The following is a 57984-nucleotide window of genomic DNA, read 5'->3' on the forward strand; positions in this document are numbered from 1 at the left end:
CTTTCCATGGTGCTCTGAGAAATCACACACACACACACCACCTCCAAATGCTTGCATTTAGACAGGCAGTCTCTTCTAGTGGCAGGAGCACTGACTGGACTTCAGCTGCTTCTGAGTTCTAATCTTGGCCTGTTCCCTTCTCTCTATTTATAACTACATCACAGGAGTGATGTGAAGATTAATGAAGGACGTCAGTATTGTCAACCCCAAGCATTCAAAAATCACGAGATTGGCTTAAAAGTCGTGAGATTGTTTTTTGTTTAAAAATGGGGTATTATTTTTTTTTTGCCTCTTGATTTCTGAGCCTTTAGGGGGTCGTGTTTTCCAGCTTTTCTCTGCAACCATAAGGGCTAGAAATGTACTTTAAAAAAATGGAAGCTCAGATTCTTACATAATCCTGTGACTGCAGGGGTTGGGGCTTAAATAAACCCAGTCAAAAATGCTACCAACACTAAATGTCACAAGACGCGAGATAAAACCATGGAATGTTAAGTGTTTATGCTAAATGGCATCAACACATTGCTGGTTTAAGGTTTAGTCTACACTACCAACGTACGTTGGTATAACTACATCTCTCATCCTGCAGTGATATAGTTACACTGACCTGATCCCGGTGTAGACAGTGCTGTGTTGATGGGAGGGCTTCTCCTATTGACATAGCTACCACCTTGCAGGGAGAAGGAGTACTTACGCTGATGGGAAAAGCTCTCCCGTAGGTGTAGGTAATGTCTTCACTAAGTGCTACAGCTGCACTGTCCGCTGCAGCACTGCAAATGCAAATGTAGACAAGCCCGAAATTCATCTCTCAGCTAGCTAAGGAAACCCTGTTGCCACATAAGGACATCATGTGGGGTTCTCTAACCAGGTTTGTTAAGTCATGCAGCATCAGCTGGCTGTGGAAGAGCTTGCAGAAGGCGGGCACCATGTGGAGTGGCCTACGCATGTGTTCTGTGACCCATCTCTAATATTTCTTTTTTGACTTGCTAATCAGAAATGGGCCTGAATCCAATCCCAGCTCTGAAAAGTCCCCCAGAGTTCAGATCCATCTCAGAACATTGTAGCCGGTAGCATCTCTGGAACTGGCTGAACTGAAATCGCCCACGCTCTGGGAAAGTTGAGACTGGAGCCCAAACGTTGCCGCTGAGGCCCATCTTAATCATAGAATGTCAAGGTTAGAAGGGACCTCAGGAGGTCATCTAGTCCAACCCCCTGCTTAAAGCAGGACCAATCCCCAGACAGATTTTTTGCCCCAGATCCCGAAATGGCCCCCTCAAGGATTAAACTTACAACCCTGGGCCAATGCTCAAACCACTGAGCTATCCCTCCCCCCACTGAGCTAAGCTGAGCAGCTCTGGGACAGTGAGTCTGTATCTCTGCAGCGGAGTGATGAATGGCGAGCCAGTCCAAAGGCACTGCCCATGTGGGGCCAAATTCACCCCTGGTGCAACTCTCCATTGACTCAAAGTTGTTACAGAAGGGGCGAATCAGGCCTTTTGAAACTGTGGTTGGGATGGGATAGTGGTGAAGACAGTCAGGAGCAACGCCTGATTTTACATTTGGACATGGCCTTTCTTTTTTAAACAAAAGCTTTTCCAGGCACAAGAGCAAGCTACCACAAAATAACAGGCCCGGCTATTTCCTGAGCCCCTTGTTCCATCGCAGCTATTGGCAGCAGCCTCTTGTGGTTCAATAACTACTGGGAGAAAATTCGTCACCTCCACTTTGATTTGTAGGAGGAAAATGGTCTCTCTGCTTAGAGCTGCAAACACAGGACATCCAGCTGATGGGAGAGAAAGGAGGGGTAAGCGTGTGGGGTTGTGACTGCTGCTGTCTTGGCTGACACATGAGGGATTGAACTGGGGACCTCCCAAGCTGAACGCATGAGCTGCTACAGTTTGAGCTAAAGATACGCAACCCTACCCACTGGGACTGTAACCAGCTCGTCTTCTGTGGATCAGGTACATCAAGCGACCCTTAAAACACACCCACCAGCCTGTTACATGGGCACAAGATAACACCCCTGCTAGGAGACTAACAGAAATTCATTTGAGGGCTTGAGACCAATTTCCAGACACAGCGATGAGCAAAGTAAACTTTGGCTCCAACCTACTTCCCTCCACGTACATGTCGTGAAACCTCACTGGAGGTTTGGGCCTTGTGGCCTAGGTTGACCTCCCAGGCTGAAGCCTAGAGCTTCTCCACTAGGCCTCAAGCCAACTCACTCGTCTCCAGCCTGGGACCTGGGCTCCGCTGGGGGGTTTGCTTTAGTTGAGGTCTGCCTTCTGGCTGAGGTTGAGCCAGGTAAATGGTTGGCATGATTGCTGGCTCTTAAATGGTCTAGATGGCATGGGACAGAGGCTAAGAATCGGATGGGCATGGAGAGACTGAGAGCTTTTTCAGTGGTCCCTCCAGGTCAGGAGGTACAAGGGACTTTGTCCATGCTGTTGTGGATAAATAGGACTTTGGTCTCCAAGGCTGTCCACCGGACACCTTTCCCCAGCGCTAAGGGTGCTTTATAACTGATGATTGAGGCTGATTAAAGCTGGCAATTCTGGGGGAGAGCAAAGGGGGGTCACGTTTGTTTGTTTATTTAAGCTGAAAGTGGCTGCCCCGAGACGGTTGGGTCAGTTGTTTACAACCCAAATCTGTTACCATGTAAAAACTGGTAGAACTAGCTGAAAGCAACAGGAATTTTCCTACAACCCCCCAGGCTACAACAGATAATAACAAACAGGGCCCCGTCTCTATTAAAAAGCCACTCGAGGAGAGGGTCACCTTGTTTGTTGATGCTAGGGTCTGGCAGACCCAGCTTACCTCCTGGGTATCCTGCTGTTAGGAATGTCTGAGTAACTGAAAAACAACCAGTGGCAAAGGGTCATTTGGAAAGAGAGAAGGAAGGGGGAGAGAAGGAAGGAATTTTGAAAATCAGAGGGCCAAATGCTGAACTCCTCATGATGATGATGTATTTGTATGTTTGTAGTGTGTGCAATTATTTGTATTGCGGGAGTGTAACCCCTTGGTGAGTGTGTGTTACAGGTCCCACTGACTGGCTCTACCACCGACGATATTATTATTGGTATTGCAATAGTGCCTCACCACCTAGTCCTGGAGCAGGACCCCATTGTGTTAGGTGCTGTACAATCACAGAATCAAAAGACAGTCGTTGCCTCCTTACAATCTATGATAGTCCATGCTCAGATTTCACTTGTCCTTCTTCATGCAAAGTTCCCGAATGAACCAGTGGGAGTTTTACCCACACCGGGACATCTGGTTTGGGCCCAAAGATTTCTGGTGCTGTGGCTTATATCAAAAGCCATTTGAGTGCTGGGAAAGCAGCTGAAGCAGCCAGCCCTCAGCTTGGCGTAGAACAACTGGCTCCAACCTAGTTCAGGCTACTTCCTCGTACACTTTATTAATTGTTGGAGTGTTTTAATAACCTTTGGCCAAGTGCAGCTGAAAGTGCAGGCATGTCACAGAGCTACTGGAATGGATAATTGACAGCTTTCCTTAGGAAATGCCTTCTGTACTGCAGACGGAAAGATAATACGGTGTCCCCCCCGCTCCTCCCTCAGCTCATTCAAGAAGAATCTTCCCGTCCATTGGAGAGGTGATATGCGCAGAGTGCCCCCACCCAGGTAGAACAGTGTGAAGCCATTTTAAAATAATCCCAATCAGTTTAGCAAGAGGAGAGGGCTAGGTTGGGAGAAGGGCATTTATGACAGTGTCCAAAGTTGGGTTGGTCTTTAGAAGCCTTATTAGAAAGATAATACTAGCATATTAATGCATCTGGTGCAATTATTTTAAATTAATTCCTCTAACAAACTTGGGGCGATACAAGGGTCCATGTGCAGAAATCCAGTGTTAGTGTCACTGGGGGGGACAATCTGTGTAGACAAGAAGTGGGCGGGGAAACAGAAGCTGCAGAGAGAGAGAACTAGAACTGTGTCCTGTCTCCTGGGCCATGCTACCTCTCAGGCAGCTTTCCAATTACATCCTACGTGAGCAGACCCCAGAAGCCCGATTCTGATCTCTTTCACACCACTGCCCCAGTGTATCGCCACTGACTTCAGTGGAGCGATTCCTGGCTTCCATCGGCGAGGCGCGAGACCAGAATCCGACCCCAGAGGGTTCCGGTGGACTGAGCGGGACAAACCCAAGTGCAACCCCCTTATCTTAGAGGGGACGCAACTGCGGGCAAAATCTCACCCTCTAACTTCAGAGCTCTTGGAAATCTGGGCATGGAAAGTTCTGCAGTTTATCTTGACTGTGCTGCATGCTTTATTTTTAGAGTATCATAAAGGGCTTTTGTTCCAAGGTATATTTAGTAGGGGAGTGGAAGGGGAAGTGGGAGGGCTGTGTGCATAGGGAATGTGTCTCTTGGTCTCTCTCTTCTAACCCACCCTGCTGCCCGATACTCCTGGAGGGTGGAGTGTGAATGAAAAAAAGAGAGAAAATAATAATTAAAAATACTGAAATCATAGTCTAGGCGCCCAGGCCTGGAGGCCTCTGGTTGCCTTAAAACATACATTAGCACAAATAGGGCATGGTGCCCAAAATTATGAAAAAGGTGGGGTAGGGGTGGTCTCACCTCTGTCAGCAGCTAGAGTGTGTCTTGGAGTAGCACAGTGCTGACTGCACTCCCCGTCTATAGATAGTGCAGCCTAGGGTCTAGCGCTCTGGACTGGGCTTCAGAAGAGCTTGGTTCTAGTCCTCGCTTTGCTGGTGGGCGACCATGGGCAAGTCATGTCACCTCTCAGTTTCCCTACCTGTAAAATGGAGATAATGATACTGACCTGCTTTGTAAGGCACTTTGAGATCTACTGATGCAAAGTTTTATCTAAGAGCTAGGTGGTCTCATTACATATAAACTCTTCCTCTTTTCTAATATATACACTAATTCCGGGGATCAAGCAGTTAGAAAAGGGGGCAGTGCTTAAAATCAGGAGTTCTGGGTTCTATTCCCAGCTCTGCCACTTACTTGCTGTGTAAGCGTAACCATGCCATGCCTCAGTTTCCCCATCTGTCCAATGGGGATAATAATGCTTCCCTGTCTCAATGGGGGTTGTGAGCATTGGTTGAGTGTTTGTGAAGCATGCTGACAGCCTTGGATTAAAGGCATGAAAGGCGCAGAGAGTAACATCATATTATGAGGAACATCTGTGATGTGAAGGAAGAAGAGTCAAACACACTGAGCCACATTTTCAACAGGCCTCTACAAATGCATCGGCAGCACCTGTAAGTTCAGCTTTCACCACGTGCACAAACTGGCATTTGCACATAAAGGTGGGGGTCGCTGGGCACCCCAAGCTACCAAATATGCCAGCACAAAGGTGTTGGCTTTTTCTGTGACCTTCACCTAGATGTGAATACTGCGTAGGCTAGGAGGACGCCCCAGTGCTGCTTGCAGAGGTGCTGATTTAATGGCACAAGCAGTTGTACCTGCCAGAGCCTGAGCTGTGGCCATGCACACTGTGTATGTGTGTGTCTCTGTGTACATGTGTAGGTCTGCATGCCTGTATGTATTCATGCATCTGCGTGTGATGTGTGTATGTGAGTGCACGTGTGGATGAAGTGGTCTGTGTGCGTGTTCTGTAGCTGGCGAGGTCTCCTCTCTGTAGCCCACTGCCCTAGGCTACAGGCTGGAAAAAGTCAGGGTCTGTTTTAATTACAACAAAGTTACGGGAAAAGCGATCGCTAAAGGCCAAAAGTAATAAAAATGAGACAAAGAAGCCGCCACTTTGAGACCCCAGGGTTTGGGCTCGCTGGAGCATTGGGTTGCGATGATCACAGCTCTGCTCTGTTTCACGAGGTGACTTGACTGTCTTTCAGCAGGATGCCTGGTGCAGCGGAGCAGCTCAGCGCGGGTAGCACCACTGCTACCGGCCACCAGCCTGAGCCAGGACCTCGGTCAGTCTGTTGGACAGCCCCAGTAGTAGTACTGGCTACCTCAGCTTCAGCTTCCTGTGAGCTGTGACAGCCCGAGAGAACTGGAGTAGAGACAACAAGAGGCAAAGGGTTCCCAGGGCACGTTCTGCACGCCAGCATCTCAGGCAACGCTCCAAGCCTGACTCCAAGATCGGTAAGTCAGGTGAACTTGGTGGCCTGGGTCCACACCGGTGTTTCTATCATTGCCACCTCCTGCAGAGACACCCTTTACGTCGTCATGGCCGATGCCTCATGGCTACATGCCACCCTGGCAATAAAACAATGGGTGGTAGCAAGCAACCCCGGACCTGGCCTCCATGTGCGGGTATAACCTACGTGGAGCCCATTCCCCTGCCAACCGAGTGGCCCCACTCCACATTCCCAGCTTCCTCTGCACTCTCTCTCTGTACCTGGCCAGTTGTTTGGCAGAAAGCTCTGGTCAGAGGCTGCCATCTGCAGCCAGATCTCCAGCCAATTCCCTTAGCAGTGTCTGTTCTCTCTCTCACTGCCACTGCTGCTGCTTCAACTCCAGCACCTAATGGGTCCTTCTCTCTAGCAAGCCAGAAAGACCTCGACAAATCCTCTGATGAGTTGGTGCTGCTCTTGGGACTTCCCGTGAGCTGAGAAACCCCACTGCACCCCGGTCTGGTTTGGCATGTGAATTGCACCATTGCTGGCTTTAAGCGGGTCTGGATGAAGGAAAACCGCCCAGGACCTCAGCACTGATCATTGAGCAACATTATTTCTGTATTTGGAGTCCCAATCAGAAAACATTTGATTGGACAATGCCACCAATCCAGCTTTGCCGCTGCTGTCCATGGGTCAGTTAGGAGAGGCGTTTTTCTTTTCCCCTCTCCTCACATTCTCCCCAGTGGTGCTAGACACCAATCCTGGGCCCGATTCAAGGCCATTATAAGGTGGGGATTACCCTTTGGACATTGCATCCCTTCCCTGGGCGGGGCAGGTTACCACGTTTCGTTCCGGAGGCAGGGGTTACCCAGACATTTCAACACCGACTCATCTCACTAAGGAGCATCATGTTGGTTGAATGGTGGGTCATCCTCTGTTATGGTGGTTCCCAAGCACTGGCTCACAAACCTACTCTTACAGCTGGCGCTCTAGGCTCCCCCATCTTTCATTCACTAGGCTGCCCCCCCCCCCTTTCATTCACATTCAAGTTCTGAGGCAGGTAGGAGCTTTTAAAATGGAATGGAAGACAATAGATAATGGCTTGCGCAGGCCTGGGTCCTGAAAGTCCCCGCACAGCCAAGGCTGCTGAATTCCAGGACAAGTTGAGCAAGGGTCAGACCAGGTATTGTCCTCTGCACCTAGTGGGAGCCTTGAGCCCCATCCCCACACACACACACTGGGGTATGGCAACCAATCTTGCTCCCTTGTTTTATTCACCTGCTCATGCGAGCCGATAAACAGGCAGGATGGAGTGAGAAAGGGAGACGTGAAACGTTTTTTCCTTCTTTCTTTTTCTTTTTCAGGCTTGCACCAACACGTCTCCTGGAATCCTCGCCTGCCTTCCATGCCCAGCCAACATGAGTCACACACTGAGCCCATCCTTTGCCTGCTCCTTGCAACACGGATGACAGAAACTATCCGGCGAGAATGGGAGCGTTCGAATCCTCAATGAGTTTTCTTTTATTGCATAAACCTTTTGGCTATTTACAACCAAGTTGCTACAGAGTTATTGCCAGGGAAGCCTTGTGGTAAAGCGGCATTATTCCTGGGCTACCCTTTGCCTTCCTGTGTGTGTGCTGGAGCAGTGCTGTCGTTATTAGTTCAGAAAACAGGACAGCAATGCATGAACCGTACATGGAAAGGTTATTCCAGAACTCTTGTTCCCTAGCGGGCCCAGCAAAGCCAATGGAAAGATCCCCTGATCCGGTGTGTTCTGACGTTGGAGGCCATGTGCTGTAGAGGGGTGCTGACACCTAGTAAAGTAACATTTTTAAAAGAGGTTCATTGAAGAGGAAAAAAACACCAGTGACCTTATGGGAAGGACGACTAGAGGAGGCGAGGAAAGGGGAGCCCAGGGTTAATGTGTAAGTAAAATGATTGTGTCTTTCAAAAATTGACAGGAAAATATGAAGCTTAATTTAATGTGTGTGTGTGTATGTGTGTGTATCTGAGTGCTTCTAAATAGACACAGCAAATCAGTCCCTGGCTTCATGAGAAAGACAGATGCTCCGGTTTGGCTCTGCAGCGTATGAAATGCATTCCCGATACTGAATGTGAGTGTGAAACTAATTATCACATAAATGAATAAATGAATCCACTCCTACTTTTGTCATACCTTTTCCCTGGAGGGTTTTTCCTCCTTCCTTCCCCCCTCCTCTTTAGAAACAGGTAGATGCCTCCTCCACATTTCTACTTGGTTCAGCACACAAAGGGTTAACAGCTGCACCTGTTTAAGGTGTACCTGTCCCATGGCACCTGTCTCATCAGCCAATCAGTGGCTGAACTCTGGGGAACCTACCTGTCAGCAAAATACCTGTACACAAAAACCTCAACATAAATCAAACACTTCACTTCACAGGCCATGTCTGTAGTTAGCAGGTACTAGAGGAGAGAAGTCATCAGAATTTGCTGTCTGCAAAGATTTGGAAACCCAGGGAAACATGTCTAATGAACTTGAGTAAGTAGATCATTTTTTATTTAATTTAACTAATCCCCTAAATATTTCATCTGAGGCAGGATTTAAGTACTTCTGGTGTGAATGAATTAGACTCCACAGGTTTAATCTGCCTATCTAGCTATTTACAAATGAAGCTAAAAAAGTGAAACGGGGCTTTTGTCTTTCTATTCTACAGTAACCCAGTGTTGCACTTGTTACGAATCAGTCATTACTGCCATTAAAAAAAAAGCAAACCTCTCTTTAAAATTGTGATATTAAATTTTCCCCCTAGACTGAAATTTGACATACAAGGATTCACCTCAGAAATTCCTCTCCTTTGCCCTGAAACAAAAAAAATCCAACCTATGGTACAATTGATGGAGTATTTTTTAATTAGAAGGTTCCCCAAATAAATCAATAATCAGTCCTGGAAAAGTTTCTGGGTTCTTTTAAATAAATAGATTTTATCAAGGCCTTAGACATGGATGTGGACCCATTTATTTTGATTTTTGGGGAGGAAAAAAGTATTCAGACAAGTATATTGTAATGCAGTTTTTCATAGACAAGTAGCTGTTCCTCCAAAACTTGAACTCCTAAATGTTTGGGATTCAAAATACTTTGTACTGTTAATATGCATTTTGGGTAGCACACGGACCAACAGCCAAGGGACCATGGCACTGTAGGCAAAGGATGAGTTTTATAATTAATGGGCCCATTGGTATGAAATTATGTGGTAGAGATAGGACCGATATAGGGGAATGGGATAAGTAGGAGACCAAATTCTGCTTCCCTTAATCAAATGGATAGTCCAACTGAAGTCGAAGAGGATATATATATATATATATATTTCTGTATGTGTGCGCATGTGTGTATATATAGAATGTAATGTATATAGAGAAGATATATATGGAGCTTTGGAAATGTGCATTTAAAAAATGTGTATAATTTTACACACAGAGAGATTGACCTGCCTCCCAGAGGTATTGGGAATTAATTTGTTAATGATTGTAAAGGACAGTGCAGATGTGAAGTGCTAATTATTATTATATATATATACACACACACATTGCTACAGGCCTGAGTAAAGAAAGTGTCTTAATTTTTCCCCTTTTGAACTCTTTGGGTAGTTTAAAGTTGTTTTGATTTTTATTTAGCTAGGTCATATGGCTTGTTCCCTAAATACTATATTTTGTGTGTGTGCGTGTACACACACACACACACACACAGAATTAGATTTATTAGATTTTTCTACTGATTATGGAGCAGTGGGATTATGTTACCTAGCGAATTACATGGTTGCTTGACCCCTCTCTTACTAACGGACTGTTAACCCCCCTCCCCATGTCCTTCAGATGAAACAAAGGGAATTGGGGAGAGCTGCATCTCCTTTGTGATTGATAAAAATGCGGAGGTTGCTATCTGGTCTCCAGCTCTTGTTTGTTGCCTTGTCTAGTTGCCTGCAGATCAGGTAAAAGGCCCCCGGCCGCTAACTGAATCCATGTGAGCTGAAAACTTTCCTACTGCGTAAGCTTGTGGATAGTTTTCCAGACCTTGGGAGACTTCAGCTTCACTTATTAGCCCACAGATACCACAAAGTTTGGCTCAAGAGCTCAGGCAGTTGGAAGCTACATTTCAAGCCCCAGTGTGCTGATGCCCTGTCGTGCACTGCATGTGGGCAGGGGGAGCCAATAATTGCAGGCGACTCTAGAGAGAAACAATTTAAGAGGACAATGGGCCTGGAGTACCTGGAGCTGAAAATACCCCTGGGGCCATGCAGGGGGAGATAAGGGAGATGGGAACAGCATAGGGTGACCAGATGTCCCGTTTTTAAAGGGACAGTCCTGTTTTTTGGGACTTTTCTTATTTAGGCACCTATTACCCCCCACCCCCTGTTCTATTTTTCCCCTGTTGCTATCTGGTAACCCTAGAACAGTGTGACATCAAAGTCATCCGTGAAACATTCTCAGACATCAAGTGCAGCCTTTGGCTTCTGGCTCCACCACAGAGATAGGAGAAAGCTGGGTCACTGAATGAGAGGAACCTGTGGAAGATTTGCTATAGAGGGTGAACTTCTTAACGATGGGTTAATCCCATTGGGCCACATTCATCCATGGTGTAACTCCATGGAGGTCAAGGGGAGAGGAGGGCTCTTGGCATCTCAGGACCAAGCACTTAAAGGGTGGCAGCCCGGTTCTGAAGAGGATAGTGGTGAGTCCAGCTAGCACGACTCAAGCTCTTTCACATGGTCCTTTCCGGTGTGCATCCTCTCCCCATCACCACACGCCTGTGACACACTTTTCAAAGACACAGAGGGGAAGGGCCACATCCTGAACTGGTGTAAATCAGCGCAGCTGTATTGACTCATAGACTCTAAGGCCATAAGGGACCATCATGATCGTCTAGTCTTAACCTCCTGCACATCGCAGGCCACAGAACCTCACCCACCCACTCCTGTAACGGACCCCTCACCTCTGGCTGAGTTACTGACATCCTCAAATCATGATTTAAAGATGTCAAGTTCCCGAGAATCCACCATTACACTAGTGACCTGTGCCCCATGCTGCAGAGGAAGGTGAAAAACTCCCAGTGGAGCTATGCACCAGTTGAAGATCTGGCCCAAAATGACAAGGACCCCCTCTTCCTCCATAGCAATTTTCAGCACAAAGAAGGGCTGGAAAGGGGCCAATTTGGCAAGGGAGATGAGCCTTTTCACATATGATATAAATAAGAACATTTTAACGTACCCAGCCGTCTCTGTTGAGCAGGTGTATAACACGGCACCGCTGCAGCATGTGGCTTTGAAAGAGTTAACCAAGAGCTACTCCCAGCTGTGGTTTTGTGGTCGAAACCATGATCGCCAGAAGCAAATTTTTGTCATGCACAAGGTGTGTTATTAAAACTTGAGTTATGCTCCTGGTGAATGAAAAGTTAAAGCCCTTTATTAAAACCTGGCTGTAAAGCAGAGAAGGGCTAACCGTACCGGCAGCAACGTATATTTTCAAGCAAACCGTGGGTTTTGGTTTTATAAAATTATGTAGCGAGAGATTTGTAAATTAAAAACCCAAATAACTGCAACACAATGCACGGTAAAGGAACTAGCCCCATTCCGAGTAAACCCTAGAGTCAGAGCAATGTTCAATCGACGTTTCTACAGTATCTCTCTTTATATATTGTGGATCAGGTTCCCAGTTGGCATAAATCAGCACAGCTCCAGCGTAGTCAACAGAGCTAAGACTCTTTACACCAGCTGAGGATCTGGTTCTGTATTGTGAGAGCCACTCTTTGGAATTTTGATCATCAAAACGATCATCCAAAAAAGCACTAAAATGTATATTCTGCGCTTGGACCCGATTCAACATAGCACTTAAGCACGTGCTTAAGTTCTGTTGATTTGCATGGTGTTCATTCAGGATCAGAGCCCGAAGTCCTCATAGACTTAACACTCAAGGACAATTATGCTCATGGTACACAATTGAAAAAATATTCCCCAATTTGACTTAATTAGCTAGTGATCAAATTCAGACTAAATCCCATCTCCAATGCATGATTCTCAATGGGCTCAGAGGTTAAGCTCCATTGTTTATGATTATTATTGTTATTTATTTGTATCATGCTCGTGCCTACGAGTTCTAATTATGGATCAGGACACCATTGCAAACACGGAGCAAACAGACAGTCCCTTATACAATCTCAGTATAAGACGAGACAACAGGGGGATACAGACAGGCGGAGAGCACAAGGAAACAATGAGATGACACTGGTCGACATACTGTTAGTGGCCAAGCTCTTGTTCGTTGTCCTTGTTCTGTCTTTGGCGTCCATGATGCCGTCTCCAGGAAACGGGTGGTTGAATTGTGTTACACCTAGAACTGGGTGAATCATATTCGTTCGACAGATACATTATTTGAAAAATATCATGACATTCGTTGATTAAATGAAGAAAGATTTTCCCAGCATGGGGGAGACCTGCTCACGGGAGATCCTTGTGTCCCAGCGTGTACGGGCCACTTTGGGAAACCTTACCAGCTACCAGTTGGGCTTCTGGAAAAGGCCATTCAGGAAGGGATGATGGTAGCCCAAGCCAGGCCAACGTGTAACTTACCTATGAGGAGAAAAAAAGAGAGGGGTTGGGGAGAGAATTGAAGGTGGAGGAAGGAAAGGGAAATACAGGAAAGAGAGGAAAGCTGGCGTCCAGAGAGGAAGTAAAAACAGGAAGGGAAGGAAGGAGGAAAAAGAAAGATACATGGGTAATTGTAGCGTGTGTGTGTGTGTGTGTGAGAGAGAGAGAGAGAGACAGACAGACACACCTGGATTCAAGTTCCAGCTCTGCCACTGACTTCCTGTGTGACCCTGGACAAGTCACTTAGCCTCTCTGTGCCTTTGCTATTCTTACTACTGTACTTCTTTAAAATGAAAGCTGAGATTCTCACAAATTCACCTGACTTCAGGAACTGGTCATGTCACTCAAAGTCCTTGAATGCTATGGTGATGAGGGTGGAATAGGAACCTGATTAGAACAGAATGGGGCCTTGATCTCAGTCAGCTATCACAATATACATAATAAATAAATTAATTAATTACTGGATTAAACCCAGGTCATCTGAAGAGCTGTCAAAAACATTCACTTTTGTGTGAAAGATTGTGAATCCACTTGTGCCAATTCTCATGATTATTATTGTGAGAATATATTTGGTGGGTTTTTTTCCCTTAAAGTCCCAGTTCCTAGAGTCAGGTGAATATGTGAGAATCTCAGTTTTCATTTAAAAAAGAAGTAAGCTTCTAGCCCTTCTGGTTGCAGAGATAAGTTTGAGAATTTTAGAGTAGCAGCCGTGTTAGTCTGTATCCGCAAAAATAACAGGAGTACTTGTGGCACCTTAGAGACTAACAAATTTATTAGAGCATAAGTAGCCCACGAAAGCTTATGCTCTAATAAATTTGTTAGTCTCTAAGGTGCCACAAGTACTCCTGTTAAGTTTGAGAATGTGATGCCTAAATGCTCCAAAATGAGAATGCCTATAAAAAACACTCAGAACTCTATATTTTTAAAATCTCATGATTTTTAAGCCAATCTTGTGATTTGGGAGGATTCTTGCGATTTTTGAATGCTTGGAGTTGGTAATCATAGAATCATTGAATATCAGGGTTGGAAGGGACCTCAGGAGGTCATCTAGTCCAACCCCCTGCTCAAAGCAGGACCAATTCCCAACTAAACCATGCCAGTCAGGGCTTTGTCAAGCCTGACCTTAAAAACCCCTAAGGAAGGAGATTCCACCACCTCCCTAGGTAACCCATTCCAGTGCTTCACCACCCTCTTAGTGAAATTTTTCCCCCCCTAATATCCAACCTAAACCTTCCCCACTGCAACTTGAGACCATTACTCCTTGTTCTGTCATCTGCCACCACTGAGAACAGTCTAGATCCATCCTCTTTGGAACCCCCTTTCAGGTAGTTGAAAGCAGCTATCAAATCCCCCCTCATTCTTCTCTTCTGCAGACTAAACAATCCAGTTCCCTCAGCCTCTCCTCATAAGTCATGTGCTCCAGCCCCCTCATCATTAATACAGAATGTGTGTGTATCTTAACATGAGGATCTCTCTGTCTCTCAATCCATCCTTCAGGGTTGTATATTTATCTGTCTATAATGAATATGAATAAGAGAGAGACAGTCAGCAGAGGTTCAAACCCAGATTTTCAAAAGTGCCTACTGATCTTGGGTGCCCAATTAGAGGCATCTTAAAGGAACCTTATTTTCAAAGGATGAGTGCTCAGCCCCTTCTGAAAATCAGGTTCTTACAAACATCAGTTTGGGCCCTGAAAAACAGGCACACAAAATCACTGGTCACTTCTGGAAAGCTCCTTAACTGTGAGCTATTTCCTTGGTTTAATGTCCTGGACTCTGTCTTATTTCATTGAAGCTTCAATTCTATGGATTTGTAGGGTTCTTTTTAAAATAGAATTATTTATGAAATATCTTCTAGCAATTACTGTATACAAGAAAATGTCCTTAGCGCATGTGATGAGGTGGTGTTTAGTATCAAATAGTAAGATGTTATAATTAATTAAATAAATAAAACAAGACACGGGTATTTGGCAGAAATGTTAACGAACCAGAGAGCTTGTTTGGTGGACTCAGATTAGATCTTTTCGAAAGGGATTTAAAGAACATGTGTAGTTTTGTTGTGTTGACTCGGATCAGGTAGTTGGTGATTTGATGGCTTGCTGCTGGTACTTTGTATGGTGACCTCAGTAATAGTGTTAGCAAGTAAGATGTGCCCGCAGCTCTGTCACTAGGCTATGGAATCGCTCTATATAGCTCCTCTCATGTGAGAAAAGGAGGAAATGTCTGGTAGGAGTAGGAATCAGGACTCCTGGGTTCTAGCCCCAGGTCTGCCACTGATTAGTTGGGTGACCTTGGGAAAGTCACTTAACAAAATTCCCAATGGCTCAGTTTCCCTACCGGTGATAATGAGCTAGCTCCTAGGGGGTGGAGGGAGAATGGGCTGGAGAAGGGCAAAACACAAAATGATTCTGAGCTACAAACACCCAGCAGGGCCGGGGAGCATGTGATGCCCTGCTATATTAGACAGGTAGGGACTGCCCAGGGGAAAGACTTGGATCAGGCCCATCAGCTGTTGTGACTTTACAGCGAAAGGAGGCGTGGGTGGGTCAGCGGGGCTATGGCTAATCTGAGCCTGGGCTTACCCGGAGCACATCCCACTAGCCTGTTTATTCCTTTTGGCTGCCCCCGCAGCAGGGCCCTGCCCTCTTCCCTCCCGCATGCTGGGTGTGCCAGGCCTTTCCTTTCTTAGATCCTGCTCCACTGAAGGCCCATCCTGAGAGGTGCCGAGCGCCTTCAGCTCCCGCTGGCACCGTTCACGTTTCTTCACTCGAGATCACAACACGTTTTCCACCTGCCCCTTTCCTTTCCGCCTGCCCCTCCCTTCTTCACTGCCTGATCTCACACGTACGCCTGCGCTGTGTCTGGGCTGGCGCGTCCCTGGGGTCAGCTACTCTTCCACACGCACACGGCGCTTGGGGTGCCCATTCCCAGAGGCAAGAGGGAAAGGTTGTCTTCTCTGAGAGTCCACATGGGAGCTAGGAGGCAGAGTGGGGAATTTCTAATTGCTGCACTAAACTGCCCCAGTTGGAAACATGCTCTAAGCGGATTGTGCTGGGGAAGGAAACTCTCTGTGTCAGAGAGTAACACATCGGTGCTAAGTGCATACTTGGCAACTGTAAAAATACAGGGATAAACTGTCATCATTCGTTTGTATGCGTTGAGCTGTAGCCCACGAAAGCTTATGCTGAAATAAATTTGTTAGTCTCTAAGGTGCCACAAGTACTCCTGTTCTTTTTGCAGATACAGACTAACACGGCTGCTACTTTGTAACCTGTTGTAAGTGTCTGTCTCTTTCTGTGTGTGTGTCTGTGGATTGCACGTGTGCCTGGGTGTGTTTCTTTGTGGCTGCATGCTTGACAAAAGGCTGGATCGGAGCTTTGCCTCTCAATGTAGTTGTTAATTATTATTATTTTATCCAAACGCTCACAAGCAGGGATGGAATCAGAGCGGAGGTTCGTCTCCAGCAGCTCTGCTCTTCGCTCGTTTCAGAGGGTGCTGTTCTGCTCTGAGGGAGCCCGGCTTGCTGGGCCTTGCTCACGACTGGGGGAAACCTGCATGCCTCCAGAAGCAGGCGTGCTTCACCGATGCTCTTTATGCCGCCTGCTCTGTAAGCCGGGATGCTGATCCCTTCCCAGTCCCCTTGTTGGCGTAGGTTGCTGTAGCACTGGACCTTTGAATGGGAGGAACAAGGTTACTCCAGCCAAAAGGCCAGTCTTGTGGCTGTCCGGGCCCTGGGGTACAGCATGGCTGAATGGCAGCCCCAAGGTGAATAATCTGGCAGACGGCTAGACCCAGATCTCTGTGCTGGAGCTTTGGACGCTCACCATTGGCTGTATGCTCACCATGTACTGTACAGCCATGAGCATCTGACGTGACCCATATTTATGCAGCAGCTGTAATGGGCTACCAGGGTGCGGACAGAAAGGCAGACAACGGGGAGGAGAAACGCATGCAAAACAAACCTCTAACACAACAGAAGGGAAAATAAACGCAGGGTTTTTTCCCCACTTGGCTGCTCGTTCCATCTCGCCCCCTTTGGGCATATCTTCCTGTCTCAGCATAGCCCCCAGTGTTTATTCCCGGCCATTGGGATAGTACCTGGAAATAAAAGGGGGACGATGGAGCCGTCACTGAGTGGGTTGGGGCAGGGGGTCACTCGGTGGCAGACTCTAAACGGTTTGGAAACAAAGAGACTGCACAAAAATCAGGCACTGCTTTGCTCAGCCGGGACAGCTCTCTGCACACACTGGGAGAGACGCCCTCCGTCCCGTGTGTTTGTTTCAATAGCTGATCCCTTTTAGTCTGAGGGCCACACAAAGGCAGCAGCTTGTAAAAGGAAAGTTTGTTTTACCAAACAGAAAGGAGACCGTTTGCACTGGGCTCAGCGTTAGCTTGACAAATGCAACAAGGAGGGTGTGGGCCTTCGAGGGTGGCAGTTGGAGTGGAACTGGATCCAAAGTTCATGGGTGTTTGGATCTGGGGTTTTGGATCAAGCTCATCTCTTTCCTGCACCCAGATTTACAGAGGTTGTGGTGCAGGGCTGGAGACAGCCCATAGTAACCGCAGCAGCAAGGCATGATGGGATATTGCAGCCAAGCGCGCCAAAAGGCAGAAAAGTGACCCTAAAAATGGCACCTGCTCCCTGGATGACACATCTGCTTCTCTCCTAGCCCAAGCCCGTGGTTTTGTATATGAGGCCACCTGTACATTGCAGAGTATTGTCAGCATAGCTATAGTGGTCAAGGGTGTGGAAAAAACACAGTCCCTAGCCAAAATAGTGATGCTGACAAAAACCCCAGTGTAGGTGCAACTATGCTGACAGAAGAGTGCTTCCGTTGGGATAGCTACTTTCATTTGGGAAGGGGGTGTTGCTCCTTCTGTCCACATATGCTGCATCTACACTCGGGGTCTCTGCTGGTGTAGCTATATGGGCAAAACATTTGCAGTGTAGACAAGGTTTTAGTTAACCCTGCTGATCTCCCTTCCCCCCCCCCCCCCCCACAGCTGGGAGAGCGAGCTGGATTCTGTTCTGCCTGACACATCATCCACAGAACTGTCAGGCGAGTTCTGACTGCAGATCCTTTTCAACGGAGGGTAAGAGCTGGAAGGATCTCTGCTGTTTCAGATCCAAGGTTGACTTTGTATCAGCGATGGTTAGAAAAATCAGCTTCGGATTATACTGTTACCCCTTTTGACCTGAGTGTCTGGCCAAAATTCAGCGTCCTTTGGGTTGCCTCCGTAAGGAGGAGAAATTCATGATGGAGTCAGGTGTCTTCGATGGAGTCCTTTTTAATTACAAAGAAGTACAAAGTCCTGCTTCCCTGAACACAGGAGGAACCAAACAACTGGAGAGAGTTTCTTTGCTCACAATTCCAAGCCCTTTCCAGCCAGCACTTAACCCAAAAGCTCTGTCTCTCACTAGGCTTTTCTCAGGGCCATGCTTGTTCTGGCTGTATCCTTGGCTTTCTTAGCCGCTTCTTGCTCTGGGTATGTTTACGCTGGCATTGAGAGACAACGGACCTGTGCTAGCTCTGCTCAAGCTAGTGAACTAAAAATAGTAGAGTAGCTGCGGCAGCTTGGCACAGTTGCCTGAGCACAACCTCATCCAAGATCTTATGTGTGTCCTCAGGTTGCTAGCCCGTGCTGCTGTGGCCCCACTGCTTTCTGTAGCAGGCTAGTTTGAGCCCAGCGTCTGTGCGTACGTCTGTCTGATCTGGGAATTGCACACCCAGCTGCAGTGTAGACATACCCTCGATCTGTTCTGGTGCTTCTGCCTCTGTCACACACACACACACACACACACACACACACACACACACACACACACACACACACACACACACACACGCCACAAACATTACCCAGCCTTAAGCCATTATCAGCCTTAAGCCAACATGGCCCAGTTGCTGCCCATGCTGGTCCAGACTTTGGTGGTTTCCATTGTTTCAGTTATCAGTAAACAAAGGGCATTGAATGGCAGGCTTTTAGTACACTGATCCATGCTGTCACCAGCACCTCTCAGCCAGAACCATATCAACACCACGCCTCTGAGCTGGAAAGCAAATGAGAGAGAAGAAATATGGGCCCCAGAAATGTCGTTGTTGGCCGGATCCTCAACTGGTGTAAACCACTGTTGTGCCACGGACGTGTGGTAACATTTTCAAAAGTCGCCCTTTTTAGCATGCTCAGAGAAAGACTCCCCAGCCAGCAAGACGGAACCGTTAGCCAGGTCCTTTGAACCCCTGACCCTGCATAGGCAGTGTACGATGTGGTGTGTCAACGGTTTCTTGTAATTTGGCCTTAATGGAAAGTTTAAAAAAAATAAAAAATAAAAAAGTGACTTTCACCTCTAAGTACCCATCACTTAAAAAATGGGGCTTAGGCTCCTAAGGCATTTTTGGAACTTTTACCTGTCGTGGACTAGAGCTGGGCACAAGCTGCAAAGATTGCGGAATCTGATTCTCCCTCTGCCTTGCTCCTTGGAATGCAAAGCAGGTGTAAAAATGGTACCACTCTGATTCAGTGGCATTGCACACCTGCTGTGAAATCCCTTTGCACAGGCGTTCATGGTGGCGCAGGGGAGCCAAAGGGTCTGGATCCAGATGCTTTCCCAACGTGTAAGAGGGTTTGGATCTGGGGTACTGGTTCCAACCCATTTCTCATTTGAACAGAGGTGCTTTTCTAACCTCCTCTGCGCCTTGCTGTTTCGTCTTTCCACGGTGCGTTTCTTTCCGCTGATCCCAAGCGATCGGAATTGAGTCTCACCCCCCAGAGTTGACTGTGCTGCTGACTGTTCTTCCTTGAGCAGATTGGGTTGAGAACAGGTGAGGATTCCTGCCCAGACAGGATTGAACAGCCCCGGCGACAGCCATGAAATCTGAGTCACCCCGGGCTCCTCTCCTTAGAGACCGGCAGAGCAGCACTGAAGGGGAGGGAAGGCTGCGTGAGAACTGCCAGAGACAACGAAACTCGCCCAACACCTGGTGCAGTTTCACGTACCGAGTGAAACCAAGGTTAGAGCATCAGCCCAGCCGGCGAGGGCGAGGAAGTGAAGCGCAAACGCAGCATCTCCGTTATACCAGCAGCTGGGCAGGTGGGGGCTGCCTGCAAAAATATGGGGCCAGCGTGTGACATGAGCAAAGAGCAGCACAGGCAGCTTCTTCTCCCAGGGTGGTTCTGAGCAGGGCTGTTCTGGGAACTGGGCGCCGCTAGATTGTTACATCCGCAGCTCCACTGGAGGAAAGTTAGGCCCACGTCCTCAGAGGCATTTAGGCACCTAACGCCCGTTGATTTCAACAGAAATTAGGGGCCTAAATACCGTTGAGGATCTGGGCCTTTAGTGTCCCCACACCTCAGGCTCTGGATCTGAGGATGAAAAGGCCTGTGTACCATCTTCAGCAGCGCTCCCACTGGTGGAGCTGCAGCAGTGGGAGGTTAGTGCCGACATGGCCTCTGAAACCATCCTGTTCTTCCTGCAATCCCAGAGCTGAGCTGCCAGACGGGATGGAGCAAAAGGCAGCAACGCTAATTCAGGCCAAATGCTGCCCTTGGATGCAGGCCCACCGGTCCGGTTGCCTTCTCCGAAACAGCCATTGAGCACCTGGCCCGTAGGGGGAAGAGTTCTCTCAGGACACCTGTGTGATCTCCTGCATTGCAGAACCAAAGGGAGCCGAAAGGACCCGTTGTTAATAATAATGAGCTGTGTAGCGCCTACGGGTCTGGCTGGGTTGGTCACCCCTAGGGCTGTGAAAGTGGGCTCCTGAAGCCTGCACCCCCTTCGGCTAGCACAAGAGCCCTTTGAATAAGCCAGTGGCTTTTAACTTGTGGTCCACGGAGGCCTGAGGGTCTGCAAACTATGTCTAAGACTTCCAAAGGGCTCCGCGCCTCCATTTGAAATTTCTATGGGTCCGCAGATGACAAAGGGTTGAAAACCATTAGAATAAGCAACAGTGGGTCTTGCAGGTGCAGATGGGGCATGAGAACAAAGCTGGAAACTTGTTTGAAAATGACTCCACCAATGTCTCGCTGAAGGTCAAACCCTAGGACTCCTTATGGACTGACAGAAGGTCTGATGGCCCGATAGAGGGGCTAAATCAGCAGTGACAAGTGCTGGTTGAGAAATGACTTTTCCCCTGGAAGTTTCACCCAGAATGAGAATCCAGCTGAATTTTCCTATTAACTAACTTTTTCGTTGCAAAACCGACAGTCAAAAAATGTCCCAGTTCTCAACAGGGAGAAGGAGGTTTTTTTTTGTTTTTTTTTTTTTTCCAATCCCCTACCCCCAATTTAATAGAAAATGGGTATTTCCTGTGGAATTTTGATTTTAAAATATAAAGCAATTTTTTGTCAACAAAAAAATGTTTTAAATGAAAAATGTCAACCAGCTGTAGTGGTGATGATGGAGGGGTGGATTGTCAGCATGTCAGGGGTATGATCAACAGACCCTGCGGTGTTAAATGCCACTGGGCCCAGCAGGTGCTGCAAGCTGGGTCTGCTACTCATCCCGTCCCCTCTGAGTGGTTACAGCCCAGCTGAGCAGAATGCACAGGGACAACTAGACATTTTTGGCTCTGATCTACTGAATAATACTATGGGTTGCAAGAGGAAAGGAAAGGTGCCCAAGGTGTGTATCTCACAGCAAGGTAATTGTGTGTCTGAGAGCCTATTGAGGCAGAATGTAGAGAGCTGGGGAAATGGAAAGAGCAGAACACAGACGGGGCACTATTCAGTGTACATAAGGGAAGCACAATCTGGCCGGTGGAGTTTCCTCCCTGGAACTGGAATTCTGTCGATCACGTCAAAAAATGATTTAAAAAGCGTATGTGAGAACTGACGTTAAAGTTTACAAAGTCAGGAAACCAGGATGGGGATTTGGATTCATCCTGTCGTGGCGCGGCTCCCCACGGATCATTTCTCCTCCTCGCGGACCCCTGTTGCTGCGTTGTGAAAAGTGAAAAACAACGAGCTCGCATTGTCACGTTACCCTTTTGCACTGAGTCAAAGGAAGTGAGTGCGAAGCAGCCCGTGTGCCACCCCACACAGGCATAGGATGTGCCCTGGGTGGGGATGTCCGGGTGGCAGCATGCTCTAGCGGTCAAGCGTTAGCAAAGGCTGCTCCACTGTGCTGCCATGCCCCTGCTGGGGCTGAGGCATCCGCTTGTGGCCAACAGGATGGCTGCAGCAGAAGGCGCCTGCCTGGCTCCCCTTCATAGCTCCTGTCAGGACAGGCCGTGGCCCTAACACTGCACAAAACGCAGCCGCAAATGAGCTTTCCAGAGTAGCCGAGGGGAGGTAGGCGTCCGGCGCCCACTGAGTTTCAGTGGCCCCTTTGAGAATCCAGCCCACGTTCGCTCTGTGCCCATTGAAAGGAGCGCTGGGAAACGTCCTGCCCGTGACTGTTTGCCTTCACCCCCACCTCGCTGGCTCAGTTTCAGGTCCGTGTGCTTCCTGAAGAACGACAGCATGAACTTCCCGAAATTCTCCTACACCAATGAGGACGAAGCCTGGAAAAGCTACCTGGAGAACCCCCTGACAGCCGCCACCAAGGCCATGATGAGGGTGAACGGAGACGACGACAGCGTGGCTGCCCTGAGCCTCCTCTACGACTACTACATGGTACGTTCCTAGTGGGCATCATGTGCCCTCAGTTAGCCCTCATAGGCACCACCATTTCGTTTTCCCTTGGGGTGCTCCACCCCCACTCCGCCCCTTCCCCCAAGGCCCCGCCCATGCCCTGCCCTTCACTCCACCCCTTCCCCTAGGCCCTGCCCTTCGCTCCGCCCCTTCCCCTGGGCCCCACCCTTTGCTTCGCCTCTTCCTGCCCCAGTTCTGCCCCCTCCCTAAGGCCTCCACCTGCCGCTCGCTGCTCTCCACCATCCCCCAAACTCCTCCCCAAGCCCCCGATCAGCTGTTTGCCGTTGCCCCCGATTAGCTAATCAGGGGTGCTGCCAAATAGCTGATTGGCAGCACCGCCAAACAGCTGTGGCTGGTGGGTGCTGCATATTTTTTTTTCCGTGGGTGCTCCCTCCAGGCCTGGAGCAGTCACGGAGCCAGCGCCTATGGTTAGCTTGTCACTCTGCAGCCTGGGGAAGGCTGCATGTGTGCTCAGTGATTTATCTTAAGCTGTGTCTACACAGCGCACCTTACAACGGCGCATTGTACGGCGTGCTGTCTAGCCGCTCTTGATCCCGGCAGCAAAATAAAACCACCTCCAACGAGGGGCGGTAGCTTCATCGCTAGGAGTGCGGCTCCTGGTGACGGTTTGTTTTTTCACACCCCTGAGCGACAAAAGTTTTAACGACATAAGTGCTAGTGTAAACAAAGCCCTTAGGTACTTCATATGGCTCCCCATTACCAGAGTATCTGAGAACCTCACAACTGTGAACATCTGGATCCACACAACTCCCTTGGGAGGTGGGGCACTGCTTTAGTGTAGAGAAGGGAAAATGAGGCATAATTCACACAGAATTTGGGATAGGAGGGAAGCGAACCTGAGACACCTGAGTCCCAGTCTAGGGCCTTAGCCACTAGACTACACTTATTATAGCTGGGGTTTATTTTGCCTCTGGGTTCTATATGTGAATCTGTGGCAGTGAGGGAGCCGTTGCTTTGCCCTTTTGCAGGTGCCAAAGGAGAAGAGGATCCTTCCACCTGGTATGATGGGACGCAATGAACTGGGAAAAAGGTTAGACCGAGTCCTGCTCTCTCTAGCTGTCTGTCTGCTGCTGGCATGCATGATGGATCTGTTAGCTTGCATAAAACAGACTTCAAAGCACAGCATTATTACTAACAACAGTGGAGGCTATTAACAGAGAGACACACATTAAAATTCTTTCGGCCAGGTCCTCGGTGTGTGTAAATAGATCTTTGCTGATTCACACCAGCTGGGGATCTGCCCCATTGAAGTCAGTGGGGATATGCTGATTTACACCAACAGGGGATCTGCCCCCATTGAATTCAATGGAACTAGGCTGACTAACACCAGCCGAGGATCTGTCCTTTTGTGTCCCTCCTTGTGACACTGGGCCAGGGACTATTTATATGTTGCTGGGCTGGAATCACAGAGTCAGCGCGGACTCATTGACTTGATAAGAGTTTTCCGTTTCAACTGCTTCCAATTTGCCCAGCGTTCTCCTCTGATGTCCTCGTAGGCTTCGAGGCTGTCCAGAGAATTCACTGAGACAGTAATGGCCCATTAGGCTCGGGGAAGTCAGTGCCCCTTGCTGGACTCTATGTACCTTGGCAATCTGCTCTGCATAACTATTTTTGAAGCACTTTCCCTACAATGGGCCCGTTGAATGACACTTTATTCCTTCCTGGCGGCTAAGTCCTGGCGCCGTTTCTCCTCTCCCGGCCTGGCAGATGGGCTCTGTGCATTATTTTCAGAGGTGCTCTCCGTCTGTAGGAGCTGGGTACCAGGGCCGGCTCCAGGCACCAGCCAAGGAAGCAGGTGCTTGGGGCGGCCAATACAAAGGGGCAGCATTCCATCCGTTAGTGGGGCAGCATGTCCGGGTCTTCGGCGGGAATTGGTCGGCAGGTCCCTCAGTCTCTCTCTTCCTCTTTGAGCTGCTGCCGAAGTGCCGCCGAAGAGGAAGAGAGGGAGTGAAGGACTCGCTGCCGAAGTGCCGCCGAAGAATGGAGCGGCGCGATTGAGCTGCTGCCGAAGTGCCGCCGATTGGCTTTTTTTTTTTTTTTCCTGCTTGGAGCGGCAGAAAACCTGGAGCCGGCCCTGCTGGGTACACGTATAGTTTTTAATAATGGCAACAGAGCTGCATGTGCTAATGCAGGGCCAGACCCTGAACTGCGGTAAAACGGCGCCACACCTTTGACTTCAGTGGAGCTAAGAATTCTGCAGTAGCTGAGGATCTGGCCCCCAAGTAGATTTGCGGGCTGGGTTGCTTTTAGCATTTCAGACCTGTTGGTTATTTAAATATTTGCTCTCCAGCTGGGGTTCCGGCTCCCTGCTGACCTGTTGTAAAGGGGTGACACTCCCCTCCCCTCGCTAGCAGAGGAGATGGGGAAGAGTTAATTTTCAGGGAAGATTACTGGTTCTCTGAGCACTAACATACTCAACACAGGTGTGAGGAGCCATTGTGTGTTCCGTGGATCCCTGAAATAGAAGCTCGGGAAGCAAGGAGGATGGGAGCTGCTGCTTCTTCTTCGCTTCTTTGGGGACAGCTGGGGCTGCCAAGAGGACCGTGGGTTGCTAGCATGGGGGGGTGTTTGTTCTTCTCTGTATAGAAACAGAAACAGGGGTGATAATTTATCACCACCAGCTAGGCCGGGGCTGCAGACCTGGCAATATCAGACTGCGGCCCAGAGGGGGACAGGATTCTGTCTGGTAGAAGTGCTTTTGGCTAGGTAGCCTAGGATAGCGGCATTTTATTCTTCTGCAAGAAAAAAATCATCATCTTTTTTGGCCCAGTGGCACTATGGAGTCTTCAGCTTTGTTTTATCCCCAAGCTCTGTCCCTCTTGCACCTGCTTTGAAGTTTGCCCCTATCTATCTCACTTCAGTGTTGCCAACTCAGCATGATTTTATCCCAAGTCTCACCATGCTGGGGGCGTTTCTCAAAGCACTGGCTCCTGGAGTCATGTGACTATGTATGAGAACCTCAGCTTTCTTTTTAAAACATTAAGTAAGTTTCCAGCCCTGGTGTTTGCAGAGAAGTGCCTGAATATGCAAACCCTAAAGGCTCAAAACCCAGAAATCAAATAAAACCACCATTTAAAAAAAAATCATGATTTTTAAGCCATTCTCGTGATTTTAGGGGTGGGGGGGCTGACTCACGATTTCTGAATGCTTGGGGTTGGCCATGCTGCACTGTTGTCAATATTTAATGTCCCAAGCAGAGATGAGCTGATCTAAAACCCAGGCCTGTCTCTAAGCACAGCTATTGCTGCTAAAAGCTCATCCTCTGACTTCCTATGACCCTCTGTGATCCGGCGAGGGGCTGAGCACCCCCAGCGGCCGTTGATGCCATTGGGAATTGAGGGGGGACTCTGCACCTTGCCTGATTGCAGCTACAGGCAAAGGGATGAGGCCGGGGGTCCCTTGTTTTAGGGCTCTACGGGCTGGCTGTAATGGGATTCCTGGTGTCTGCTACCCCCCAATATACAGCTTGCTTCTTCATCTCGGGTCTAGGTCTCTGTTGCCTTGCCTAGCTCCACAAGCCCATGGCTCAGTGACTCCCACCCCTGTTTCTGATGGGATCCCCTCTCCCTAGGAACTGTCACGGAATGGAGTACGACCCCGAGATCTCGTCCTTCGAGGGCTCTGCCCACCTCATGAAGCTCCTGGCTGAAAACGTTTCCGGGACCCAAGAATATTCCGACCTGCCCAAGAAAAATGGCTTGAGTCTAGAGGGTGTCCCCGCGCCCCTCAAGCCGGCCATCCTCCTCCCCAGCACCAGCAAGCTGGAGCCCTCCCCCGAAAACTACGCCATCGCCTCGGGGGATGTGTACGACAACGGCTCGCTGAGCTCCCTCTTCGAGACCATTCATGTGGTGCCACAGCAGCAGAGGTGGCAGCCGGACAGCACTTTCAAAGACGATCCGCAGGAGGTCAGGAGCTGTTGTGGGCAGTGTGGTCTAGTGGCTAGCGTACCAGAATGGGACTCAGGAGACTGGGTTCTAGTCCTGGCTGTGCTACTGGCCTTTTGGGTGACCCAGTGGCATTGATATAGTGGGGGTGCTGAAAACAATTGAACACATCTCTAAACCCTGTATCTGATAGAAACCACTTCAAGCCAGGGGGTGCTGCTGCACCTCCAGCACCTCTAGGGTGACCTTCACCGCTCTGTGCCTCAGTTTCCTCCTCTGTAAAATGGGGATACTGTCCTCCTTTGTAAAGCCCGTTGAGATCTGCTGTTGAGACGCTTATCATCATCACCTAGGCAGCTGCCAACGAGTGAAACTGCGCCTCCTGCTGCAATATGCATCCACATGGAACAAATCCCATGCAGTCCGGTGGGATGTGGCTCCAGTTTAGACCCAGGGCCAAATTCAGACCTGGTGTAAGTGGGTACAGATCCCATCGGAGTCTTTGGGTCAAATGCAGCAGTGACTTAACTGGTGGAGTAAGTGACACGCCTGGTATATCCGGGAGTGTGATTTGCACAGCGTTGGCGTGCGAGGGGTGTATGAAACAAGTGTGATTGACACACTGAGGGGTGTGGAACAACATCCAGGTGGGTGTGATAAGAAGAATGGGTAAGGGGCTTCTTAACCTTCCACCTGCCTGTTTGCCCTGCTACACCCTTCCGTCCCGGGGTGTGTACGTTACTCACTGTGCACGGAAGGCCTGATCAGAGAACACTGCATTGCGTAAGCGCTCACACCCATCTCCTTAGCAACTTCCCCTTGTGTTTCATACACCATCATTTGCATCTCTGCTGAAGTTGGCCCTGACCCGTCGTCAGTAGCATGTGACTCGCGATGGCTCAGGATTTGACCAGAAAATTCGGAAAGAGTCCCACTCTCTGTGGCTGACACACCACGACTAGTCATGCCCTGCTTTCCGGGAAAAACACTAACTGTGGGCTAGTTAGAGCCATCCTGGTTTGCCTCAATTGGAAAATGTCCCCACCTGAGAGGTGGACTTCAATGCAGTGTCTCTAATTCTGGGCCTGATCATGCAGTTCTTACCTACTGGAGTCAATGGGAGCTTTGCATTAGAGACTTCATCCAACTCCCATTGAATGAATAGTCTTTGCATTGACTTTGGGAGATGGATCAAGCCTTCGGACTCCAGAATTGGCTGCTTGTAATGTTTGTAGCTGCTATTATTAATCACCGGTGCAGCAGGGGGGAAGTGGGAAAAAATTCCACTTTCATTTATCCTGCTTTCATTTTCCCTACAGTCACTGCTCTTCGGTGATATCCTCAAATCCCAGCCGGACCAGCCGTGCTCCGAGGGTTACCCTGCCGATGGCGCTAAGAGGTAATCGACAGTTCGTTAGTCTGGCCTGTCCCCTGGTTTCCAGTTCACCTGGCAGCAGTCACTTCCCCTCGTTTCATTTGCCCAGCTGCCGATCCAGGCGGGCACTCACCTTGGCAGAGTTACAGAATTAATATTTCCCCAAGGGTGAGCCAGTCTGGAATAATGTCCTTAGTGTACTGAGGATGAGCGTGCTGTCATGCGGGGTGAATTTCAGTGCATGTGGAAGCGAAGGGCTCTTAGCAGTGTTTAGGGTTTGAGATATTGCTTGTCGAGAAAGGGCCTAGACCAAAACTCTCCGCCTGGAAACCTGATGTGTCAGCAAACGAGAGAGAACCTTCTCTATTCATGAGCTTTCCCGCTCAGCCTGGCAGGACTCAGGGAACCACACTGTTGACTTTGCTTTGGTTACAGCAGCCAAGTGATGGGCCTTTAGAAGTCTGTCCCCCGTCCGTAGGGAGCACGGAGGCAGAGGATGCTAAGCAGGCTTCCCCAAGCAGCTCAGCCAACCCCAATCCAGCTTGAACCCCGGTCACCCTGCTAAGGACCCCCTGCTGCAATTGTGGCCAGCCAAGGGGCGTTTACACACTGCACAGAGTCCCTGCTGGGTTCTTGGGTTGAGACCACATACATTCGCTGATTCGCCTCTCGCTTACACTAGTGTAAATCAAGAATAAGCCACTGACATCAAGGGGGGTATGTAAGTCACTGGTGAGTGTGTGTTAAAGGTCCCCCTTTATGAAAGTGCGGCAGACTGTAGCGCTTTAGCTCAAGAGAGGTTCCTGGTTCAATCCCTGGTGGGGGCTCTTACAGGCACACGGGTGTGAGTGAGTGGAGAAGCTGCTCTCTGAATCCACTGCTGCCTCTGACAGACATGCCTCCCTTACACTTCACAGACGTGTTCACGCTAGTCACGCCTGCTGCCGCGGATTCCACATCCTTGACCTGGTACCTGGGCACTTTCTGCGCCAGTAGCTTCACTGGCTGCGTATCATCTTCAGAAGCTGCCTGGAAACAGGCCCAATTCTTGGGGCAAATGATAGAGAGAGCACAGATCACAAGCCAGGGGGGTGAAATCTTCACATCCTTCCTAGCATGGTGGGGCCTTGCTTTCAGCCAACAGAGGACTTATTCATTGCCATCTCCTTGCGTTTTTAAGGCATAAGGAAGTTTAACACCCCTCAGGGCCATTTCCTCTTCCATTTCCTGCCCTTCCCCACAAACAGATCTTTCCTGTTCTGTGGACGGTATGAAATCTGTGACTAGATAACGTGATCCTCCCTCCCGGTTTTCATTCACCTCCTCAGTCACCGTGACTCAGTTGGTGACACGTTGCTCTTTCTCACAGACAACAGCTCACCTTAATAGGCGAGAGGCTTTCTGTTTGCTGGAGACCCCAACATTTTATTTTGAAAAGCCTTAGCACCTAAAATGTGAGTTTTGGTCGCCTTCAGATGTCAACCAGGCTCAGGCCTTGTGTGTACGAAATCCTAGGTGGCAGCAGAGGCCTGGACACATTCACTGCAGGAGGCAACAGATTTGAATTCTGGCCCCAGGTTCAGAGCGCTTGCAGCTTCCACTCAGTCGAACAGGAGATGCAAGCGGGCAGCACCTCTAACAATCAGGCTGCTGCTCGTCATCCCTCGTGGATACTGGCGGGGCCTGACATCAGGCATTTTGGAAGTCTTGGTCCTGTCCCTATCATGCTTTATTCTGGCAAGGCATCGAAGCACTCTCTGTCCTGCCACAGCTCTGCTACCACCCCGTAGCAAAGTACCAGATACAATAACATATGGGAATTCCTACCTTGTCAGCACAAAGTGAGGGTAGAGAGGAAGCGTGGTGCAGTGGTTAGGGCACTAGCTCAGCCCTTGAGAGACCTGACTTCAAGTCCCTGCTCAAATTCTGCCTCACGTGGGAATTGTGAGGCTAAATACATTAAAGATTGTGAGGCACTATGATATGGGTAGGGCCCTACTAAATTCACGGTCATAGGATTTAAAAAATAATAATTTTCATGATTCCAGCTATTTAAATCTGAAATTTGACGGTGTTGTAATTGTAGGTGTTGTAATTGACCCAAAAAGGTGTGGGGTGGGGGGTCACAAGGTTATTGTAGTGGAGGTTGCAGTACTGCTACCCTTACTTCTGCGCTGCTGCTGCGACGACGCTGCCTTCAGAGCTGGGCAGCTGGAGAGCAGCGGCTGCTGGCCGGGATCCCAGCTCTGAAGGCAGAGCCGCCACCAGCAGCAGCGCAGAAGGATGGCGTGATATGGTATTGCCACCCTTACTTCTGCGCTGCTGGGGCACTGCCTTCAGAGCTGGGTGCCCAGCCAACAGCCACCACTCTCCAGCTGCCCAGCTCTGAAGGCAGCGCAGAAGTAAGGATGACAATACTGCAACCCCCTGCAACTCCCTTTTGGGTCAGGACCCCCATTTGAGAAACGCTGGTCTCCCCTGTGAAATCTGTATAGTATAGAGTAAAAGCACACACAAGACCAGATTTCACAGGGGGGAAACCAGATTTCACAGTCCGGGATGTGTTTTTCATGGCCGTGAATTTGATAGGGCCCTAGATATAGGGTAAGATAGATGGGGGGAGTGGAAAAGAGACAAATTGCTTGTGTGTTTCCACCCTGTAACAATGGAACCTTGCAGCTCTTGAGCTGGCTAAGGTGTCCCTCTCGGTAATGTTCAGACAGGGCCGGCTTTAGCAAGAGCGGGGCCCGATTCCTGGGGGTGGGGCTTGTGGCAAGCCCCGCCCCCAGGAATCGAGCCGCGCTCCGGCTGGGGTTGCCGGGCTTGGGTCCGGCCCGGAGCCGCTCGGTGGCCGGAGCCGAAGCGAGCCGCGGGGGCCAGGCCGGGGGGGGCGGAGCCGTGCCGCGCCGCGAGGGCCGGGCCGGGCTGGACCCGAGCCGAGCCGCGGGGGCCGGGCCGGGCCGGACCTGAGCCGCGCAGCGGGAGCCGAGCCAGACCCGAGCCGAGGGGGCCGGGCCAGACCCGAGCCGTGCCGCGGGGGCTGGGCTGGAGCCGAGCTGGGGCGGAGCCGCTGGGGCCGGCACGCTCGGCCGGAACCGGGGCCGGACTGGGCCATGCCTCCCCGGAGCCCTTCTCGTGCCCCCCGCCACCCCAGCTTACCTGGTGCTGCCTGCCCGCCCCTGCTTCTTTTCAGACTTCCCGCGAACCTCTGATTCGCGGGAAGCAGAGGCGGGGGAGGAACAGGGGGCGGAGCGTTCAGGGAAGGGGAGGAGGGGGAAGTGAGCTGGGGGCGGGGTGGAGAGCTGTGGCGCGGGGCCTGCTTAGCGCGGGGCCCAATTCAGCCGAATCGGCTGAATCGGCCTAAAGCCGGCCCTGTGTTCAGACTGCAGTGGTATTCGCTGGTTATTCCTCATTCTTTCTTTGTTCCATAGGAGTGACTTTGAATATACCCTGGGCTCCCCCAAAGCCATTCACATCAAATCTGGGGACTCGCCCATGGCCTACCTCAACAAAGGACAGTTCTACCCCGTCACCCTGAGGACAGCTGGAGACGGCAAATGTTTACACTTGTCCTCGAATAAAGTGAAGGTAAGAGACACACTGGCTGTTTTGCTGACAGGTGCTATAAACGGACGTCAAGCAATTGTGCTGCCCTGGGAACGGATCGTGGAGAGAAAATGTGCTTTGTGGCTCACATTGGCTTAAAGTACTTAAGGTCTAATACTTAGTCCTGCCTTGAGTGCAGGGGACTGGACTAGATGACCTCTCGAGGTCCCTTCCCAGTCTATGATTCTATGAAAGTGATGAATGGGCCAGAGAGGCTCAGACCATGTCAACAGACTCCGTCTTACCCGGCACCTGGAAACCGTAGACTTTTCCTCTAACTTTATCATTCGGGTGGGAGGTGCCCAAGAGACATTCCCACAAAACACCAGAAGCAAAAGGCTGCCTTGAAAGTGCTGTTTGTTAAGGTGGGGCCTGGTCATCAGTGATGTGTGGCCCCTTTACATCAGCTAGTTTGAAGCAAAAGGCGTGCAGTACGGGGTTAGCACCACTTCCTAAGAGCAATATCACCCAAAGCAGGGGACCCCTATGCCTGGCACACTGGGGGAAGGGGGCATTCCAGGGCAGGGTGGAGGGGAGAGAGACCATAGCCAAAGCAGACCTGCACCCCGGAAATCGTGCTGTCCCAAAATGGCCCATTGTGGCCATTACGGCAAGTTAGAGCAGCCACGGGGGTGCTCTAACCTGTGCCAAGATAGCTCCTTGCAGCCCCGGAAAGGGGAAGTATAAACTGCCTCCCCTGGCACAGGGATGAATTTGGTCCTTTACGAATAAGCCACGTCCATAGCACAGCGCGATGTTTTGTGTGGGTAGATGCTGGATGGCAATTCTGGTGGAGCTAGACCTAATGTTCTCCAGGGTCTCCCTGGCTAGAAGTTGGGTCCTCTCCCTCCAGCGGTGATGGGACGGTGCACCAAGGAAGGTGTATGAAGTGCTGGGAAGTTCTCCAAGGAAATGGTCTAGTTAAGTGCAGAGCATTAGTAGCAATTAAAGGCCCTGTAAATATCTTAACCCGTAGGCCAGGGGTAGGCAACCTATGGCACGGGTGCCAAAGGCGGCACGCGAGCTGATTTTCAGTGGCACTCACACTGCCCAGGTCCTGGCCATCAGTCCGGGGGGCTCTGCATTTTAATTTAATTTTAAATGAAGCTTCTTAAACATTTTAAAAACCTTATTTATTTTACATACAACAATAGTTTAGTTATATATTATAGACTTATAGAAAGAGACCTTCTAAAAACGTTAATGTATGACTGGCACGGGAAACCTTAAATTAGCGTGAATAAATGAAGACTCGGCACAGCACTTCTGAAAGGTCGCCGACCCCTGCCTTAGGCTATCCCAGCCCTGTGCATGCAGTAGCACAACGCGGATAGGACTCTACAGCTTGATTCCCAGATTGCCACTGACTTACCATGTGTCCTTGGCCAAGTCCTTTCCCTGCTCTGGCCTCACTTTCCCCAGCAGTAAAATGGGGAGAATCATACTATCCCTTTTTTGTCAAGTGCATTAGGCCTATGGATGAAAAGGGCTATCCCAGAGCTGAGTATGATCAACATATTAATGTGGGGCTGTTCTGCTTATTTTTCAGAGCACTGTGATGGTCGTTTTTGACAACGAAAAGAATCCAACGGAGCAGCTCAAGTTCTGGAAGCACTGGCATTCGCGCCAGCCGACTGCCAAGCAGAGAGTCATTGACGTCGGTACGCAGCGGGGCTTTCCTGGGGGTGATCGTCCAATGTGTGGGTGCTCTCGGCTATTTTTAGAATAAGTTCCTTGCCCATTTTTAATGCACAATAAGGCAACTTCAGCTACAGAGTTTGGCCTGGAGGAGTTAGGAAACAGCTGAGCGGGGATTTTTTGACCAAACGTTTTTTGTTGAAAAATGCCAATTTGGCGAAACCAAAAGTTTTAATGGGAAAGGTTGTGATGAATTTATCGACTTGGACATTTTTTTGGAAAAAAGAAAAGTTTCCAAATTGTCAATGGGTCGTTTTGACATCATTCTAAATGGAAAATTCCAGTTTTTCTGTACAGTTTTTTGATTTACCCAAACCAATTTTTTTTTTCCAGATTTTCAGTTTGGAAAATTTTCTAGATTTTGCCTTTTCGTCCTACTTTGGGATGGGAAGATTTTTTTAAATGTGTGAAATTTTTGCAGGCTGGGAAAACCTTTTCCCTCCCAGCTCTGTTACAAAGGTGCAGAATGACCTGTGGGCGTCAATGCCTTTCTGTCTGGGGACATTTTAAAGGTTTAGGTTGAAATTTTCAAAAGCAACAAAATGACTTTAGGAGCCTAAATTCCATTTTCCAAACAGACACAGGAGCCAAGTCAGTGAGATGTAGGCTCCTACATTCCTTAGGCACTTTTGAAAAATCTTACCCCTTTCCTGTTCAATCGTACAAGTCCAAGATGGCAAAGACCTTCTCCCTTGCCAGCACATGGTTATTCTTACAGTGCATTGAACTTGACCTGACAACTCATATACAAGTGTTTTGTCCATCCAGTAAAGTACCTAAAACATTGCCTAGTGGTTAGAGCAGGAGGCTAGTGGCCAGATTCTCTGTTGCACTTTGTTTCCACTGCGTGCAACAGAGCCAGGTGGGAGCTGTTGAGCACCAGGTTATGACTCCTTGATACTCTGCTATAGCACTGACCGCAGTACAGGTTAGAACAGCCTGGGTGGCTGCTCTAAATTATGCCAGCTGACAAAAGTTCCTAAGGGACCATTCCCTGGTTGGGGATAGTCAGAGCACATTGCACTCCAACCGCTACTCCCTCCTACCCCAACTCCACCCTTTCCACCTCCAACACTGTATAAGTGGGCTGTATAAGTAGGGGCATTGCCAGCAGATCGAGGGACGTGATCATTCCCCTCTATTCGACATTGGTGAGGCCTCATCTTGAGTACTGTGTCCAGTTTTGGGCCCCACACTACAAGAAGGATGTGGAAAAATTGGAAAGAATCCAGCGGAGGGCCACAAAAATGATTAGGGGGATGGAGCACATGACTTATGAGGAGAGGCTGAGGGAACTGGGATTGTTTAGTCTGCAGAAGAGAAGAATGGGGGGGGATTTGATAGCTGCTTTCAACTACCTGAAAGGGGGTTCCAAAGAGGATGGATCTAGACTGTTCTCAGTGGTAGCAGATGACAGAACAAGGAGTAATGGTCTCAAGTTGCAGTGGGGGAGGTTTAGGTTGGATATTAGGAGGGTGGTGAAGCACTAGAATGGGTTACCTAGGGAGGTGGTGGAATCTCCTTCCTTAGAGGTTTTTAAGGTCAGGCTTGATGAAGCCCTGGCTGGGATGATTTAGTTGGGGATTGGTCCTGCTTTGAGCAGGGGGTTGGACTAGATACCTCCTGAGGTCCCTTCCAACCCTGATATTCTATGATTCTATGAATACATCACCTGCACTGGGGGCTATGGGAGGGTGTGGCGGGGAGGTTCATGAACTTGCTCCGTGCCTGCTGGAGTCTTTCCCAAGCTGGCGGTCTCTGCAGCAAGGCGGTTATGGCCAGTCTCCACTCCCTCTGCACCCAAGGCAGCGGAAAGGGAGCAGAGTGAATCAGAGAATCTGGCCCTAGGAATTAGTCCAATCCTGCCACTGGCTCAGATTCTTGTAGTCATTTGCACCTGTAAAAAGCTGCTGTTCTGATCTAGCAGAGATCTGCAGTCGCTTTTCACAGGTGTCAATAACAGGTTCAACCCCTCAGCCTCATTGGCTCTTCTGTGGCCTGTTCCTTAACCTCTATGCACCTGAGTTGATCCAACTGTATAAAGAACGAAACACTTCTCTCTTGCATGGGGAGGCTGAAGTAATGCTCTGCGATCTTTGGGTGACAGCTATTTTAGAAATGCAAAGCACCTGTGATGCAGTGGCGTGGCGTCTGTGTACGCAACTCATGCATTGTATACCCCAGGCCCGGCTGTGCCCATGGGACGATTCTGTCTGGCCCCCTGAACACGTGCATTGAAGGCGCCTTTTTGTAGAACACAAGGGCATCCTCCGCACGGCAGGACTTCCCCTGCACCGTACGTGCGAGGTCACGCCACACAGAAGACACCATTTTGCATGCCCGTGTAGAATTGCATGTCTGACTAAAAACATCATGGCGGCCACTGAAGTGACTCTAGTTTTGCAGCCAAAGAGTAAATCACTCGTTAAATTCATTTCAGCCGACTGTAAAGAAAACTTCAACACAGTGCAGCACATTGACGAGATGGCGTACAACGCGTTGTCCTTCGTGTGGAACGCTAACGAAGAAGCAAAGGTATGATCCAATCCCGGAGGGGAAAGGAGAGGGCTTGTTCTGAGGCACAGTTACAGGCCAGCTGTCTCTGAGCTGAGTCCGTCTTTTTCCCCTCAGCTGAACGAGAAATGGAGTTTCGAATCCCAAACCATTTCTCGTCACTGACCCTGTTCATTTACCAGGATAGTGGGGGAGAGCCCCCTGCTTTTCTGTGCGCGTAAGCATCACCACTAGCTAATACACATTCCGCTTACAGCTCAGACAGGCTTGGATCTGTTTTTCTAGTGCTGATGGGTTTTTAAGTCCGAACAAAGCCTTTTTCATCATAGATCAGGGCCAGGCATATAGGCAAAGCATGTTTAAAAAAAATCCCAGAAAACAAAAAAACCCAAAGTTTAAGGAACAAGAAACCCTCCTCCAGACTGATGCAGCAATAGCCAGGTGGCACTCCCTGGGCAGGAGATCAGCTGGATTGTCCCAATGATTCCTTTTGGCGTTAAAATCGCTAACATTTTCTTACCAACATCTGAGCTTAACACACCATGGAAAGTTCTGGTCTCCCATGCGTCTACTCAGACCAGGTCCTCATTAGTACTTTGTGTTACCGGTTTCAGTCAGAAGGTGAAAGGAGCATCAACAAACAAACAAGCCAGAAAGAAAAAGAAAACTGGGTCTCTTAAATTAGTAGCTTGGGAAAACTCTGGTTTGTGCTGGGATCTCCATAGAGCCCCGCTGTCAACCCAAAGGCGACCTTCGTCTTTTACAACCCCAAGAGGTTAACAAATGTCTTCAAGGCACAGTTGTCAAAAATGGAAATATGCCAGGTATGCAGCAAGCCCTTGGGGGCACCTCAGCCAAACACAATTTAGCTGTTACCAGAAACTTTGTCCTCACACTGGCCTGGGGCTACTTCAGGGTGAGACTTCAGAGAGCTGAAAAGTCTGGGAGCTGCCAAGAGAGGCCAGCTATAGAGGGCTGTCTGTAGTCCTTCTTACATGAATTTTCATTCATAATTCTTCTTCTTGCCGCTAAACTTAATGCAACAGATAAGTGTCTTCTTTTCGGTCTAGAAGTATTGGCTAGACCTGACTTCAGGATCAGACCCTCCGCACAGGCCCCATTAAGTTGTGCTGATTTATGCCGGCTGAGGAACTAGTCCTAGTATTTGTCTCCAGAAACTCCGCGGAAAATATCCAGGTTGCACAGATGAGTTTGTAGTTTGGAAGCAGAACTAAGGCTTTGTGAGTGCCCAGCGTTCTCTTCCTATTTCCCACCGGAGGTAGCTCTATTCAGGCAGTGACCCAAGGCCCACTGAAGGTGACGGGAGCGTTTCTGTCGCCTTAATAGCCCTCAGGAAGGCCTTTGGCAGGGCTGTGAGGAACAGGTTGCAACATCATTAGAACATCAAGATTGTCCAAACCAAAGTGTCCCTCTGGATGGACTGTGCCATCTGCGGGACGTAGGCTGTGAAGAGCAGATGGGAAGATGCAAGGAATGGGAGCGTTACACTCACTCCTGGCTGGCGTAAGTGACTGTGTGCAGGAAGTGCAGGGCAGTGCAGGGCAGCAGAGAATCTGCTAGATCTAAGCTGGTGAGGAGTGGTTGGGTACGTGCTGGATGAAAGTTGGGAAGGCTGGACGGATGAATCTCAGAAGCACTGAAGAGTCGATTGCCCTCTGATGACATCCTTCCCTCTGTCATTTAAAATCCTGGGATTGCAGGTTAGCATTCAAGCTGTGACATTCTCCCTTCTTATCTGCAGATTTTTATTGGGGTGAATTGCCTGAGTACAGACTTCTCCTCCCAGAAAGGAGTGAAGGGCGTCCCTTTAAACCTCCAGATCGACACCTACGACTGCGGCCCTGGGACAAGCCGGCTGGTGCACCGAGCTGTCTGCCAGATCAAGATCTTCTGCGATAAGGTAGAGCCTCTCCCTCCCTTCAGAGAACTGCTTCCAGGGAATTTTATACTCACCCCAAACTAGCACAAAAGACCTGGAGCCACTAACTGAGTTGGAGGGGATGAGAACCCAGAACAACCCAGAGGGCATGACTGAATAGACAGGTTCAGCCATCTTGGGGTGAGGAGATTGATTTAGCTAGTGTGTCTGGATCACTCAGCTCACAGAAGTTAGAGATGGACAGAGCTGTTGGAGGATCTTATCCATCCCTGGCCTAAGTAGGATTCTGCCCTGTAACTTATTCTCTAGTCCAATCAAATGTTAAGACTCAAAATCTGAGACTTTCCCCACTCCCTTTGGAGGCTGATTTGCAGTCTCGTAGCTCTCAGGGTTTGAAGGTTTTGCCTGATGTTTAGCCTATATTTTCCATTTTAAAGGGGGGTTGTTTTTTCTTAACTTTAGAAATATCAGGAAGGCCTGGTCTTATTTTCCTGAAAGACCTCTGGGAGGTGTTCAGGCTATTTACTGTGAGTCCCTTGGGATGTGGAATCTTTTTAACAAGGGCTTCCATTATCCTAAGTGTTAATTAGTCAATGAAGTTAACAATGTATTAATTAAAAAAAGATCTAAGTAATTTGACTAATAATTCCCTCCCCTTTCAATTGATCAAATTTTATGCTCTTAAAATTCCACTAGTTTTCCAGTCACCACAGAGTCTTCAAATCCCAGGTGGGGCAAGTGCAAAGTCAGGTGCTCAGAAACCTGGTGATGGGTAGATAGTGTGTCATATTTAACTCAACAGGGGGCATTGTGGCCTAGTGGATGAAGCACATATAGGACTGGGACTCAGGAGACCTGTGTTCTAATTCCCTGCTCTGCTACTGGCCTGCTGGGTGATGTTGGGCAAGTCACGTCCCCTGTCTGTGCCTCAGTTTCCCCATCTGTAAAATGATACTTCTCTCCCTTTGTAAACTGCTTTGAGATCTACTGATGAAAAGTGCAATGTAAGAACAAAGTGGTATTATTAAAAGAAAAGGGCAACAAAAATGATTAGGGGTATGGAACAGCTTCCATATGAGGAGAGATTAATAAGATTGGGACTTTTCAGGTTGAAAAAGATACGACTAAGGGGGGATATGATGGAGGTCTATAAAATCATGACTGGTGTGGAGAAAGTAAATAAGGAAGTGTTATTTACTCCTTCTTATAACACAAGAACTAGGGGTCACCAAATGAAATGAATAGGCAGCAGGTTTCAAACAAACAAAATGAAGTACTTCTTCACAACACACAGTCAACCTGTGGAACTCTTTGCCAGAGGATGTTGTGAAGACCAAGACTATAACAGGGTTCAAAAAAGAGCTAGATAAATTCATGGAGGATAGGTCCATCAATGGCTATTAGCCAAGATGGACAGGGATGGTGTCCCTAGCCTCTGTTTGCCAGAAGCTGGGAATGGGTGACCGGATGGATCACTTGGTGATTACCTGTTAGATTCACCCCCTCTGGGGCACCTGGCATTGGCCACTGTCGGAAGACAGGATACTGGGCTAGATGGACCTTTGGTCTGACCCAATATGGCTGTTCTTATGTTCATAAAAGGCTCACTGACTGGACCTTTTCAAATCTTGCTGTGCCCTCACAAACAGAACATTGTATCTGTGCAAGTGCTGCTGTTATGGAGACTGACAGGGTTAGCGGCCTTTTGTTGCTCCCCATTTAAGAAGCAAATGTCCAATAAAAACAACAACAATGGGCCAGATTCTCTGCTGAGATGCAATTTCCACTGAAGTCAATGGAGTTGCACCAACAGGGAATTTACCCCAATCTTCTTAGCATATTAAAAGGTAAAGGTAAGACGTGATCTGAGCCCAGACCTGGGAGTTCGAACACCTCATGCTGATCCCAGCTCTGACACAGTCTCATCCTTTGGCCTTGGGTAAGTCACTTAGCCCCCCTGAGCCTCAGTTTCCCAGGGATGTTTGCTGTAAAGCGGAGTACTGTTAACACTATAGCTGGAGCTAATTTTTGCCTAACCTTCCTCACAGGGAGCAGAGAGGAAAATGCGGGACGATGAGCGCAAGCAGTTCAGAAGGAAAGGGAAATGCCTGGACTCCAATAACAACGGTTAGTACAAGGACTAGTCACTGGGAGGGAACAAGGGGCCTGATCCAAAGCCCCCTGAAGTCAATAGGAGTCTTTCCACTGACTCCAGTGAGCTCTGGATCAGGCCCAGAGCGAGTCGCTAAACAGTGTACTAGGATGAGATCTACCCAAACTAGCATCAGAGCCAGAAAGCAGTGTGTGCCCAGGACAGGGAGACAGGAGCGCCTGGGCTCTCTGCCGCGGATTCACTGTGTAGCCTGGAGCAATTTGCTCCGATCCTGCAGAGACGGACAGCGATTAAGTGCCTAGATGGACAGATAGACCGAACCTCTCTCTGTGTCTCGCTGTCCCAGTGACGCTGCCCGAGCGAGGTGTTGGGAGGTGTATGAGTCCTGGCTGGGAATGCTTTGCAAATGTTGGGCACTGTCTGAGAGCTGAGAACTGGGCTAAGCCGTCGCTCCCATTGGAATGTGAAATAATCTAACCCGGGTGAAGAGAGTGTGAAACAGAGTTTTGTGACGTTAATTACCACCGCCCCGTCCTTCCTAATGCAATGCAATATTCTACAATTGCTGCTTGTCCTTTGTTGCTTGCGCAAGTCTATTCCAGCGGGGTAGGGGTGGGGCACCTACTAGAGCCAACACACAGTGGGGGATAACAAAAGGCAGATGGTTCCTTCATGCAAGAGAAGCTTCTAATGAGGAGGTTCTGGGAAGGCTGGGTGTCTCAGGCTCTGCACGCCACACCACTTGTCCCCTCCCACACCCCAGGTGTTGGTTCCAAGGTCAGTAGTTCCTGTCTGATGGCCAGGGGTCCATGGGCAATGAGATGGTCTTGGGCCTGTTGAATGGGCACCTAGAGGTGGTTCCTTCAAGTCATGAGTGAGGCATGTGAGCGCAGTGGGGAAGCTCGCACTGCGATACCCATTCTGGGGTTAAATGGGGCTTGTCTCCAGGGCTGTTAACCTCCTCCCGGCAGGGACCAACCCTGGCCGTCTCTCAGCCCAGGAGGAGGGAGCTGGGTGAGCAGGAGGGTTCTCTGCCTCTGTGGGACTTTTTTCTGGTCCTATGTCCATGCGTGCATCCAAGCACAGTTGCTCTGGGCAGCATCCACTGACTCTTTGGACTTGGTCTCGGTAGAGTGGGTGCTCTCTGGGTTCTCTGCTCAGTGTCTCCTTCTGGTTCGCTCATTATGACCTTGTGACCTGCACCCCAATTCCTGTTTTATTTTTTGTTGCCTATGCTCATTTGATGTCTGGGTTCTGTGGTCCCTCCCTTGTCTGTGCCAGCGGGGCCTTTTGATCTGGTGGGCTCCACCGACCGCTCCTCCTCGTCAGGTCGGCTACTATCTTTCACCAGCATGAATGGCTCTTCCAATAAGGACAAATAAAATAAAACCTCCCTTGGAAACCATTAAGGGTAAAGGCCATGAACTGTCCTAAATTTGCACAGAGTGACCCCGTCCATCTACAGACGAGAGTTAGGGCTTTATTCGCTGCTCATTAAGAAATATCTTGTGTTTCATGCACTCTGTATAACACGTGAGTAACTAAGCTTTGGGCTGTTTGTTCTCAGGGCCTGCGCATAAATCTCTGTCATAATGTGACAGATCCCACTGATGTGATAAAGCTGCAGACTGGCAAAGGTTTTCTGAAATGAGATTTCTTGTTGTTCTCGTAGGTTTGAAAGGCTGTTTGCTGTCTGGCTTTCGAGGGAACGAAATCACATTCCTGAGGCCGGAGACGGATTTAGAAACCGAGCCGGTCTTGTTTATTCCAAACGTCCATTTTTCAAATCTTCAGAGATGTGGTGTGGTAAGTCCTTGTAAAAACATCCCCCGAACACGAACACACACACACACACACACACACACACACACACACACACACACAACTTGAAAGCTGGGTCAATGGAGTGCGTCCTACAGACACTAATTGTATCGTGTAGAGGAAAAGAGCCCACAGCGTCAATTTTATTAACTAACAATTTCAAGGTCAAGGGAGATTTAATTTGGGGAAAGGTGAACTTGAGGAAAAGTTTTCTCAAGAAGGATTGTATAAGGATTACCTGCAAATTTGCACGGTGGATTGAGCTGGAAAGAGCAAAAGCATTTGCACAAAATGACCCCTAGCAAAATTCCTCCATTCAAAACACCTCCATCTGTGGGATATTCCTCAGCTTCTCCCCAGCCTCTCTCTGTTCCCGATGATCCTCCCTGCAGCTGAGAAGAGCTGGGCTTCCAAACTGCTCAGTAGTGCTCTGGAGGCCATCGCTCAAGAAGTTGAGTTGCCACCTGTCTGAGTTGGTCCAAATGGGCAAATTCAGCCAGGACAACATTGTGGCGTCTTCTTGCAACAGGATGATATTTTGGTGCAACAGTGTTGAAGCTAGGGGACAGGAGAACTCGGTCTGCCACACCAGAATCTGCTGAGAAACCATGGGCTCTGGATTCAGAATCGATTGCGAGATTCAAGCTCCTTTTGGTTCTGACAAGATGTATATTCTGGACTGTTGTCTGTGGGACAGGAATCACAGTGGATGAGACTCTGTCAGGCTTTCACTTAGTCAGAAAAGCGTGGATGTGTGTTTGTTCTTTAATTGCAGTTTCCTAGGGGGAAATGACGGTATAAGGGGAAAAAATCATCTGACCTTTAAAACAAAAAACTCAGTCGGGTTTGCAAACCTGAGACCAGCCCATGTTGTTCCATCCCCAGCTGAATTATTCTATTCCAGTGATGACATCATTGTCATGATACCGCATCACCCCACGGCACATCCCAACAAGGCATTTCACAGGCCCCCAGACTCCTGAATGTCCTGCTGATGGGTAGGCTCTTCCCGTTGAAAAGGGGATAATGCCGCTCTACAAGGGATGCCAAACTTCCCGCCAGCCCAAGCAGCAGGGGATACGCTAAGAATCCATGGTTGAAATCCTGGTTCCACTGAAGTCAATTGCAAAACTACCCTGGATTTAAATGGAGCCAAGATTTGATCCCATATAGGCACATCCCTCCCCTGAACCCTACACAGCCATATTCTGCCTTCAGCTACATGGCTGTAGCCAAGGACAGGATCAGGCCATGAGATCTAAGGCGAGAATGAGTATCTTAGTGGGGAGCCCATCAAGGGACATCTTATGGGCTCTTGAAAACAAAATTTAAACTAAAACGATCTCTTTTTTTCTTTTCATTCAAGGTGCTTCCTGCTGCTGCTGTTCCTAACAACGTAAACAGGTAGGAAAGGACAGGGGCTCATCAATCTTTTCACCTCTTCGGGCCAGTAATTGTTCTGGTACCTGTGGAGCTTAGCATGTGCACACATACCAGCTAACTGCAGGTGCACCCTCTGCCTGCACTGAAGTCTTCTCTCATGTAAAGGTGTGGAATGGACTCTCATAACACTCAGCCCCACCCCCCAAAAAGCCTGCTGTGACGTTTCCTTTACCACCCTGAAAAGCTATTGTGGTATCCTGCTAATCGGGTGACGGAACATGTTTAAAAATCAGAATGATCCCTGAACCGGCTCGGACGGGCTAAGGTCGCCAAAGGCAAAGGCAGCTGTAAAGGAAGCTGAAAGAGAGAGAAACCCTTGCTTTCAAAATCACTGAGGTGGGAAGTTCAGATACCCGCCTTGGCCTGATCCAAAAGTCAGTGGAAAGACTCTCATTAACATCAGTGGCTTTTGGACCGGGCCCAGTAATTCTGAGACATTACATGTCTTTTGCCTGGGATATAAAACCAAACCCCTCACCACTTGTGATCACTGGAGAGCCCGTTGCACTCCAGGAGAGGGGTGTTATCTTCGGTGTCCTGGCCACAGTCCAACTCCGGTAATGCTTCTGTCACCGGCATTTGGGAACCTCCCCTTTAACTGTTGGAATGTTTGCTTCTGTCATACGTCTTCCTGACGGTCTCCTCTCGTGTTTACTTAGGTTGCCATTAAAACGGGGCTGTCCCTCGTTCTCGGATGAGTTTGATCCTTCACCTTCCAAACTAGCCAAAGAAGAAGATGCCAAGAGAGGTATTGTTATTATTGAGATTATCGTGGCACCGAGCAGCCTGAACCACAGCCCAGGCCCCCATGTTGCTAGGTGCGGTGCAAACACAGAACAGAGGGTCCCTGCCCCAAACAGCTTCCAGAACCTCCCCGTTGGGAATTCAATTCCTTTGGCAAGTGGTTCGTCACATGGCCCAACTCATTCGGGAGCTTCATTTAAACGGGATCCTACAAGCTTTGGAAATGTGCTGCAAACACCTGCAACCAGTGGTTTAAAAGCTGCCTGTTGTCTGTCCCAGTCTTGTTGTATGTGCGGAGGGAATCCGAGGAAGTATTCGATGCTCTCATGCTGAAGACACCAGATCTCCAAGGACTCAGGAATGCTGTAAGTTTCGTGCCATGACTGTGACACATAAACTGCCGTGTGTTCTCGGAAATCAGGGGTCGGGGAGGGGAGAGGGGGTGTTGGAATTAACTCCCTGTGCAGGGGCTCAGCACAAGGACGGGGCACCACTTCTATCTCACGTCTGCCCTGTTTGGAGGAGCTAAATGGTGCGTAGGCCTTGTGCTAAGAATTCCACCCCAGTGAAAAAGTCAGCCCATGCGTTGAGAGCTGTAGCGTGAGAGGTGAGCTCTCTCCAGGAGCACAAACCTTATCAGCGCAGTCTTTTGTTCAGATCACAGTATAAAAGCCCTAGGATTCTCCTTTTATTACAGTGTTTTCGTATTTTCAGCTGTAAAACATCCCTCACCATTCCCTGGCTCTATCTCCGGGGGATCTGAAGCCAGGGCAAGTCTACCTGCTATCCACCTTAGGATGGAATTTTCTGTTTGAGGAACACACAGGGCATATTTCTGTGATGATTATCAGAAGAATCCCCGATAACCCTAGCTCCTCTTTGGGGGGTGGAATAAAACAAACAATAAACCTAAATGATCCAATGGTGCCTTTATGGCAGCGCTTTGGGGGGCGGGGAGGGGTTGTTGTTTTTGCAAACTTTTAAAAACAGAGCAGAGGCAGGTTGCAGAATGTCAGGTTATAGCTTCCTCCCCATGGCAATACAGCCAAGCAGACAAGACCCTTCACAGAAAATGCTGCCGAATGAATGTAAAACTCTCCCTCAACTTCCAAACCTGCTCAGAGCGTCATCAAAGCGCTTATGATGCTAGAAGCAGGAGCGCCGCCAGCTTTTCTGCCGCCCTAGGCAGCGGAAGGTCCCGCCCCGAAATGCTGCCCCCCACAGAGGCAGCGAAAGGTCCCGCTGCCGAAATACCGCCGCGGTCGCCGCCCCCCAAATTATAGCACCCGAGGCGACCGCCTAGGTCGCCTAATGGGTTGCGCCGGCCCTGGCTAGAAGCCTTTGCAGCTTGACCCAGAACCTCAGCAAAAGTCGGGATCGCAAGGGATTCAGGGCTATCAGAGTCAGACGTGCACTTTCTGTTGGTAAACCAAAAGCTCTAAGGTGCAGAGGCTTTGCACAGGTGCATTAGTCTGTCTCTGTGTGCCCATGAGGTGACTTCCCAAGGTCACGTACCACTTCAGTGATGGAACCAGGAGTTCGCACCCAGGTCTCCTGAGTCCATTGAACCAAGCTGCAGCAGCAAAAGGCCAGGTTACCGTAGTAACCCCAGTATAAGCTACGTCATTGCTCTAGCATTTTTTTTATAAGGAGGAGGGGGGGAAATTCTTCCATTGAGGAGTGACCCTACGGCAAAGCTCCCTTTTATTTTATCTGCTGGGATTTCATTCTGAATGTGCAAAAAAAAAAAAAAGATTTTAAAGTGTCACGTTTTCTCCTGCAGATTTCAGAAAAATATGGGCTGCCTGAAGAAAGCATCTATAAAGTCTATAAAAAGTGCAAACGAGGGTAAGCAAATCTCCGATCTGCATTTGCACTGGGCGCCTAGGATCTTTGTACCCTTTGGTGCCCTGCCACGGGATGAAACCGTATTTTAACAAGATAATAAATACCAAAGCTATGGGAGGTCTGGGCCATTTGGAGCATATAAAACACAGAACTCTTTCTGCCCTTTAAAGATTTGGGATAACGTTTGTTTGTACTAACTTTATTCTGAGTGGTGAAGTCTCCTCGGGAAAGGTGGGGGGAGGAGCTGGTTGGGTGGTTTAATGGATGATTTCTCAGAGTGAAAGCCTGGGCTTAGAGTGAATTTATCTTATCTCAATCTGCGAGGTACAAATGTTTGCTTCTCACAACTAGTGTGCATAACTGGCATCAGGCCTTGCCCGGATCAGGACTGGCCAGTGTGGAGACTGTTGGGCTGCAGAGAAAACAGCAGGGTTAGAAAGCTTTGCATTGTGTTCCACTGACTCTTCCCAAGGGTTAGGTACAAACAGGGCACCTTCGTTCCCAGTTTTGCCAACTCATCAGCCATCATTCGCTAATGGAGTGATCCACAGCCATGGGAGTCCTTCCTGGACTCTGGTAGGTGATGGTCAGACCCTACGTATGAACACGCACCCTGAATATATAGATGCCACGGACAGAATGAACCTTAATAGGAATTTAGACCTAAACTCCTGCCTTGATTAAGAAAAGGATTTGTATCTCCTGCTGAAGGCACCGCTATGAAAACATGTTGTTCTTTGGTGCGTTGGTTTGATGTGCTGGGGCAACAGGTCCTGTCTAGAGCAGCCGTCCAAGCCTGAGCTAGGTCATTGGTGATGAAGGTTGTTACCATCTGTTGGTTGTCTGGTGGCTCATGTGAAATGAGTCAGAGGGGCTGCGTCTCACCTGGTTCCAGTGTGTTCACATCACAAAGCACCACCTCCATAGGTACTAGCTGGCTCCTAGTGTTGACTAACCCATAGACTGAACTCCCTTCTCTCCCCTATAGGTGGTCCCTCCAGATCATTGTTAAGGTACATTGGGCAAGATCATCAGTTGGTGTAAACTGGTGTCGCTGCATTGACATGAATGGAGCTATGCAAATTCTCACCTGCTGATGATCTGACCCATTTCCCATAGTGCTCTGTGGATAAATAAAGGACTCAGTCTCTGGGGCTGCCAATCCAATATGGAATTCAATGGGGGGAAAAAATTCAGGGGTGATATAAAAAATTTCCAAGAGGTCTCCAAAAACCCAAGAACTTTGGGCTCCAACTCCACTAACAATGGAATGAATGAGACTGGGAAAGTCCTCTTAGAGTCTGTCTTTGATAACCACACAGGGTTTGTGAAGGCAGCTTTAGTCAGTGTCGGACAGTATTTTACTCTGGTACTTTTGATTCACACCTTTGCCTGTTAGCTATTGTAGAGGGCTCGTTAATGACTTCCCGGAAACAAGTAGGTGGCCTTTTAGCTCCCAGGGTTGAGCTGTCTAAAAGTTTCCTTCAATGACTCCAGAAGAGCAAAACCGTGTCGTAGTGGTGGTGCCTGCACATCCTGCCATGGCATTGTGGGAGATTAACTTCAAGGACAGCCCTATCCCTACCCTGCCCTACAAAGTGACGGGAGGACTTTTCACACAGCACACAACTTACCTGTGGAACTCATTGCCATGGGATGTTGTGAAAGCCAAAAACTTACTTGGGTTGAAAAAAGAACTGGATAAGTTCATGGCAAACAGGTCTATCGATGGCTATTAGCCAAGATGGTCAGGGATACAACCCCATGCTCTGGGTGTCCCTAAACCTGACAACCAGAAATTGGGAGTGGAAGACAGGACTGGCTCACTCCATAACTACCCTGTTCTGTACACTCCCCCTGAAGCTCAGGTACGGGCCACTGTCGGGGACAGAACACTGGGCAAGATGGACAATGGGTGACCCACTATGGCAGCTCTTATGGGAATAGACACTTTGAGGGGTATGCAGCACGGTCAGTTCGTTCTCAGCTGATCATTTGATACTGTAATGCAAAGCAAGAGAACGGGTTTGCGGTGCAGCGGGATTCTTGCTAATCTTCTGTCAAAGGGCTCATGTTGCCAGACAAAGAATACGTCGAGTGCACTTTCACTGTGCCCTACCCCCGCTGAGGCGCTTGTTGTGTCTGGAAAACCATGGTCCTGGGCCACCAAGCCGCAGCTTGACGTTATTGTGTACTGTTGTAATTATAACTTGGGAGCAACGAACAGCAAATAATAGCAATGCCCTCCTCGGAGACGGAGCGAATAGCTTTGTTAATCTGCCGTTGTCTGAAAGGGAGGCTTTGATTGTTGAAGTTGAAGGATCCCTCCTAGCCACGAGGTGATCCTTTGCCTGGAAAGAGCTCAAGAATTTCACCGGGGGACGTTATTGTACAGCGTCTTGCTTTCTTTGCTAAGTGACCCCAGAGAAAAAAGCCCTCGGAGTTGAAGATTGGAGCTGGTGCCGCAGGTGGGAGTTTGGGTTGTTTTGTAACCAAACCATGTGCAAAGTGTGATTTTTGAGGCGTAATCAGACCTGACAGGGACCCCCCGCCCCCATGACAAACACGTCTCTCCTAAGTGGAAGAACTAGTGCTTGTGCTTAGGCAGGGTTGGGGGAGTCTGGGGGAAGGGCTTCTGGGAATCAGCCTTTTCTTAGTTCAGACTGTAAGTGATTCTTGGAGGACCCCACTGAAGGTGAATCCAACCCCCAGTCAGTGATCTGCCCGGGCATGCCTACTGCTGCTCTCTTTTCAGTTCCCACTTCAATCCCAAAGCTGCTGCTTTGGAAATTCTCTTTCTAACGTAACCTTAGAAACACCTAATCCCTGTGACTGCCCCCAAGATGCTGGGGGGGGCGGGGCGGGGGAGAGTTTTGCTTTGTTGGGAGTTCGCAGGGCAATATGGCACTTGCTGAACATAGCTACTTTGCAGATCCTGTGCAGCTCTGGGGCATTAGCTGAAACGCTCTTTAAACAGACCTTTGTTACTCAGACACGCTGAGATATGTGCAAATAAAGCCAGGTCCTGCTCTGTGTTTTCCTAGCAGTCAGAGACACTGAGTTATAGCTGGCGTCTCTTGTACAATTGAGGATGTGCTAATCACATGTGAAAAACCCTTCGGGGCTTGATCCCCATTGAAAACAATGGGCAAGATCCTCCACTGGTGTCAAATGGCGTAGCTCTGTTGACTTTAATGGAGCGACATGGGTTTACACCAACTGGGGATCTGGCCCATTGACTTCAGTGGAGGGGTGCATCCCTGAGAACGAGCTAATTGCTATTTTCCAGAACGCGTTCTGAAATAAAGAACTTTGAACCGCTCCCTTCCCCCGATGAATGGGGAAAGACTCATCCGCTGCCAAGCTTATTTTCATAAATCCAGACAGCGAGTCCTCCACGCACACAGAGATATGATCGCACTTTGCAAGCACCAGTGACTGCCTGGAAAATGAATGAATTGTTTGTACTGGCGCAGGCCCAGGTTTTTAGCGCAGAGGGAGACAGAGAGGAGACTTAGAATGACGCCAGTTTGTGCATTAGGTGGTTTTGGTGATGGGGCTCCTGACAAGCGTCTAACAAGGTGGAAGAAACCGTCCCAGAATGTTGGCAGCGGCCAGAGTGTGGCAGGGGTAGTTTAAAGGGACTCTCGCTGCTGTCCCGTTCCATTGACGTCAGTGTGAGAAAGTCTGAGAGAAGTGGGCTTCTCAGGGGGGGGGATCTTCTAACACACTCTGCACTGGCATCTGTCTGGGAGTTTGATATTGAGGTCAGTGGGAACAGAGCAACAAGCAGCCCTGAGTGCATCTGAAACTCCCATCTCACGGCTCAAGGCCCAGATGCAAGAAGGTGCTTAAATTGGTGTGTAGCTTTCAGCACACACACACACACACCCCTAACTTGGGTCGGAACTGACTATGCTACCCAGCTGTGTGAATCTCAGTCCCCTGCACAGATGAGTTCCTGTGAGGCAGGGGGGAAAAGGGTCTTGTCTGGTTGAGGGAACCACCTATAACTTGATTTTTATTTGTTACTCTATCTGATACCAAGTTAATATTATGAAGTAATGAATGCTTGGGAGATAGAATCAACCAGGGGTTCTTATCCCTGCCCAAAACGGAGGAACAAGGAAATAAAAAGGCAACACATGTAAAGCAGACCAAATGAAATACCATCATATCCAACTTGTAATTAAGCTTTGGAACTCATTGTCACCAGTTATTGTTGAGCAAATACCTTACTCAGATTCAAACTCGGCTACAATCTACTTATTGCGAAATGTTTCCTGCTCTCCTAGCCTTCATTTTCCCTTTGCATGATTTCATCCTATTGCCTCACCCTAAGCAATTATCTTTCTCCTTGGCATTTACTTTGTGGGCCTCAGCTGGTAGAAACCAATGTGGCTCAGTGGAACAACCTTGATTTACACCATCTGAGGACATGGCATTAAAAGTGGGCCTTGTCAGCATGGTGACCTACTATGCCTGTCCCCATTCAGCTCATAGGCAGATGACATGAATTTCAGGATGACTCAGTAGAAGTAATGGGCAAACTTCATATAATTGTGAGCTTGGTCTGGATCTGCAATCTAAGGTCTGGATTTCTCTTCATGACTTACCTGAATCTTTTTGATTGAGAAATCGGACTGGAAACCCAACAGCATGAGGTTCGTGTGACTCCCAGTGCCTCATGTCTATGAATCAGGATGAACTGGAGAGAACTCATGTAACTTTGGGTGCAAAGATTCTCTTTCCATGTTGGTCAAAAGTTCAGAGCAGCATGAAAACAGCTGATGAAGAAACCTGACCCAACTTTTCCCATCTCCCATAAAGCTTGTGTCTGATTCATACCTAGATGAAGGTTTGATTCAGTTAATAGTTTTAATGTAACTCAGCATCTATAGTGGACCTTTCACCAGGTGGCTGCTAAATGCCTGAGTTTAGGCAGGTAGCGTCCCCATTCTACAGATGGGGAAACTGAGGTGATGTGTTGATTTGGTCAGTGTCACACAGGAAGTTGGTGGCAGAGCTGGGAATAGTCTCCGAGGCCCCCTGCTCTAACAGCTGGACACACTTACCTCTTTTTTTAATCCGAAGTGGCGTGTTCACCCACTCTGATCAGTGGGTAGCATTTTTCAAAGCTGAAATAAGGCTGGGTGGGACAAGTCGCTTCCAGACCAGATGCCTTTCCCAGCTGTAGGTGGATGAAATATGAAAGACTTTTTGGAGATGCCTCATTTGTCATTTAAAGTCATCTTGGTTTTGGGTTGCATAAGGCAACCGCGTGGGTCGGACACACCTGTGTGACACAGCCCTAGATTTCCACTCTGTGTTTAAAGCAGCATGCAGCTATCTACATCTGGGATGACTGGAATCGGCTTACAAAGCAGAACTCCTAGTACAAAAGTGGAAAAGCAATTGAAGAATCTAAGAGGAGGGTTGGGGGATTTTGGCAGCTGGGTAGATTGTCATCCTACTCCGTGACTGTTTTGCTTCTGCCGCTGCCCATCCACTCACCTTTTTATCTGCCCCCACAGCCTCTGGATCTCTGTCCTCTCTCATGTTCATTGCCAAAGAGGTTGGGCCTCCTTGTTGTGTTTGTGTAACAGCTACATGACTCTGGACAAGTTATTTTGTGCCTCAGTTTACCCATGTGTCGTGTTTAATGCCCTCCACTGAAAGGCCCTAGATATAGGAAATCAACTTGCTTATAAAGCATTTTGAGATCTTCTGAAAAGTGCAGTGAAGAGTAAATTATTGAGCACCGGTCACATTCTAAAGCATGTAATTAACAAATCTGAATGAAAAGGCAAACCTTGCCCCTTCACCTGCTTGATGCACTTCCTGTTTCAAAGGCAATCTGACATTCCTTGAATTCTGCACTGTCTTAGAATGGATGGGCCAGATGCTCTGGTGCTGTCAATTGGTGTATCTCCATTGACTGCCAAGGGACTTCGACGATTTACACCAACTGAGGGTCTGTCCTGTCCTCTGTGCCTGACAAATTACTAGATTTGCTAGAAACTGAAGCCTCTTTATTTCTGAGTATTGCACAGTTAATGCTATTGCCCCATTAATGATCCCAGTAGAGACCTGGAGGGAACGTGCTGTGTGCAATGAAAGACGGTTTGTTCTCTTTGCCACTTCCAAACGGTTCCGAGTGCCTCCTGTGATTTATGGGAACATAGCCGTGTGACGCCCTGCGACATCAATGATATTTTAATGAGGAACTCTGGTATGATGGGGAGCCGTGGCCTTGGCTTTAAATCAGCTGTTGAAATGCTTCTCCCCCTCCCCTTTATAATTTCTGGTTCCAAGCAGTTGATTTTATGACTGTCACTGAAGTTGTAACCAGTCTGCGGCCAGGAAAGATGTGGCCGCTTGGAAGGACAAAGAATTTGGAGTGCTGGCTCTCCTGCTGATGCTGTATATTCAGGCGGCATGTGTTCTTCTCTGCAATTGGCGGATTAGCCACTGGGCCAACGGGGCCTGTGCCCAGGGGCCCCGGCCAATTGGGGGGCCCTGGAAAAATGGGCACACTTGTGCCCCACCCCGCTCTGCCCACCTAGCACTTCTGCTGGGGACTGGGGACGGGCCGCAGGGGCTTGCCCCACTCCGCCTGTCTGGTGCTCCTGCTGCAGAACAGGGGAAGTGCCCCAACCATGCTCCCTGGCAGGAGCGCCAGGCGGGTGGAGCGGGGCAAGTACCCGCACCCCGACCCCGCTCCCTGGCAGGAGTACCCAGGCAGAGGGGGGAAGCCCCTGCACCCTGACCGGGGGGATACGGGAGGAATGCAGGTGAAAGGGATGGGGAGGGGCTCCCACTTGCTCTGGCCCAGGGCTCCATCCGCCTCTGCCTCTCTGGGAGAATGGGCGTACAGCGCTTACATTCTGCACGGGGTTCTTGGCGGTTGTAAGTGGAAAAGACTCTCCCTGTCAATTCTCCGCATTGCAGCCCAACTCGGCAATGCCTTGAAGCCCGGGGTAGGAGAAAGTGGACAATGCAGTATTCTGTGGGTGCCCTCCCAGCTCGCCCGCTCCTGTTGTTAAATGAGCAAACCGGCTTCCCAAGTGGAAATGAGCCACCTGTTGCTTACCGCAGAGCCCCAGAAAGAAACCAATCGGTCACAATAAGGGTCTGGTTGCAAACTGGTTAGTAACCAGAACCCAGACTGTTTGTATGGTGCTTTGCCTGTTCAAAGCTCTTTATAAAAGACTATCTGATCCTCCCAGCACCTGTGTGGCCCAGGTAGGTCAGTCCTATTATTGCACCTAGGTGGAAACTGAGGCACAGTGAAGTGCTAGGACTTGCGCAAGGCCACGTGGCAAGTTAGTGGGAAAGGCAGGACGAGAACTCAGGATGTCCCAGTTCCCACTGCTCCACAGTTAAAGTGACTGCTTGAAATATGCGCCCCTAATCCAATCTCTCTCCTCTCCTAGCATCTTGGTGAACATGGATAATAACATCATCCAGCACTACAGCAACCACATGGCTTTTTTACTGGACATAGTGGAAGCAGAGGACAAAATCCAGATCATCCTCAAGGAGTTATAAAGAGCCCAGGGCTGCACTTACGCTGGGACTTCTCTCCTGAAGCCGGCAAGTTGGACCCAAACGGAACACAACCTCACGCCACGCCTCATTGCCTGTACTTGAACACGTTCGTTCCCCTGGGGGGGAGACACTCAGCGCGAGGAAGTGCTTGGACAATCCATTCTCAATGTGAATGTGGAACTTCTCTCAGTTGAATTTATTATTATTAATATTATTATTATTATTATTTGTATTTTGTATTTTCTTCCCCCCAGGCAACAGGTCAGAGTTTCTGTTTCACGGTTGGGATAGCAGATCGGCTAATAAGGCTGCCCAATGGCAGCCTACACATAGACAAACGAATGCTTTTGTTCGCCCTTTGTCTTGGCCTGTTGCTGAATCGATCACAGGCAGCAGCTTTCTACTAAACCGTCAGTCATGCAGAACCTTCAAACAGGGCTGATCCCAGCCGGCAGCTCCTCGCTCCAAGGAGACTTTCTCAGATGCATTGAAACATGGCTGCTAAACAGATGCTGCCGGCTCTGGGCACGGCCCCTCCACCCCACCCCGGATGTAAATACCACTCGTCAGCCATTTGTTTTATACATTTCTAATGTACCCTTCCTTTTATATTTTGTATATGTATAAATACGCCTCGTTTTATATTTGACCCAGCACCGGGACACTGAGAGCATTTCAAAACCGGGCTGCTTCACGTTTCCCCGTGACCTCGTTTTTATCACCGTGTTGTTGGGTTGTTTTGTATATTCCATAGTAATAAAGGTTCAGCGATGGAAAGTGGGCGTGTTCTTGCCAAACGCGGTGGGGCTTTGGGAGGAATAGGCAGGACCCCCTGGGAAAGGGGGAGGGAGGCAGAGAAAGGATTGGAAGTTGTTTCATAGGCCGCGTGCTGGGTAATAACCTGAAGATTCCAGGCTTGTAAAATGAAACTGGTTCTTTATGAAGAGAACAGTTCACAGAGAGGCTGCAGCCAGCATTCTAGCCATGTGCCCACAGACTGACTTCCGGGTGTCTCCTCCAAACTCGTCCTTCCTGCAACCCGTGTGCCTCCCTCCAAGTCCATGTTACAGAATTAACACTTAGCTCCTGGACGGAGCTCAAAGGGTGCTTAGAACCACTCAGTAACCCTCATACACCCCTGGGGTCGAATGGGGGGATTATCTCCATTCTATGCATTGGGAAACTGAGGCATCCGCCCTACCTATTTCCTGGTAGGGATAATTCCACTATCTTCCTCTCCCCAACCCTCACAAGGCTACTTGGTCTTCCATCCTCAGACAACAGCCCTCCCTCAGTAGGGTCCTCCTGTGCCAGATGAAGTCATAGACCCAGGCCCAGGGCCTCAGTTCCTGGAGTCCTGTGATTATTGTATCAGAATCTCAGCATTCATTTAAAAAAAAAGACATAAATGTCTAGTCCTTGTGACTGGGAAGGAAAGTGTGAAAACATGACCCAAGTGTAACCCGGGCAGCAATGTCTACCTGAGTCTGCTGAGAGCCTGGAACGTGAGTTGGCCATATGCATCTCAATGGGGTGTTAACTCCAAGACTCCCTGCCACCATTTCCCCAGAGGGCTCAGTGTGCATCAGGAGTGAGTAGCAGACCCAACCTGCCTACGTTCCAGTTGCTGAGGTAAGTACCGAAGGGCCCCTGCCAACAGAGGAATGGGGGGCACTGCTGCTGCTCCAGACATGGAGGGTGAGGGGATCCCCTGCTGCCACTCCTGGGTGGGGCGAATGAGGCTCTTGGCACTGTCCCTGCCTTTGTGGGGATGGAGGGGAGGCGCCCTGCTGCTGCAAGTGGGCCCACAGGCGTGGGGCCCAGCTGGAGAAGAGGATGAGCTGGCCACAAGGGAGCCTGTAGGAGGTGGGGGCCGTGTGAACGGGAGGGTCAGCTCTGCCTCCCCAAAAACTGCTTTTTGGTAATTGCCAGCCCCGTCCTGTCCCTCTCCCATGTGAGTTAGGAGCGGAGCATTAAAGGGGGCAGCGGGGGAGAGGGAAGTGGGGGAGTGGTGGGAAAAGAGGGGCACAAGGGGGGATCTGGAGGAATCTAGAATAAATCCTCCCCCGCCCATCGACCAGGTTTCTAAAGCTCTGCAACGTGATTCTGTGGATCCTGGTTACCAGACGGAGTCAGGACTCCTGGGTTCTATGCCTGGCTCTGCCCATAGCTCACCACATGACCTTGGGCAAGTCACTTCCTGGCTTAGTTGCCTCAGTTTCCCCACCTGTAAAGTGGGACTGAGCATTAATCCCGCCTTTGGAAACGGCTGTGTGGCCTCAGCTGGAAAATGTCATAGAAGAACTAAGCATTAAACAAACAAACAAAAGTAAATGCCCAATTGGTTTCCACTAAGCTTCTGGCAGGCTGGGGGGCTGGGTAGACACACACTGTGAGCTAGGCAGGAGTGTGCGTGTGGGGGGGGAAGTGTATGGGGAGGAGGCCGTGGACTCTCGGATTATTGGTTCCATTATCCCAGGGATTAATTTGGCCTGTTGGTTGTTCAGGGTAGGTGCTGTCTCTTCCCTGATTCAGGGGGCACCAGAATGCAGCTCGTCAGTAACAACAGGCAGAACCATGGAAAATGTGCAGCCAGGTGCCGGAGCGCACCGTGCTCCCTGGGTCAGAGATTGTCAGTGGTAACGCTGGGTCTCAATGAATGTTTCCCGTGGCCATGAAGTCAAGTACTGACTCTCCTGCCTTAATTCTAGTTTAGTGGTTACCGTCTTCCTTCCGTTTCCACTGGCGATGTGAGTAGGGTGACCAGATGTCCTGATTTTATAGGGACAGTCCCGATTTTGGGGTCTTTTTCTTATATAGGCTCCTATTACCCCCCCCACACACACACCCCGTCCCGATTTTTCACACTTGCTATCTGGTCGCCCTAGACGTGAGTCTCCCATGTAGTTCAGTTGCATTCTCAATAGCTGCCATCACCTGTGGAGGGGGGCAGGGGATACACCCGTGTGCAGCTCAGGGGAGCAGAGGCAGTGGAAGGGGGGGTCAGAGGTTTCAGAGCCTGCAGAGAAGTTGCCTGATCAGGTTAGGGGCTGGGCTGAGAGGCGCAGTACAGATGTCTCGAGGCTGCACATGGGTCTATTTCCCACCCATAATGTTGCGAGGTTTCTGTGATTATCACAAATCCCTCAGTGAGTCAGTTGCTCTGCTGGAAAATCCAGTTTTGCCCACCCTCTGAGTGCATCGTGTTTCCTTATCTCCCGTCTTCTCGCTCAGCTCTGTGACCGGCAATGGGCACGTGGAGGTGTACCCCTGCAGCCCAGGATGGCACAGAGGAAAGGGTAGAGCCATTTTTCAGTTGGGGGGGGTAGAGAATGGTGGGAAGTGGTTCATCCGTACTGGCTATGCCCATGCCTATGGCAGGTGGATTGAGACTAGGAGTCAAATGTACCCATGGTGTAAATCCATTGAAGTAATGCTGTTACGTCAGGGATGACTCTGCCCTTGGATCTGATTCTCTTCTTCACACCAGGGCAATTCCATGGACTTCAGTGGGGTTCCTTGTGAGCAAGCAGAATAAGGTCGCAAGCAATCGGACGGCGTTGCACCACTTTGCACCAGCTGGGAATCCGGCCTGGAGTTTTGCCAGGTGGGAACTGTTTCTTCTGGAGCTGCTGCACCCTTTGCACGAGGGCAGCACAAAGCTCCACCATTCCGAGTAGGCCGCATTTCACACTCACTTTGCACTGGTCTAAGTGGCCACACAAGGTGTAGGGCAGTGGAGGATCAGGAGCCTATTTTGATGCAAGCAAAATGTGAACTTGCCTTCATCCTGATCTCACACCCACTTCATATCGAGGAAACTCCACCGATTTCAGCAAATGCCAGCTGATTCACATCCGTGTGAGAGCAAACCCAGCCCCCCCCCTTCCCCGCCCTGCCCAGGGTGGGTGTTTCGCTGGCGTGCTCAGTATCGGTTCATCCCTTCCAGCAAAGGCGAGTTGCCGTACAGCTTGTGTAAAGCACAGCTCACAAGCATGCAAGAGCATTCTTGACTCGTCACCCGGAGCCCACCAGCACCTTTAGAAGATTAAAGTGCAACCGAAGAGGCTCTGGGGCAGCAAGTCCTGAGGGTGGATAAAAGGTCATGTGAAAGTATGAACCCACTTGTGTTTGCCTGGAGTTCATGATGATGAATGAGAGACGCTTCCACTGAAGCACTATTCTGCTAGGTCCAGTTGATGGCTGGTTTGTACTGACTTAAACAAAAACCAAACCAATTAATTCAAAAGTTTTTGACTTATCCTCACTTCCAGATCAGAAAAATGCACCCATAGCTGTCTATTCATTTTGAAAGCTTGCTGCTTACATTGCACAAAGTCTGCAAGTGCCTCACACTGACACATGCCAAGACCTGACTGCATGACAAATGGAAGTGCTCTGTCCTCCGAGAAGGAACATCACAGAAATGCAAGCTTTCCCCCGTATTGCCCTCCCAATGGGCCCCAATCCTGAACGCCTCTGAGCTAGCTATCCTGTACCATCCACTAGGACAAGGTCAGTCTCCCACTCAATGGTTTCTTTGCAGAGTGCCAATAAGAGTGTTGTCACTTTCATTGCTTTCCCTTGTATCTTTCAATTCCATGTATCTTTCATCTACCCTCCTCACCCTAATTTCATGTCACTGTAGGTTTATTTACATGTAATTTGTCTGTTGCTATGGGAAATGTGATCTCCTAAAATCCCAGACTGCCCAGGGCTTTGCTGGAGATGAAATTTACACGACACTCGGCCAGGGTAGCATACTCTATGGGGCAGCCTGGCCATTATGCTGCCGCGTACGCTGTCATTCACATCAGTGCAAAGTGGGTATCAAATGGGGCCCTTTTGGGGCCAGCCTCTGAGCTGGAGTAAATCTGCATCTCTTCATTGACTTCAGTGGAGTTTTTCCTGATTTATGACTGTGCGAGTAAGAGGAGAAACAGGTGAAGACAGACAGGCGCATTTCCAAACTTCTGATCGAATGCTCAGTATTGGACAGCTGCTCCTACTCCCACCTCCTGTTGTTGTTGTTGATTAGTTGAGACAGCTCCACACATGCTATTATTATTATTATTTATTATTTATTATTTGTATTATTGTCAGGACTCGCACATACCCAGATTTATTTTGTGTTTACAGGGAGAGAGTGCACCTAATCCA

General features: G+C 49.2%; 1 protein-coding gene across 1 annotated transcript; it reads left to right on the plus strand.

Annotated features, from left to right (window-relative positions):
* The first annotated feature begins 22105 nt into the window (after nt 1–22105).
* Nucleotides 22106–52824, plus strand: GRHL3 (grainyhead like transcription factor 3). Its single transcript, XM_065421710.1, has 15 exons — nt 22106–22285; nt 23293–23354; nt 25896–26232; nt 27531–27610; nt 31021–31174; nt 32742–32853; nt 35331–35425; nt 37167–37325; nt 39353–39431; nt 41090–41223; nt 42605–42642; nt 43341–43429; nt 43705–43790; nt 45209–45273; nt 52710–52824. Exons 1-15 carry the CDS (start codon nt 22133–22135, stop codon nt 52822–52824), a joined length of 1758 nt encoding a protein of 585 aa, XP_065277782.1. The 5' UTR covers nt 22106–22132.
* The last annotated feature ends 5160 nt before the right edge of the window (nt 52825–57984 follow it).

The sequence above is a fragment of the Emys orbicularis genome, chromosome 23, assembly GCF_028017835.1.
Source record: "Emys orbicularis isolate rEmyOrb1 chromosome 23, rEmyOrb1.hap1, whole genome shotgun sequence".
Lineage (NCBI taxonomy): Eukaryota > Metazoa > Chordata > Testudines > Emydidae > Emys > Emys orbicularis.

Excerpts from the sequence above, each read along its gene's own strand:
- GRHL3 (XM_065421710.1), top strand. The coding sequence starts at position 22,133 with ATGAACTTCCCGAAATTCTCCTACACCAATGAGGACGAAGCCTGGAAA. Across the intron at positions 32,854-35,330 it reads GCAGAGAGTCATTGACGTCG|CCGACTGTAAAGAAAACTTC; the intron begins GTACGCAGCGGG and ends AATTCATTTCAG. Across the intron at positions 41,224-42,604 it reads ATCTTCAGAGATGTGGTGTG|GTGCTTCCTGCTGCTGCTGT; the intron begins GTAAGTCCTTGT and ends TTTTCATTCAAG.